The sequence below is a fragment of the Trichomycterus rosablanca genome, chromosome 25, assembly GCF_030014385.1.
Source record: "Trichomycterus rosablanca isolate fTriRos1 chromosome 25, fTriRos1.hap1, whole genome shotgun sequence".
Taxonomy (NCBI): Eukaryota; Metazoa; Chordata; class Actinopteri; order Siluriformes; family Trichomycteridae; genus Trichomycterus; species Trichomycterus rosablanca.
This window is the reverse complement of record NC_086012.1, coordinates 6778052-6850140: the sequence shown is the minus strand read 5'-3', so window position 1 is coordinate 6850140 and position 72089 is coordinate 6778052. Positions and strand designations below refer to the sequence as shown.

Here is a 72089-nt window from a genome sequence, read left to right as displayed (position 1 = left end):
TAAATAATTAAATATAAAACAGCCTGTATTGAGATCAGGATCTGTGAAAAGCTCCCCACCTTTTTCATCGCATTAAATAAAACAGCCACAAGGCTGCATCTTTATTCCCTTCACTGAATAGACGAGGAGCCCAGATCTGTAGCCCGGCAACCAGGACACACAACACTTTTACTGCAGTCTGAGAGTAAAAAAAAAATTATAAAGGTGGAAAAAAAACAGGCGAGGTAGCTTTCGACATAATTACATCCTCATCCAGCCCACAGGGACTACAGAGGCTAGGAGCAGAGCCCCGACGGGCCGCACCCAGCCGGGAAAAGTCAACAAACGCCTTCTACCACGATGTCACCGTCTTCTTATAGCTGAGGCGAGAGAGTGTACTCCAAAATACTGAGTCATAACCCAGAAAAGAATGGAGTAGGGCGGAGGGACGGCCGCAAAGTCTGCAAATGTCTGAATTTAGGCCAGTGGCCATTATCACAACTCCGTCTAGCCAATGGCATCATTTAATTTAGGGTTGGAGGAAAACGAGTCATCATGGACAGAAGTAAAAATACAGATTCTCACCCCACACTGAGCTCTATGAAAACATAAGAGGCTATTCATGCTCTACAAACACCTACCTGGTTTATTACTGCAGCTAGTAACTAAAGTACACTAAATGAGTATATGTATTTTTACTGTATTACTTTATTCATGCATGTAGCGTAGCCAATTAGTCTTCCACTGCTGGGGACCCTGATCGCATTCGAGGAGGGTATATTTGCCTGACACACACTCCCTCCGGTGGATTAATGGGTGAGGGCAGTCTTGCGAATGAAGAGTCACACACTGATTTTGTCTGCTCATATACACCAATCAGCCATAACATTAAAACCACCTCCTTGTTTCTACACTCACTGTCCATTTTATCAGCTCCACTAGCCATATAGAAGCACTTTGTAGCTCTACAATTACTGACTGTAGTCCGTCTATTTCTCTACATACCTTTTTAACCTGCTTTGACCCTGTTCTTCAATGGTCAGGACTCTCCCAGGACGACCACAGAGCAGGTATTATTTAGGTAGTGGATCATTCTCAGCACTGCAGTGACACTGACATGGTGGTGGTGTGTTAATGTGTGTTGTGCTGGTATGAGTGGATCAGACACAGCAGTGCTGCTGGAGTTTTTAAATACTGTGTCCACTAACTGTCGACTCTATTTGACACTCCTACCTAGTTGTTCCACCTTGTAGATATAAAGTCAGAGACGATCGCTCATCTATTGCTGCTGTTTGAGTTGGTCATCTTCTAGACCTTCATCAGTAGACAAAGGACGCTGTCCACTGTTGGCCGAATATTTTTGGTTGGTGGACAAGCAGTATATACCTAGTGCAGTATACAGTATATACCTAGTGCAGTATACAGTATATACTGAGTGCAGTATACCGTATATACCTAGTGCAGTATAAAGTATATACTGAGTGCAGTATACAGTATATACCAAGTTTAGTATGCAGTATACAGTATATACCAAGTGCAGTATACAGTATACAGTATATACTAAGTGCAGTATACAGTATATACTAAGTGCAGTATGTGATATACAGTTTATACCAAGTGTAGTATCCAGTATATACTAAGTGCAGTATGTGATACAGTATATACCAAGTGTAGTATCCAGTATATACTAAGTGCAGTATGTGATACAGTATATACCAAGTGTAGTATCCAGTATATACTAAGTGCAGTATGTGATATACAGTATATACCAAGTGTAGTATACAGTATATACTAAGTGCAATACTCTTTATACTGAGTGCAGTATGCAGTATACAGTATATACTAAGTGCAGTATGAAGTATACAGTATTTAGTGAACGATTTTGTACTCAGCCTGTGTGTCCCAGTTTCTACCCCACCTACTGTCTCGTTTTCTAGTTTGATGTACTGTGTAGTACAGTAGTATGCAGTTTAAAGCACGTGTAGGGTCATCCCGCTAGACAGAGCCAGTAAAACCAGTTAATTACCGCCATCTGCTGGCTGAACTGTGCAGTACAATAGTCATGTTTAATGTAGGGTTTTTCAGGTTTCACCCAACTCTGTGGTCCCATACATATGACCCTGACCACATTCACACTTAGTATCCCCCTGTTGTTTTTAAACATCTTAGCTTTATTTTTTCATGTTACACTGACAATTATTTTCAACATTTTTTGTTGGTTTTGTTGAATGTTAACATTCTATCTGTCTATCTACCTTTATTTTTCCTTAAATCAGACCATTTGCAATAAAGACTTATGTCATATACAGTATATACTAAGTGGAGTGGGCAGTATACAGTATATACTAAGTGCAGTATGTCATATACAGTATATACTAAGTGGAGTGTGCAGTATACAGTATTTATTAGTCCAGTATGTCATATATAGTATATACTGAGTGCAGTATGCAGTATTTATAAGTGCAGTATGTCATATAGAGTATATACCAAGTGCAGTATGTCATATACAGTATATACCAAGTGCAGTATACAGTATATTCTAAGTGCAGTATGTCATATACAGTATATACTAAATGCAGTATGTCATATACAGTATATACTAAGTGGAGTCTGCAGTTTACAGTATATACTAAGTGCAGTATGCCAGTATACAGTATATACTAAGTGCGGTATGCCAGTATATATAAGTGCAGTATGTGATATACAATATATACTAAGTGCAGTATGCAGAATATACAGTATATATATATATAAGTGCAGTATGTGATATACAATATATACTAAGTGCAGTATGCAGAATATACAGTATATATATATATATATAAGTGCAGTATGTGATATACAATATATACTAAGTGCAGTATGCAGTATACAGTATATACTATGTGCAGTATGCAGCATACAGTATATACTATGTGCAGTATGCAGTATACAGTATATACTACGTGCAGTATGCAGAGTATACAGTGTGTGTGTGTGTGTATATATATATATATATATATATATACAGTGGGGTCAAAAAGTATTTAGTCAGCCACTGATTGTGCAGGTTCTCCTACTTAGAAAGATGAGAGAGGTCTGTAATTTTCATCATAGGTACACTTCAACTATGAGAGACAAAATGAGAAAAAAAAATCCAGGAAATCACATTGTAGGATTTTTAAAGAATTTATTCATAAATTATGGTGGAAACAAAGTATTTGGTCAATAACAAACAAGCAAGATTTCTGGCTCTCACAGACCTGTAACTTATTTTTAAGAAGCTCTTCTGTCCTCCACTCGTTACCTGTATTAATGGCACCTGTTTGACCTCGTTATCTGTATAAAAGACACCTGTCCACAGCCTCAAACAGTCAGACTCCAAACTCAACCATGGCCAAGACCAAAGAGCTGTCGAAGGACACCAGGAAGAAAATTGTAGACCTGCACCAGGCTGGGAAGAGTGAATCTACAATAGGCAAGCAGGTTGGTGTGAATAAATCAACTGTGGGAACAATTGTAAGAAAATGGAAGACATACAAGACCATTGATAATCTCCCTTGGGGTCAAGATCTCATCCCGTGGGGTCAAAATGATCATGAGAACGGTGAGCAAAAATCCCAGAACTACACGGAGGGACCTGATGAATGACCTACAGAGAGCTGGGACCAAAGTAACAAAGGCTACCATCAGTAACACACTACGCCGAGAGGGACTCAAATCCTGCAGTGCCAGGCGTGTCCCCCTGCTTAAGCCAGTACATGTCCAGGCCCGTCTGATGTTCACCAGAGAGCATATGGATGATCCAGAAGAGGATTGGGAGAATATCATGTGGTCAGATGAAACCAAAATGGAACTTTTTGGTAAAAACTCAACTCGTCATGTTTGGAGGAAGAAGAATGCTGAGTTGCATCCCAAGAACACCATACCTACTGTGAAGCATGGGGTGGAAACATCATGCTTTGGGGCTGTTTTTCTGCAAAGGGGACAGGACGACTGATCCGTGTTAAGGTAAGAATGAACGGGGCCATGTATCGTGAGATTTTAAGCCAAAACCTCCTTCCATCAGTTAGAGCATTGAAGATGGAACGTGGCTGGGTCTTCCAGCATGACAATGATCCCAAACACACCGCTCGGGCAACGAAGGAGTGGCTCCGTAAAAAGCATTTCAAGGTCCTGGAGTGGCCTAGCCAGTCTCCAGACCTCAACCCCATAGTGGAGTCCGTGTTGCCCAGCGACAGCCCCAAAACATCACTGCTCTAGTGGAGATCTGCATGGAGGAATGGGCTAAAAAACCAGCTACAGTGTGTGCAAACCTGGTGAAGACTTACAGGAAACGTTTGACCTCTGTCATTGCCAACAAAGGTCATGTTACAAAGTATTGAGTTGAACTTTTGTTATTGACCAAATACTTATTTTCCACCATAGTGCAGTATGTCATATACAGTATATACTAAGTGCAGTATGCAGAGTATACAGTATATATATAAGTGCAGTATGCAGAGTATACAGTATATATAAGTGCAGTATGCAGAGTATACAGTATATATATATATAAGTGCAGTATGTCATATACAGTATATACTAAGTGCAGTATGCAGAGTATACAGTATATATATAAGTGCAGTATACAGTATATACTAAGTGCAGTATGTCATATACAGTATATACCAAGTGCAGTATACAGTATACTAAGTGAAGTCTGCAGTATACAGTATATACTAAGTGCAGTATGTCATATACAGTATATACTAAGTGCAGTATGCAGTATACAGTATATACTAAGTGCAGTATACAGTATATACTAAGTGCAGTATGTCATATACAGTATATACCAAGTGCAGTATACAGTATACTAAGTGAAGTCTGCAGTATACAGTATATACTAAGTGCAGTATGTCATATACAGTATATACTAAGTGCAGTATGTCATATACAGTATATACTAAGTGCAGTATGCAGAGTATACAGTATATATATAAGTGCAGTATGTCATATACAGTATATATATAAGTGCAGTATGCAGTATACAGTATATACTAAGTGCAGTATACAGTATATACTAAGTGCAGTATGTCATATACAGTATATACCAAGTGCAGTATACAGTATACTAAGTGAAGTCTGCAGTATACAGTATATACTAAGTGCAGTATGTCATATACAGTATATACTAAGTGCAGTATGCACTATATACAAGGTGCAGTATACAGTATATACCAAGTGCAGTATACAGTACATACCAAGTGTCGTATGCAGTATACAGTATATATAAGTGCAGTATATTATATACAGTAAATACCAAGTGTAGTATGCAGTATATACTAAGTGCAGTGTGCAGTATACAGTATATACTAAGTGCAGTATGTCATATACAGAATTTACCAAGTGCAGTATACAGTATATACTAGAGTGGGGTGTGCAGTATACAGTATATACTAAGTGCAGTACGCACTATATACTAGGTGCAGTATACAGTATATACTAAGTGCAGTATACAGTATATACTAGGTGCAGTATACAGTATATACTAAGTGCAGTATGCACTATATACTAGGTGCCGTATACAGTATATACCAAGTGCAGTATGCACTATATACTAGGTGCAGTATACAGTATATACTAAGTGCAGTATGCACTATATACTAGGTGCAGTATACAGTATATACTAAGTGCAGTATGCACTATATACTAGGTGCAGTATACAGTATATACTAAGTGGAGTATGCATTATACAGTATATACTAAGTGCAGTATGCACTATATACTAGGTGCAGTATACAGTATATACTAAGTGCAGTATGCACTATATACTAGGTGCAGTATACAGTGTATACTAAGTGGAGTATGCATTATACAGTATATACTAAGTGCAGTATGCACTATATACTAGTTGCAGTATACAGTATATACTAAGTGGAGTATGCATTATACAGTATATACTAAGTGCAGTATGCACTATATACTAGGTGCAGTATACAGTATATACTAAGTGCAGTATGCACTATATACTAGGTGCAGAATATGGTATATACTAAGTGCAGTATACACTATATACTAGGTGCAGTATACAGTATATACTAAGTGGAGTATGCATTATACAGTATTTACTAAGTGCAGTATACACTATATACTAGGTGCAGTATACACTATATACTAAGTGCAGTATGCACTATGTACTAGGTGCAGTACACGGTCTGAACTAAGTGCAGTATACACTATATACTGGGTGCAGTATACAGTATATACTAAGTGCAGTATGCACTATATACTAGGTACAGTATACAGTATATACTAAGTGCAGTATGCACTATATACTAGGTGCAGTATACGGTATATACTATGTGCAGTATGCAGTATATACCAAGTGCAGTATGCAGTATACAGTATATACTAAGTGCAGTATACAGTATATATATAAGTGCAGTATGTCATATACAGTATATACTAAGTGCAGTATGCACTATATACTAGGTGCAGTATACGGTATATACTATGTGCAGTATACAGTATATATATATATAAGTGCAGTATGTCATATACAGTATATACTAAGTGCAATATGCAGTATATCATAGGTGCAGTATACAGTAAATACTAAGTGCAGTATGCAGTATACGGTATATACTATGTGCAGTATGCAGTATATACCAAGTGCAGTATGCAGTATACAGTATATACTAAGTGCAGTATACAGTATATATACAGTATATAAATGCAGTATGCTATGCAGTATACAGTATATACTAAGTGCAATATGCAGTATATCATAGGTGCAGTATGCAGTATAAATGAGATCAGGCTCATAGGCCCCCTGGTTAAGAACCACAACTCGGATTTTTATGCGTTTTGCTCCTCTGTAGTGTTTTAAAGGTTGAACACTGGGTGTCATTGTCTCCTACAATGCAACCTAAAATCATAACAGCATGCAGTTTAAAAATAAACATTTAGATAGATTTGGTGTCTGGTCCTACATTACTGTTACAAAGCTTTTTGGGGTAAACATGGTTATGTGGAAAAATAAGACCCTAATAGAGCCTGGTGAGTTTATATTACAGTAATAGGAATCTATATAAAATGCTTTCTATTACCCCTCAAATGTGAGTGGTATACCCCACCAACATTTTTATTTTGGGGTATGCCAGTACTGACTTCGTTACTGTGTTGTTATAATGGTTTTAATGCAAGACTCAGAGAGGCAAGACTGGTTGTGGTTCCTAGCCTTCCTCAGATGTACCCTGGGATCTTGTTCTAAACTGAGCGTGTGTGGGCGAGGTGGTACCAGAGTTTTAAATAGATGCTTTACCAGTAAGTAGAACCAAATACAGAATTGGATTTACACTGACATATGCCTTTAAAACGTAAATAGAATTTCAGTTAGGTGAGCTTGGACTCGACAGGTCAAAATCAATCATACACAGATAAGGCCTAACAAACATTATGACCACTGACAGGTGAAGTGAATAACACTGATTATCTCTTCATCACGGCATCTGTTAATGGGTGGGATATATTAGGCAGCAAGTGAACAATTTATCCTTGATATTGCCAATTTGTGATGGCTAGATAACTGGGTCAGAGCATCTCCAAATGGTTTGAGGAGCACAACAACGACTTTGAGGTGTTGACTTGGCCTCCAAATTCCCCAGATCTCAATCCAATCGAGCATCTGTGGGATGTGCAGGACAAACAAGTCCGATCCATGGAGCATAACCTAAGCTAAAAGTGATGCCATGTCTGCTAAACAGGGTGCAAAATGATGATAACACAAAATTCATTCATTTGTTTAATAGTTTGATTCATTTATGCCAATGAATGACAGTCTCCATAAACACTCACCTTGCTTAAATATACTGTGTATTGTGTATTGTGTATTATGTATTGTGAATGTTTATGACTTAAAATATTAAACTATTAATTGTAACAGTGTTTTCTTGTGTGTTAATATTTACAGGGCGGTGTGTAAGTGCAGCAGAATGACGTCGAGAACGTGTTTAACCTGGGCCTGATCATCCTCAGAGATATGGTTGCATCAGAGACCACCTCCGCCAGACGCTGCTGGACATGATCGCCAGAGACAGGAAGGACGGGTTGGTAGACTGGTAGACGTTTGTCTATTTTAGCACATGTGATGGTGGTTGGTTGCCACTAATTCAGTTGATTAGAGGACCACCACAGAGCAGGTATTATTTAGGTGGTGGATCATTCTCAGCACTGACACTGACATGGTGGTGTGTTAGTGTGTGTTGTGCTGGTATGAGTGGATCAGACACAGCAGCGCTGCTGGAGTTTTTAAATACCGTGTCCACTCACTGTCCACTCTATTAGACACTCCTACCCAGTTGGTCCACCTTGTAGATGTAAAGTCAGAGACGATCGCTCATCTATTGCTGCTGTTTGAGTCGGTCATCTTTGAGATCTTCATCAGTGGTCACAGGACGCTACCCACGGGGTGCTGTTGGCTGGATATTCTTGGTTGGTGGACTGTTCTCAGTCCAGCAGTGACAGTGAGGTGTTTAAAAACTCCAGCAGCGCTGCTGTGTCTGATCCACTCATACCAGCACACCACACACTAAACCACCACCAACACGTCTGTCACTGCAGCGCTGAGAATGATCCACCACCTAAATAATACCTGCTCTGTAGTGGTCCTGGGAGAGTCCTGACCATTGAAGAACAGCATGAAAGGGGGCTAACAAAGCATGCAGAGAAACAGATGGACTACAGTCAGTAATTGTAGAATTGTAGAACTACAAAATGCAAATATTGGCCCATCATCACACACGCATGTGTTTGCTGATGCTTCAGGTTTGTATCATGATGGGTGTTAATTTGGAGGCACATAATCACACAATATAATGTAAACACCCACCCATCATCAAGCAGTCTATGTGTCAGTGTTCATTTCTTATGCCCTTCCCTCATACAGTATATTATTTGCTATCTCCGGGGAGTCGCCTCACACACGCAGACATGGAAATTTAATAGCAAGCCAATTTCCTGTATACATCACTTGAATAAAATGGTTACCGGGCAGAAAACCCCTGTCTCGAAAGTAATGAAAGCATGCTGTATACATGACCATTTGTGTAATCAGATCACTGCCAGAACGCCCCATTAATCAGATTAGCGGCGTACATATAAACACGCCCAGTTTATGATCTCTGATGAAGGCCTGCTTTCATAACAGATACACAACAGGACGTGTACAGCATTGGATTTGTGGCAGCTATTTTATTACAACCCTCAGAATACAGAAAATCTAATATGTTGCTTATTGTTTCTCCCACAGTATGTAGGACACACCAAACCTCGCCCACAGCCTTCACTTGCCCCTGCTGTGGGTCAGAAACCTTTTTATGGGTGATAGTGTATTGATGGGTAAAATGATTCCTAAATAGAATAAGACTGTAGTTTTGCATTGTCTTGCTGAAAAATGCATGGACGTCCACGGAAAAGATGACGTCTTGAAGGCAGCATATGTTGCTCTAAGATCTCAATGTACTTTTCTGCATTAATGCTGCCATCACAGAAGTGTAAATGACCTTTGCCAAGGGCACTGACACAGCCCCGTAACATGACACACCCTGGCTTTTAGACCTGTTGCTGATAACAGTCTGGATTTTCAAAAAAGACCTGGAATGCTGATTCATCTGACCACAATACACGTTTCCACTGTGTGATGGTCCATCCTAGATGCCTCAGAGCCCAGAGAAGTCGACACCGCTTCTGGACATGGTTAACATAAGGCTTATTGTTTGCACAGTAAAGTTTTAAGTGGCATTTGTGCATGTAACTCTGTATTGTAGTACTTGATAAAGGTTTGCCAAAGTAATCCTTCACCCATGTGGTTATATCAGCTATTGTTGAGTGGCGGTTTTTGATGCAGTGCCGTCTGAGGCATCGATAGATCACGGGCGTTCAGCTTAAGCTTGCACCCTTGGCCTTTACGCACTGAAATTCCTCCTGATTCCTTGAATGGTTTAATTATATTATGCACTGTAGAGGGAGAAATATGCAAATCCCATTCATTGATTTTAAACATTTCAATCATTTTCTCACACATTTAAGGACAAACTGGAGATCCTCCGATCATCTTTGCTCATCAGAGACTCAGCCTTTCCTGGATGCTGCTTTTGTACCAAACCATGATTACAATCACCTCTTGACATCACATCATTATTTAGTTTTTTCACCTCATTACTAGCCATAAATTGCCCCTGTCCCAAGTTTTTTTGGAATGTGTTGCAGATCTGAAATGCAGGAATGGATGTTTATTAATAAATGAAATGAAGTTGAGCAGATAAAACATTAAATATCTCAGGTACAAACTGTCAAATCATTTTTATTGTATTTGCATCTGATTTGGGGTTGTATCTGGAGCTTGGAGTCTTTTGTACACGACAGTGTCATGGACTGTCACTTGTGTTTATTGTTGCCTGTTTTTCACTCTCAGAGGAGCAATTAGAAACGCATCTGACATGTTGATGATTTTGGGTCTGGAGGGAAGGTCTGTGTATGATGAAGACTCCTTTCTGAGATCTGTCTGCAGAATTCTGTCAGATTGGTGATTTGGCAATGACTGCTTCATTAAGCTTCACATGATTTGCTATTTTATATGGACAATTGGGGCATGACTAGTACTGTTATAATTTTTCCTACATCTTTTAAATACAACCCTAAAGGTTCCTTACATTTCCTTTGACTTTAATTTCATTGCAGACAGGATGAACCTGAGATATTATATGTTTTATCTGCTCAACTTCATTTCATTTATTAATAAACATCCATTCCTGCATTTCAGACCTGCAACACATTCCAAAAAAAGTTGGGACGGGGGCAATTTAGGGCTAGTAATGAGGTGAAAAAACTAAATAATGAGGTGATTCCAAACAGGTGATTGTAATCATGGTTTGGTACAAAAGCAGCATCCAGGAAAGGCGCAGTCTCTGATGAGCAAAGATGATCAGAGGATCTGCAGTTTGTCAACAAATGTGTGAGAAAATGATTGAAATGTTTAAAAACAATGTACCTCAAAGAAAGATTGGAAGAGATTTGGATATTTCTCTGTCTACAGTGCATAATATGATTAAACGATTTAAGGAATTGGGAGGAATTTCAGTGCATAAAGGCCAAGGGCACAACTTAAGCTGAATGCCTGTGATCTTCCATCCCTCAGACGGCACTGCATCAAGAACCACCACTCAACAATAGCTGATATAACCATGCACAAATGAGTTACATGCACAAATGCCACTTAAAACTTTACTGTGCAAAAAAGAAGCCTTATGTTAACCATGTCCAGAAGCGGTGTCGACTTCTCTGGGCTCTGAGTCATCTAGGATGGACCATCACACAGTGGAAACGTGTATTGTGGTCAGATGAATCAACATTCCGTTTTTGGAAAAAAATGAACACCATGTGCTCCGGAACAAAGACAAAAAGGACCATCCAGACTGTTATCAGCAACAAGTCCAAAAGCCAGGGTCTGTCATGGTATGGGGCTGGTTCAGTGCCCTTGGCAAAGGTCATTTACACTTCTGTGATGGCAGCATTAATACAGAAAAGAAATACATTGAGATCTTAGAGCAACATGTGCTGCCATCAAGACGTCATTTTTTCCAGGGACGTCCATGCAAAAACCACATGCTGCACACATTACAAAGGCATGGCTGCGGAAGAAGAGGGTATGGGTACTGGACTGGCCTGCCTGCTGTCCTGACCTGTCCCCAATAGAGAATGTGTGGAGAATTTTGAAAAGAAAAATTCGACAACGACGACCCCGTACTGTTGCACATTTTAAGACGTGTTTGCAGGAAGAATGAGACAAAATAAAAGCTGAAACATTAAATCAATTCGTCTCCTCGGTGCCAAAACGACTTTTAAGTGTGGTGAAAAGGAATGGCAACATTACAAAGTGGTTTTTTGGAATGAATTGCAGGCCTGAAATACAGGAATGGATGTTTATTAATAAATGAAATGAAGTTGAAGTTGAAGCAGATAAAACATGAAATATCTCAGGTTCATCCTGTCTGCAAACAAATTAAAGTCAATGTAAATGTAAGAAACTCTGTGTTTTTTTTATTATTTGCATTTTCCATGCTGTCCCAACTTTTTCTAATTTAGGGTTGTATATATTTAGGTTTGTAGGCTCTTTGTGCAAGAACAAACATATCTTTATCAAATTAACAGTAGCTTTTCAGTTTGTCAAGACTGTGCGTGATTATGTTCTGTATTCAGACGAAAAGTCAGTAGTACTTGGCAGAGAACAACGTCAGCGTGTACATAAAGAAGTCGACAGAGGAGCTTATTGTGAAGGTAGTAGAAACGGAGCTCATCTCCAGTATATGAAGACAATCGTGGAGATGGAAAACTCCAGTTAGGTCTACAAGCTTAAGAACGGCAAGATGGCAGGGCAGCCGAGCAGTTCCAGTTCTCAGATACATCTATTTCTAAACAAACTTTAAAATGCACAGATGTGTTGATAAGGTCTTATTTTTTATGAAAATAGTGGTTAGATACTGGACTAGTTATCAGAAGGTCGCTGGTTCAAGCCCCACCACTGCCAGATTGCTGTTGTTGGGCCCTTGACCCTTAACCCTCAATTGCTTAGACTGTATACAGTCACAGAACTGTAAGTTGCTTTGGATAAAAGCATCTGGGGGGGGGGGGTTGGTCAGGTGCACTGGGTCCCATGGTTCCTCCACGACATGAACTCAGCCCCCCACTGTACTGCCCCCCCCATTGGCTGTACTCGCCGGGTTGTTAATATATATATACTGTTGTTCAGATGGGCGGGACTAAGCCGGATAGGGTCTCTCTCTCATGACTGGTGCAATTACGACCTCTGCTGGCTGATTGATGTCGCCTGCACAGAGATGGGAAAAGAGTCCTCTCAGGGTGTGTCTCTCCATACACAATGCTGAGCTGCACTGCACTCACAATACGTGATTTTAGTTGCCGACCCACCAATCCTACCAGGTATTATAAAATAAAGCAAACAATTACTTAAGAGACTTTACATAATGATACACGTGCACATCACATTTAGATGGCCTACCTTAAATTTATAACAGCAGGTAAAACCCTGGAAGTGCACGGTAATGACACGGTTGACCTCATTGCTACAGCAAACAGTAATGAGCTAATTATGAGCTAACACCTAATGAGCTAACAGCTGATGTTCTAGCAACACCTCTAAGCCTGAGGGATTTTTCTAGAGGAGAGTATTTACTTCACTCCCTCACCAATTATTTTAACCTTTTCCTATCTTGCTGGCAGCACGGCTGGCTCATGGGGGGTGGGGGCTCCCATATTTATCCACAGGAGATTGCTGCAGGCCCATACGGATCAATAATGCACAGTGTGTCCTCCCCGTAGCTATTTATAGAATGTCTTTTGGTAATATATTGGAATTTCTGTGGGTGGGCTTAAAAATTGTATTGGATGAGTAAAGGCTGCAGTGTTTGTTTTTGCCGTTGTGGTCCAAGCTCAAGGTACACAGCATTGCTTCCTCTATGGTCTTCTATTCTCATGTTAACTTCTGGTGGCACAATCCTGGAAACGTCCTGGGTTTGATTCCCAGGTGGAGCGAACTGGGTCCTTTCTATGTGGAGTTTGCATGTTTCCTCCAGGAGCTCTGGTTTCCTCCCACAGTATTGCTGCAACTTAACAGTTGGCAAGGTGCAGTGCCCAGGTGGCACAGCGAGATATTCCGCTAACACATCAGCGTTGGGATTCTAAACTCCACATGTTTGAATCTTTCGACCGGGCGCCCACAATTAACAGTACCTGCAGCAGACAAAATTGGCCACTAGTCTGCTGGGTGGGAAAATACCGGACTAATAGAAGGGTGGGGTCTGCAATGCGGCGAAAGGACCCTGGTTAGTAGCCTGAGACTCCTGTGTGACTCTCCGTGTGCAAGACTGGCCAGGAACGTGTGCCAGGTGAATATACCCTCCTCGGATGCGATTGGGGTCCCAAGCAGCGTAACACTTATTGGCTATGCTAAATTTGGAGATCAAGGGATTAAATGCATAAATAAGCCATAAATAGAGCCTAGTTCAGCTTTTCAATGGGCGCAAGGCACACAGTAACACCCTTGGCGGGCGCCAGTCCTTCGCGGGGCAGACACACATACACACACACATCTATTCACCTATAGGACAATTCAGTGTCCCCAATTAACCTGACTGCATGTATTTGGACTGTGGGAGGAAACCAGAGCTCCCGGGGGAAACCCACACAAACACAGAACAGAAAGGACCCGGACCACCCCGCCTGGAGTTCGAACCCAGGACCTTCTTGCTGTGAGGCGACAGTGCTACCCACCAAAATTTTATTTTTCTAAATAAACCTTGAGCGATTGTGGCCAGTTTTACTACATGAATACACAGCATTTGTTTCCCAAATGCCTCTGACTTATCTACGTATTATTTTGCATATTTCACACAGAGACTTTTGTACCACGTTTACAGGTAAATAGGTAGTTGGTATATGTATATATGTGGGGTCTTTGACGCTGTGTAAAGAACCTTCAGTAAATATACAGGAAGATGGAACGCCTGCTGGGCATTACTGCCGGTCGCACCTCCTCCGGTGCCCATGTAGATTTCTGCTGCAGGGTCATCAGCCAGGAACCACCATTCATTGACGTTTCACTCCTTTAATCCTGGAACGTCTCCTGGTGGCGGAGCAGTGACAGGGACGTCTCCCTGACACCCCCTGCAGCTGATAGGTGTTACCTGCTGCGCTTGTTGTCAGGGCTAGTTGTTCTTTCCCCAGCACTTGTCTCTCCTCCTCAGCCAAAGCCAAAAGTTCCCCTTCTCAGCCTCCTCTGCCAACTCTTTAGTTGCCTTCTTTAGGTTCCCTCCGGTCACTCCTGCATCCCTCATGAGGCGTATAGTTGACAGCCCCACATAGCCTCGGCATCCCACCTCTACTGGGTAGATGGTAGTGATCCAGCCAGCCTCCCGGCACTCAGCAGTCAGCTCTGAGTACTTGGCCTTCTTGCGTTCGTGGGCAGCCTCCATCCCCTCCTCCGCTGGTATTGTGAGCTCAATAAGGAGCACGGCTTTTGCCTTGGTGGACCATACCACTATGTCAGGGCGGAGAGATGTAGCGATGATTTCAACCGAGAGATTTCCTGATCGGGAGAAAAGGGCCTAGGTGTTTCTTTCGGCTTGATGCTTTTTCTCCCCCCGACCTTCCATAACAAAGCTGATGTGGTTGTGGTTTCTTGCTGGTAGTAGCCCTTTGCTGCCCTGCCGACGCCCCTCTAGTACCTCAGCTAGCTTTCTAGTTAGTAGCCTGTACAGAAGTGGAGGAATGCGGAGATCAGTGTGTGACTCTCCGTGCGCAAGACTGGCCTCATGTGCAAATCCACCGAAGAGTGGACGTATAAGAAGGAGTCATGGACTGCGCTCGCATCAGAGGGAGCGTGTGCCAGGTGAATATACCCTCCTCGGTTGCGATTGGGACTTCTGTACCACGTTTACGGGTAGCACTTCCTTCTGATTTCTACTTTTTGATGCAGATAATGACTGTGTTGAATAGTGCACCACACCACTGCCCTGCAGTTTCTTTGCTCTCTGACCAGCATATAAGCACTTCTGAGTGTTTTTCACTTCTGAGTGTTTACCTTGCCTTGACCTTCAGTTCTCCTTTATTGACATTATTGATAGTAGTATTTATGAGCTGAAATTGATTAGATGTTTTTATAGTCATTATTTAGCCATTTTTGCAGAATCTCAGTCAGCTGTTTAGAGAAGCTCTTGGATGTTGGATGGTTCACAACGTTTGAAACGGCAGGTAATAAATCACTCTGACAACTGCCAATTCCTAAAGTCAATTCTTCACTTGAAAAGTGTCAATACAGGAAAATTAACTTTGAAACTTTATGGTTCTTAGAGGGTCTAAATATTTGCACATCACAGCTACTGTTTTTTTTTCAGTTAAGTTGCTGTGCAATAATATTTTCCATTTTAAACAGTTTGCTGCAAGTGTTTAACGTGATTAAATTACTTATTTATTTTTTACTTAGCAAAATTTGCTAAGTGTGTATAGGCCTGCAACACAAAAAAAATTTAGGGCTAGTAATGAGGTGAAAAAGGTAAATAATAATGTGAGTCCAAACAGGTGATTGTAATCATGGTTTGGTACAAAAGCAGCATACAGGAAAGGCTGAGTCATTGATGAGCAAAGATGATCAGAGGATCTCCAGTTTGTCCACAAATGTGTGAGAAAATTATTGAAATGTTTAAAAACAATGAACCTCAAAGAAAGATTGGAAGGTATTTGCATATTTCTCCCTCTACAGTGCAGAATATCATTAAACCATTCAAGGATTCAGGAGGAATTTCAGTGCGTAAAGGCCAAGGGTGCAAGCTTAAGCTGAATGCCTGTGATCTTCCATCCCTCAGATGGCACTGCATCAAGAACCACCACTCAACAATAGCTGATATAACCACATGGGTGAGGGATTACTTTGGCAAACCTTTGTCAAGCACTACAATACAGAGTTACATGCACAAATACAACTTTACTGTGCAAACAATAAGCCTTATGTTAACCATGTCCAGAAGCGGTGTCGACTTCTCTGGGCTCGGGGGCATCTAGGATGGACCATCACACAGTGGAAACGTGTATTGTGGTCAGATGAATCAGCATTCCAGGTCTTTTTTGGGAAAAATGGACACAGTGTGCTTCAGACCAAAGACGAAAAGGACCATCCAGACTGTTATCAGGAACAAGTCCAAAAGCCAGGGTGTGTCATGGTATGGGGCTGTGTCAGTGCCCTTGGCAAAGGTCATTTACACTTCTGTGGTGGCAGCATTAATGTGAAAAAGTACATTGAAATGAAGACGTTGTCTTTTCCAGGCACGTCCATGCATTTTTCAACAAGACAATGCAAAACCACATGCTGCACACATTACAAAGGCATGGCTGCGGAAGAAGAGGGTACGGGTACTGGACTGGCCTGCCTGCAGTCCTGACCTGTCCTCAATAGAGAATGTGTGGAGAATTTTGAAACGAAAAGTGCGACAACGACGACCCCGTACTGTTGCACATCTTAAGACGTGTTTGCAGGAAGAATGAGACAAAATAAAAGCTGAAACACTAAATCACTTGGTCCCCTCGGTGCCAAAACGTCTCTTAAGTGTGGTGAAAAGGAATGTCAACATTACAAAGTGGTACTGCAGGCCTGAAATGCAGGAATGGATGTTTATTAATAAATGAAATGAAGTTGAGCAGATAAAACATGAAATATCTCAGGTTCATCCTGTCTGCAATCAATAAAAGTCAAAGTAAATGTAAGAAACTGTGTGTTTTTATTATTTGCATTTTCCATGCTGACCCAACTTTTTCTGATTTAGGGTTGTACATTTAAAGGGTATTATGTTGTATTTGCAGGTCTCAGATCACCTATTTTCACAGTTATAAAATTGTACAAAAGGTAATGGAACATCTTATTCAACATCTGGCTTCGGAAGTGGATTAATGTCATATAGGTGGCACTTAAATTTATGGTGAAAGTGTGTGTGTGTGTGTGTGTGGGGCACAATAAAAAAATACCTTCCCTTTGCACTCAGTTATAAGTATGTCTTAACCTGGTATAAACCCCGCCGGGGTGCATCACTGAGAAATAAATCATCAGTCATCACCACTTGCTGCCTGTACAAATGCGAGACCCACATCGCACAGACGCAGTGATCTTTACAGTTTTCTACAGAACAGTCAAGAGCGGATGTTTAGATAAAGGTCAGCATCATTACTCTGTGGTATCACGCACTCGCCCCGTGGCAGCTGGTACCACCTGTTGCTTAGCAACTACCTGGAGCAGAGCAGAAGCGTTTTTTCTCTCATATTCGGTAAATTCGAGCATGGAGCATGGCATTTTCCCCTCATTACCGTAATTGATAAAAAGCAAAAGTTTAATGTAATTAGCTTCATCTTATTTCCTGTCTTATTCCGAGCATCAAATGAGAGGCTTAAAAATAGTCCTTTATCCTGCGTCTGAGGAATTTGCATGCATAGCATGGCTCATTTGCGTCACTCGACTAACCCTATATGTAATGCTTAGTCATAAAGATGCAACAGTTTGACCCAAACTATTGCCACAAAGTAAAAAACATATAATTTATTTCATATAATATATATATGTATATATATATATACACTCACTGTCCATTTTATCAGCTCCACTTACCATATAGAAGCACTTTGTAGATCTACAATTACTGACTGTAGTCCGTCTGTTTCTCTGCATGCTTTGTTAGCCACCTTTCATGCTGTGCTTCAATGGTCAGGACCACCAAAAAGTAGCCCTGCTGTGACACTGACATGTTGGTGGTGTGTTAGTGTGTGTTGTGCTGGTATGAGTGGATCAGACACAGCAATGCTGATAAAGTTTTTAAACACTGTGTCCACTCACTGTCCACTCTATGTCCTACCTAGTTGGTCCACCTTGTAGATGTAAAGTCAGAGACCATCGCTCATCTATTGCTGCTGTTTGAGTTGGTCATCTTCTAGACCTTCATCAGTGGTCACAGGACGCTGCCCACGGGGCGCTGTTGGGTGGATGTTTTTGGTTGGTGGACTATTCTCAGTCCAGCAGTGACAGTAAGGTGTTTAAAAACTTCAGCAGTGCTGCTGTGTCTGATCCACTCTAGTGCACTATGTAGGGGACATAAATCCATTATCTGATATACAATCTAGCGCACTGTGTAGGGAACATAAATCAATTGTCTAATATACTGTCTAGTGCACTATGTAGGGGACATAAATCCATTATCTGAAATACAATCTAGTGCACTATGTAGGGAACATAATTAATTATGTAATACACTATCTTGTGCACCTTGCACAACACACACTAACACACCACCACCATGTCATTGTCACTGCAGTGCTGAGAATGATCCACCACCTAAACAATACCTGCTCTGTAGTGGTCCTGGGAGAGTCCAGACCATTGAAGAACAGCATGAAAGGGGGCTAAAAAAGCATGCAGAGAAACAGTTGGACTACAGTCAGTAATTGTGGAACTACAAAGTGTAGCTGATAAAATGAGTGAGTGTAGAAACAAGGAGGTGGTTTTAATGTTATGGCTGATCGTTGTATGTGGTATAGTCAGTCATTTTCTTTTTTCTCAGTAGGTGTGTTGTAGCCTAGTGGTTAAGGTACTGGATTAGTAAGCAGAAAGACGCTGGTTCAAACCCCACCACTGGCCTTATGCAAGGCCCTTAACCTTTAGTTGCTTAAACTGTTTACTGAGCACTGTAAGTTGCTTTGGATAAAAGCATCTGCTAAATGTTGAAAATGTAAATGTGTGTGTTTAATTAGTCAAAGCTAGCATTACGCTTCATGGAAACCATTTCCTTAGCCCGTTATGTGGAGTTACAATAAGGGGAAAACATATGCTACTGTTTTTGTCTTGGTTAAGATCTTGATGCTGCAAAACACTTTGCCACTGGATAGAAAGATTTCACATAATTAGCAATCACAGTGAAGGTAAACGAGTTTTCCAAATTTCTTAAAGACAAAACTACTGAACATCATTTAAATGGGAGACTTGGGGGTGCAGCAGTTGCCCATTACTGCTGGGATCCAGGGTTCGAATCCATAGCGGTGCTATCGACTGGGCGGGCATCTACACACAAACATTTTTGGCTGTATCTGCAGGGATGGCTTGGCGTCCTGTCATGGGTGTGTCACTGCATTACGCCCATTGATTCCAGCAATCCGGGACCACAGATATCCCAAGTTGCAAAAACTCATTTCAGGGAGGTACCCCCGGACCCGGACCTCGACCCTGACCCCCCAAGCCAAAAAAAACTAAAAAAAAAACTAAAAATCCTCTCGCACACACCAAAGGATATGGGTGATAACAGAACTTTTAGGAACTGCTAATTGAGCTACTAAGCTAACTGTTCGCGTCACAAACACATTATTGTGTACTACATAGTGCACTAGATAGTGTGAAAGATAATACATTTATGTTCCCTACATAGTGCACTAGATTGTATATTAGAAAATAATTTATGTTCCTTACTTAGTGCACTAGATAGTGTACTAGATAATAGACTTATGTTTCCTACATAATGCTTCAGGTAGCGTATTAGTTAATGGATTTAGGTTCCCTACATAGTGCACTAAATTGTATATCAGATAACGGATTTATGTTCCCTACATAGTGCACTAGATAGTGTACTAGATAATAGACTTATGTTTCCTACATAATGCTTCAGGTAGCGTATTAGTTAATGGATTTAGGTTCCCTACATAGTGCACTAAATTGTATATCAGATAACGGATTTATGTTCCCTACATAGTGCATGCACTAGATAGTATTTTAGATATGAATTTATGTTCCCTACGTAGTGCACTAGCTGGTGAATTAGACAATTGGTTTATGTTCCCTACACAGTGCACTAGATTGTATATCAGATCACGGATTTATGTTCCCTACATAGTGCACTAGATAGTGTATTAGATAACGCATTCATGTTCACTACATAGTGCACTAGAAAGTGTATTAGACAATTGATTTATGTTCCCTACACAGTGCGCTAGATTGTATATCAGATAATGGATTTATGTTCCCTACACAGTGCGCTAGATTGTATATCAGATAATGAATTTATGTTCCCTACATAGTGCACTAAATTGTATATCAGATAATGGATTTATGTTCCCTACACAGTGCACTAGATTGTATATCAGATCACGGATTTATGTTCCCTACATAGTGCTCTAGATAGTGTATTAGATAACGCATTCATGTTCACTACATAGTGCACTAGAAAGTATAACTAGATGATGATTTGTGTTCCTTACATAGTGCACTAGATAGTGTGTTACATAATTAATTATGTTCCCTACATAGTGCACTAAATTGTATATCAGATAACGGATTTATGTTCGCTACATAGTGCACTAGATAGTGTATTAGACAATTGATTTACAGTATGTTCCCTACACAGTGCGCTAGATTGTACTGTATATCAGATAACGGATTTAATACGCGCGTGTGTGTGTGCACGCGCTCTTGACCGCTCGTTCTAGATTCCGGGAGATTTTATCTGACTTGCGGGCATCAGGGAGGCGCTACGTATATGCGGGAGACTCCCGGAACTTCGGGAGACTTGGGATGTCTGGGGACCACCGCGCCCATGACCAGGATGAAGCAGTGTTAAAACATGACGGTAAAATAAAATGCGTAGGCGTTTCGACCCGGATCTGAGCTGTGGTGGGCTGCGCCACCCTGACCCGTGTTTATTTGTTTCTATGAGAAACTACTGGCTTTAACCACCCTACCTCTAACAGGTGTAGCAGCGAAGGTCAAATAGCTAAATAGCTCCTCACTCCCTATAGACGCGCACTACGTAGGGTGTTTAACCCGGACCTGCACACCCTATGTAGTGCACTTCTAAGTGTATTGGATGCAGATCGAACTTCGGCCCAGGAATGTCGTTCCTGGGAGGAGTTTGGCACTTTCTGTTTGAAGCACTCTGGGAGAGACCGAGATGTGTCCAGAGGAGTCTGTGCCAAAAGTGTGGACGGTGCATTCGACTAACTTTTAACTGCACGGTTTTATAAAACAAGCTTTTACAAAATGGTGAGTTAAAATAGTATTTTATCATTTAAAAGCACAATTAAGTTTGAGGTGTTTTACTGTGGGTGTGTTTTATTTGTGAGTGGAAAAGACGGGCGGTTCCAGTGCACCTGTTAGCAACAGGTAGCTTAACGTTAGCTGTTTATACAAACTAACGACATTGTTTATTATCTAACTTACTTCATTAAAGGTAAATATATTCAACTACGAAGTGAAATTGCCTTATTTCCGACCAAAAAATTCAATTTCGGTTCATTTGAATGTTTTACTGTGTTTGTTTATTCTACTTCTCGCTTGAACTAGTAGGCTAGTTCAGGTAAACGCTTCCGTAAAGTTAGCCGTTTCTAATGAAACTGGTTCCATCCTGTTGTTGCCACCAACACCCTTCTGTCCTGTAGGGTCATGTGGGTCAATAGCCAAACAAATTGTCATTTGGTGTCCAATAAAGCAGAGATAATATATACATTTTATCAGCCTCACTTACCATATAGAAGCACTTTGTAGTTCTACAATTACTGACTGTAGTCCATCTAGTGCCTGCTTTGACCCTGTTCTTCAATGGTCAGGACCCCCACAGGACCACTACAGAGCAGGTATCATTTAGGTGGTGGATCATTCTCAGCACTGCAGTGACACTGACATGGTGGTGGTGTGTTAGTGTGTGTTGAGACACAGCAATGCTGATGGAGTTTTTAAACACCTCACTGTCACTGCTGGACTGAGAATAGTCCACCAACCGAAAACATCCAGCCAACAGTGTCCCGTGGGCAGCGTCCTGTGACCACTGATGAAGATCTCAAAGATGACCAACTCAAACAGCAGCAATAGATGAGCCATCGTCTCTGACCTGACTTTACATCTACAAAGTGGACCAACAAGGTAGGAGTGTCTAATAGAGTGGACAGTGAGTGGACACGGTGTCTGATCCATTCATACCAGCACAACACACACTAACACACCACCACCATGTCATTGTCACTGCAGTGCTGGGTGTCCTGACCATTGAAGAACAGGGTGAAAGCAGGTTAAAAAGGTATGTAGAGAAACAGATGGACTACAGTCAGTAATTGTAGATCTACAAAATGCTTCTATATGGTAAGTGGAGCTGATAAAATGGACAGTGAGTGTAGAAACAAGGAGGTGGTTTTAATGTTACGGCTGATCCGTGTATGTAATGATATCTTGTATGTAAAGTTTGCTTAGTCAAAAGCTCACACTGCCAGTTTACATAATGGAAATTTGTATAACCAGTGTGTCCTAATGGTCAAGCAAGCATTTCCATGGTTCTAGAGGCTAACATGGAAAAATGACCAATGCCCGTGCTGTTTCTTTGTCCATGTAATAAGCAACAAACCAAGGAACTGGCAAAATGTCGTCTATAGGGACTTTAACCATGTGATAAAATTTACCACCCCACTGTATCAAATTTAAAGAGCTCGATTAATTTAACTACATATTAAATAATATCAGTTGAAATAATTATTATGAGGGTGGCACGGTGGCTAAGTGGGTAGCACTGTCTCCTCACAGCAAGCAGGTCCTGGGTTCGATCCCCAGGCGGGGCGGTCCGGTCCGGGTCCTTTCTGTGTGGGTTTCCTCCCACAGTCCAAAATCATGCAGTCGGGTTAATTGGAGACAGTGAATTGCCCTATAGGTGAATGGGTGTGTGTATGTGTGTCTGCCCTGCGATGGACTGGCGCCCCGTCCAGGGTGTTACTGGGTGTGTTCGAAAACCTAGTGAGCTGCGTTGCTGTCTTACTGTCTACATAGGTAGCTGCCTAAGTAGAGAGGATTCTAATAAGTAATTGATTTATAAGCCAGGTCATTCTAACACGCTGCTCAGACAGCGATAACGTTGGGTTTCGCTTACTAAACTAACACGGTTAGCCTCATGCCATTCAAACCAATGGGATGAGGTGGCACAACGCGCTAGCATGTCAGCTAACATCTCCCTGTGTACCGAAAACAATTCACTGACGAGCCTGAATTTGCAAATAAACAACACTTGTGCCAGTTTATACTAATTAAAAATCTGTAATTATTTAAGTTTGAAAATAATGTTTATAAAATAAACGTTTCTCTTCACCGTCCTCCATGTTTTTTATTTTTCTGTGAGAAAAGTTGTGCCGCACTGAATGCTGGAATTGCCTCCACCGCTAATGCAGCATCAGATGCTCACTCGTTCTTGAGTCAAAATAGCATTGAAATTTTAAGATACCTTACTAGTGAGCATATTAATGCATCTACGATTTTAAACAGCCTCCTTCTCGGGAGCGCGCGTAGAATGACGTAAAATGCCGTCTAATGCCAAGCTAACGTCTCGCTGCACAGTTCACACTACACAACTGGATCTCTTGTAATCGGCAGTCTCTTTATTCGGTGTGTATTTCACACTACACGACTGATCGGCGATAGGGGGTTTCAGACTACACCATCTATCACCAACTGGAATCGCAGGCGGGCTTCTCTGGTCTCCCAAACTACGTTTTGTCACGAAAACAAACGCGAGAAGTGATGAGGGGTTTAATGTGGCAGTTGTAGCTCAGCAGTTAAGGTACTGGACTAGTAAGCAGAAGGTTGCTAGTTCAAACCCCACCACTGCCAGGTTGCCACTGTTGGGCCCTTGAGCAAGGCCCTTAACACTGATTTGCTCAGACTGTATAATGTAAGTCGCTTTGGACAGAAGTCTGCTAAATGCCAAAAATGTAAATGTAAATGATACCACGTCCAAAAATGCACATCAACAATAAGCGAGCGATCAAAGTTGTTAATGCGCTGATGTGCAGCGTAAAGTCAAGGAGAAAAAATAAATGAATCTGAGTGGTTTTGGCTTGGATTGTTCTGTAGTGAGTTGGAGGTTAATAAATATTTTTTGCAAAGCAACATTGGTGTTATGTTTCGTAGAGAACGATAAGGTCAGAAATACTGTAAAACTTGTGTGTGCGCCGATGTATTCTGATATAAACTATATTATGTCCCATCCCACCTTTTTACAATACCTCCCCTGCGTTTCCCCTCACCCCGTATCTTGCGTTCTCATTGGCTGTTCGAAATAGCACTCATTGGCAGTCGGGCAACTCAGATCTCGATATCTGACATGCTAGAAATCTTGCTTCGGATCGAAGGGGTTGGGCGGTATTGTCGATTTTTATACCATCATACCGTCTTCAGAAAATACCGCGGTTCCCGGGCTCTAAAAACCAAAGACCAAGTCCGAAATCTTGGCGTTCTAATAGACTCAGATCTCACATTCACCAGCCATATAAAAACCATCACCAAAACAGCCTTCTACCATCTTAGAAATATAGCCAAAATCAAAGGTCTAGTGTGCCAACAAGACCTAGAGAAGCTGATCCATGCTTTTATCTCCACTAGGGTGGACTATTGTAATGGTCTCTTAACTGGACTTCCCAAAAAGACCATTAAACAGTTACAGCTCATTCAGAACGCTGCTGCTAGAGTTTTAACTAAGACGAAGAGAACTGAGCACATCACTCCAGTTCTAAAATCTCTACACTGGCTGCTACTGGTCTATAAATCACTGAATGGGTTCGGCCCAGAATACATCTCAGAAATGTTTAGAGAATATAAACCCAGTAGATCTCTTAGATCCATGGACTCAGGTCAGTTAGTTGAGCCCAGAGTCCAAACTAAACATGGTGAAGCAGCATTTAGCTGTTGGGCTGCATATAACTGGAACAGACTGCCAGGAGATATTAGATGTTCCGCAAATGTAGAAATCTTTAAATGCAGGTTAAAAACTTTTCTTTTTTCTTGTGCCTATGATTGAGCTCAAAATTTTTGCTATTACCCTCATTTTACCATATTTCTTTTAGTTTTTCATGCTCTTCTAAATTGTAGTGTATATTTTACTATATTTTCTTTTAGTTTTCATGTTCTTAATTTTTTATCTCTCTTGTTTTAATTTCATATTCCCTAAATTGTAGGTTATACTTTACAATAATTTCTTTTAATTTTTCATGTCCTTAATTTTTTTTTATCTCTCTTGTTTGAATTTCATGTTCTTAATTGTAACTAAATGTTTGCAAGAAGTCTTTCTGAGGTTTTAGATCTCAGGAATGTTTTAATGCTTTTAATAAAAAAAATTTTCCCTATGTAAAGCACTTTGAATTGCCACTGTGTATGAAAGGTGCTATACAAATAAACTTGCCTTGCCTTGCCTTGCCTTACCCACTTAGCCACCGTGCCGCCCGAACATCTATTTTACCTAATAGTCAAATGTCCCAATTTCCTTCTTGCAGTCTAAAACTTAGTTTGTGCTTGAGTCAATACTTAATACTTGAGTAATAATACTTAAGGCAAGAGTAACAGAAGTGTGTTTGTGATGCATTACTTTCTGAATCAGCTACTGCATGAGCATGTGGCCATGCTGCATGTTTAAGCAGTTTTTTCCTGCCGTCTTACCAAAACAGCAGGCAGCTGTTTGTGCTCAAACAATAGAAGGAAGATGAGCTCAGGGCATCACAGTTGTGGAACTGCAGCGTCTTAATTTAAACCCAGGATACGACCAAATAAAGATAGAAAATACACAGAGCAGGTAGAACATTATGACCACTGAGAGGTGAAGTGAATAACACTGATTATCTCTTCATCACGGCACCTGTTAGTGGGTGGGATATTAAAGGCTGCAAGTGAACGTTTTATCCTCAAAGTTGATGTGTTAAAAGCAGGAGTGTGATGGCTAGACGACTGAGTCAGAGCGTCTCCAAAACCACAGCTCTTGTGGGGTGTTCCTGGTCTGCAGTGGTCAGTGTCTATCAAAAGTGGCCAAGGAAGGAACAGTGGTAAACCGGCGACAGGGTCATGGCCGGCCAAGGCTCATTGATGCACGTGGGGAGCGAAGGCTGACCCGTGTGGTCCGATCCAACAGACGAGCCACTGTTGCGCAGATTGCTGAAGAAGTTAATGCTGGTTCTGATAGAAAGGTGTCAGAATACACAGTGCATCACAGTTCGTTGTGTATGGGGCTGCATAGCCGCAGACCAGTCAGGTTGCCCATGCTGACCCCTGTCCACCTCCGAAAGAGCCAACAATGGGCACATGAGCATCGGTACTGGACCACGGAGCAATGGAAGAAGGTGGCCTGGTCTGATAAATCACGTTTTCTTTTACAACACATGGCACCAGGATGAACTATAAGAAGAAGGCAAGCCGGTGTGATGCTTAGTGTGCTGCTAACATCTTGGTGCCAGATACCACAGCACACCTTCAGGGGTCTAGTGGAGTACGTGCCTCAACGGGTCAGGGCTGTTTTGGCAGCAAAAGGGGGACCAACACAATATTAGGAAGGTGGTCATAATGTTATGCCTGATCGGTGTAAATGCTATTAGTTCCTGATTTCCAAACTGTGGTATGAATAGCCCAAAAGTACTTAAACTGGCAGATTACATACACCTGTAGGGGAATGCAAGGGTAACATACACTGATCAGCCATAACATTAAAACCACCTCCTTGTTTCTACACTCACTGTCCATTTTATCAGCTCCACTTACCATATAGAAGCACTTTGTAGTTCTACAGTTACTGACTGTAGTCCATGTATTTCTCTACATTTTTAGCCTGCTTCCACCCTGTTCTTTAATGATCAGGACCCCCACAGGACCACTACAGAGCAGGTATTATTTAGGTGGTGGATCATTCTCAGCACTGCAGTGACACTGACATGGTGGTGGTGTGTTAGTGTGTGTTGTGCTGGTATGAGTAGATCAGACACAGCAGCGCTGCTGTGGGGGTCCTGACCATTAAAGAACAGGGTAAAAGGTTCAAATCAGAAAAGGTTGGGACAGCATGGAAAATGCAGATAATAAAAAAAAAACTTTGACTTTTATTTGATTGCAGACAGGATGAACCTGATATATTTCATGTTTTGTCTGCTCAACTTCATTTCATTTATTAATAAACATCCATTCCTACATTTCAGGCCTGCAACACATTGGGACAGTAAAGCATTTACCACTTTGTAATGTCACCATTCCTTTTCACCACACTTAAAAGACGTTTTGGCACCGAGGATACCAAGCGATTTAATGTTTCAGAAATTCTCCACACATTCTCTATTGGGGACAGGTCAGGACAGGTCAGTCCAGTACCCGTACCCTCTTCTTGCGCACCAATGCCTTTGTAATGTGTGCAGCGTGTGGTTTTGCATCGTCTTGTTGAAAAATGCATGGACGTCCCTGGAAAAGATGACGTCTTGAAGGCAGCACATGTTGCTCTAAGATCTCAATGTTCTTTGCTGCATTAATGCTGCATAACAGAAGTGTAAATGACCTTTGCCAAGGGCACTGACACAACCCCATACCATGACAGACCCTGTATTTTGGACTTGTTGCTGATAACAGTCTGGATGGTCCGTTTCGTCTTTGGTCCGGAGCACACGGCGTCCATTTTTTCCAAAAAAGACAAGTTTCTACTGTGTGATGGTCCATTCTAGATGCCTTTGAGCCCAGAGAAGTCGACGCCACTTCTGGACATGGTTAACACAAGGCTTCTTTTTTGCACAGTAAAGTTTTAAGTAGCATTTGTGCATGTAACTCTGTATTGTAGCGCTCGACAAAGGTTTGCTAAAGTAATCCCTCACCCATGTGGTTATATCAGCTATTGTTGAGTGGCGGTTTTTGATGCAGTGCCGTCTGAGGGATGGAAGATCACGGGCGTTCAGCTTAAGTTTGCGCTCTTGGCCTTTACACACTGAAAATCCTCCTGATTCCTTAAATGGTTTAATGATATTATGCACTGTAGAGGGAGAAATATTCAAATCCCTTCCAATCTTTCTTTGAGGTTCGTTGTTTTTAAACATTTCAATCATTTTCTCACACATTTGTTGACAAACTGGAGATCCTCTGATCATCTTTGCTCATTAAAGACTCAGCCTTTCTTGCATGCTGCTTTTGTACCAAACCATGTTTACAATCACCTGTTGACACAGGCCTTTGTTGAAAAGAAATGTATAGCAGTTGATCAAGTGTGAAACTCGTGAACTCTGCACTATATACAGTCTACAAAGGGTTTGAAACCCCTGGTTGATTTCTTAATAAAAATAAACCTTTCTTTACCGGGAACGAACCTAATGTATCTTTGTGTCTGTGTGTTGTTTAGATGCGTTTTCTGCTGCTGTTCAGTCGCCAAGGGAAACTGCGACTGCAAAAATGGTTTCTGCCCCTCCCCGAAAGAGAGAAGAAGAAGATCATACGGGACATGACCACCATGGTGCTAGCTCGAAAACCACGCACATGTAATTTTCTGCACTGGAGGGATCTGAAGGTTGTCTATAAGAGGTAAGAAGAGTCTGTTTGAGAGCATAGAAGGTGTTCTGGGTTTGACATTTGCTTAGATTGCTTAGATTTATCTTTGTGTGGTACCAGAACCCCTCTGTTGCACCCCAAAGTCACTTTACACTGTAAAGGGTTTGGCTAAAACATCTGAACTTAAAACATAGTGAGGGTGTCTTACATACCTTTGACCGTATCAGCCATAACATTAAAGCCACCTTTTTGTTTCTACACTCACCGTCCATTTTATCAGCTCCACTTACCACATACAGTGGGGCCAAAAAAGTATTTAGTCAGCCACTGATTGTGCAGGTTCTCCTACTTAGAAAGATAAGAGAGGTCTGTAATTTTCATCATAGGTACACTTCAACTATGAGAGACAAAATGAGAGAAAAAAAATCCAGGAAATCACATTGCAGGAATCACATTTAAAGAATTTATTTGTAAATTATGGTGGAAAATAAGTATTTGGTCAATAACAAAAGTTCAACTCAATACTTTGTAACATAACCTTTGTTGGCAATGACAGAGGTCAAACGTTTCCTGTAAGTCTTCACCAGGTTTGCACACACTGTAGCTGGTATTTTGGCCCATTCCTCCATGCAGATCTCCACTAGAGCAGTGATGTTTTGGGGCTGTCGCTGGGCAACACGGACTCCACAAATTTTCTATGGGGTTGAGGTCTGGAGACTGGCTAGGCCACTCCAGGACCATGAAATGCTTTTTACGGAGCCACTCCTTCGTTGCCCGAGCGGTGTGTTTGGGATCATTGTCATGCTGGAAGACCCAGCCACGTTCCATCTTCAATGCTCTCACTGATGGAAGGAGGTTTTGGCTTAAAATCTCACGATACATGGCTCCGTTCATTCTTCCCTTAACACGGATCAGTCGTCCTGTCCCCTTTGCAGAAAAACAGCCCCAAAGCATGATGTTTCCACCCCCATGCTTCACAGTAGGTATGGTGTTCTTGGGTTTTTCTTCTTCCTCCAAACACGACGAGTTGAGTTTTTACCAAAAAGTTCCATTTTGGTTTCATCTGACCACATGATATTCTCCCAATCCTCTTCTGGATCATCCATAAGCTCTCTGGCAAACATCAGACGGGCCTGGACATGTACTGGCTTAAGCAAGGGGACACGCCTGGCACTGCAGGATTTGAGTCCCTCTCGGCGTAGTGTGTGTACTGATGGTAGCCTTTGTTACTTTGGTCCCAGCTCTCTGCAGGTCATTCATCAGGTCCCTCCGTGTAGTTCTGGGATTTTTGCTCACCGTTCTCATGATCATTTTGACCCCAAGGGAGATTATCAATGGTCTTGTATGTCTTCCATTTTCTTACAATTGTTCCCACAGTTGATTTATTCACACCAACCTGCTTGCCTATTGTAGATTCACTCTTCCCAGCCTGGTGCAGGTCTACAATTTTCTTCCTGGTGTCCTTCGACAGCTCTTTGGTCTTGGCCATGGTTGAGTTTGGAGTCTGACTGTTTGAGGCTGTGGACAGGTGTCTTTTATACAGATAACGAGGTCAAACAGGTGCCATTAATACAAGTAACGAGTGGAGGACAGAAAAGCTTCTTAATGAAGAAGTTACAGGTCTGTGAGAGCCAGAAATCTTGCTTGTTTGTTATTGACCAAATACTTATTTTCCACCATAATTTACAAATAAATTCTTTAAAAATCCTACAATGTGATTTCCTGGATTTTTTTTTCTCATTTTGTCTCTCATAGTTGAAGTGTACCTATGATGAAAATTACAGACCTCTCTCATCTTTCTAAGTAGGAGAACCTGCACAATCAGTGGCTGACTAAATACTTTTTGACCCCACTGTAGAAGCACTTTGTAGTTCTACAATTACTGACTGTAGTCCATCTGTTTCTCTACATACTTTTTTAGCCTGCTTTCACCCTGTTCTTCAATTATCAGGACCCCCACAGGACCACCACAGAGCAGGTATTATTTGGGTGGTGGATCATTCTCAGCACTGCAGTGACACTCACATGGTGGTGGTGTGTTAGTGTGTGTTGTGCTGGTATGAGTGGATCTGACACAGCAGCTCTGCTGGAGTTTTTAAATACCGTGTCCACTCACTGTCCACCTTGTAGATGTAAAGTCAGAGACGATGGCTCATCTATTGCTGCTGTTTGAGTTGGTCATCTTCTAGACCTTCATCAGTGGTCACAGGATGCTGCCCACGGGCGCTGTTGGGTGGATATTTTTGGTTGGTGGACTATTCTCAGTCCAGCAGTGACAGTGAGGTGTCTCCAGCAGCACTGCTGTCTTATCCGCTCATGCCAGCACAACACACACTAACACACCACCACCATGTCAGTGTCACTGCAGTGCTGAGAATCATCCACCACCTAAATAATACCTGCTCTGTGGTGGTCCTGACCATTGAAGAACAGCATGAAAGAGGGATAACAAAGCATGCAGAGAAACAGATGGACTACAGTCAGTAATTGTAGAACTACAAAGTGCTTCTATATGGTAAGTGGAGCTGATAACATGGACAGTGAGTGTAGAAACAAGGAGGTTGTTTTAATGTTATGGCTGATCGGTGTATATACAAAGCTGTACAGGTTGGTATTAACATCCTAGAGGTACAGAATTGTAAAACAAAAAAAAGTTTAAGAGCCTTTCAAACAAAGCAGTAACTGTTTATCCAGGTTGTTGTTTGCACACCGATGCCCAAGGCTGACATCACAGAAAACAAGCACTTGAGGCGTGTTTTCTCTTGGCATGGCTTACAATAGCTCCTTATTATCCTACACTGACTGCTCTCTACACACTATTGTCCTCAACACAGATCCAAATATTGCTAGCACTGTCACGCTGTGCTGTTGTCACTCATATGTTTTGCTGTTTTAGTGCGATCTTTCCAAGTTTGACCTAAATCAGAAGCTTACAGTAGAAAAAGTGTGTGTATGGAAGTGACGATAACAAAACAACTGCTATCAAGTCTAATCTTCAAAAAGTTTCCGCTGTTTTATATTTCCATTGTAAACGGCGAGGGCGAGTTGCTTACCTGGGGAACACATGGCACCGGGCAGTGTGATGCTTTGGGCAATGTTGTGCTGGGAAACCTTGGGTCCTGCCATCCATGTGGATGTTACTTTGACACGTACCACCTACCTAAGCATTGTTACAGACCATGTACACCCTTTCATGGAGACGGTATTCCCTGATGGCTGTGGCCTCTTTCAGCAGGATAATGCTCCCTGCCACAAAGCAAAAATGGTTCAGGAACGGTTTGAGGAGCACAACAACGAGTTTGAGGTGTTGACTCGGCCTCAAATTCCCCAGATCTCAATCCAATCGAGCGTCTGTGGGATGTGCTGGACAAACAAGTCCGATCCATGGAGGCCACACATCACAACTTACAGGAGTTGAAGGATCTGCTGCTGACATCTTGGTGCCGGATACAACAGCACACCTTTAGGGGTCTAGTGGAGTCCATGCCTCGATGGGTCAGCAAAAGAGGGACCAACACTATTAGAAAGGTGGTCATAATGTTATGTCTGATTGGTGTATGTTTCATAAATAACTGCAGCCTACGGCTCTAATGCTTGAACCATCCACATGCACAGGCTTGCTTTCAAAACCTTCGTGTAGGCACTTAATCCATTATGATTACTCGCATAATGGAGCAGCAGGTCGATAGGAAGTAGGTGTGGTGTGAGTGAAATGTCATTATACAACCAACACCACCACCGTCCCACAGAGCGATTTCCACATTCAAGTGGACTTTTTCAACAAATGGTTGAATTGGGAATTGTATCAGTCATTTTACCAGTTCATACCAGAGATGGGGACTCGCAAGTTGCACACACAGCGACTTCAGACTCGACTCGGACTCGTTTCAAATGACTCGGACTCCAAAAGTCAGCAACATTAGTTACGTGTGACAATTATATATATATATATATGTATGATCTGACATCATTTTGATCGTGTCATTTTCTGCTCTCTAATAACGCTCCGGTCATCTTAACCCGCAACGCACACAATAGGTAAATGTTCCAGCCAGCTTCTGGCGTAGTGATGACGCGTCGCCCCCTATTCCCTACTTTGAATATGAATCTCACTTAAAATGGTGGAATACCCTACGTAGTGCACTTCACTGTAACAGCTTATGTGAATGGAACTCTCCTACAGAATTGGCGCTAATGATTGAAAAAAACGCTTTCTGAACCAATCAGACCTTCTGATTTTAATTGTTAGTAAGAAATGCTGTAATTTGCATGTATTTAGTTTGCAGCGTCACATGTGATTGTCAATGAAACGCTCGATCGGCTTTCTAACGAGTTCGTGTTTTACTTCACAACCGGGAAAAGTTTGGAGGTTTTTAATTATAAGCACATTTACAGAATAACGGATTATATTACTAATGGGACACACGGTTATAAATTTAATAGCATCTGGAACAACACAAGCTAAGGTAAGCAGTGTGTTTGGGATTTTGGCTGCTGTGCCGTGATTTGCAATGAAAACAAAACGTCAATTTAAGCTTTTAACTGGTATTTGGAAAGTAAAGGCACTAAGTAAAACGGCAAAATACATTCGCCAATCTGTTGTTTTTTATCTGAACGTACATATTATTTGTTTATTTCTACGCTACATTTTCAATATATGTTTTGTGTTTATTATATTGACTCGTGACTTGACACGGACTCTAGCCTAAAGACTCGTGACTCGTATTTTGTGACTTGTGAACATCTCTGGTTCATACATCAGAAATGCTTATAAGTAGTCCAAACTTAAAGGGCCTTGGTCTGGGTCTAGTTTGCTAGCACCACTCCTGTCTGGTGCCCCACACGGACACGGGGCGAGCATGCAAACTCTGCACAGAAAGGACCCGGACCGCCCCACCTGGGGATCAAACCCAGGACCTTCTTGCTGTGAGGCGACAGCGCTTCCCACTTAGCCACCGTGCCGCCCTCATGGTCAAATACTACTATTACAGTTAATTTAGTTATTACAGGGAGCCAAATAATTGGATTCTGCCCTACAGATGGTGCTGATTCATCTTATGTTGGCATGAGGTAGTTTTTTTTACACAGCAGCATCTGTTAAACATACACCATAGTAGGAAAGAATGTAAACATCTGACCATAAGCTTGTTGGGCATTGTATTCCAAAAAACATGGGCTTTAGAAGAGAGTTGCAAGGCTTTTTTCCTTTTTGTTTAACGGCCTAGCTTATGTCAACGTTTCACGTCATCCCAAATGTGTTCATTGGGGTAAAAATCAGGGTTTTGTGTAGTTCACTGGAGTTCCTTTATGTTTCTCTAACTCACTTTGTGTACGCAGACTGCAGCATGAATACTGGCAGACTGTAATAGTGATTGGCATATTAAATTGGAACAATATAGCAGCATTAACAATATACATTGATCATCCATAACATTAAAACCACTCACTGTTCATTTTATCAGCTCCACTTACCATATAGAAGCACTTTGTAGTTCTACAATTACTGACTGTAGTCCATCTGTTTCTCTGCATGCTTTATTTAGCCTGCTTTCACCCTGTTCTTCAATGGTCAGGACCCCCACAGGACCACCACAGAGCAGGGATTATTTAAGTGGTGGATCATTCTCAGCACTGCAGTGACACTGACATGGTGGTGGTGTGTTAGTGTGTGTTGTGCTGGTATGAGTGGATCAGACACAGCAGCACTGCTGGAGTTTTGAAATACCGTGTCCACTCACTGTCCACTCTATTAGACACTCCTACCTAGTTGGTCCACCTTGTAGATGTAAAGTCAGAGACGATCGCTCATCTATTGCTGCTGTTTGAGTCGGTCATCTTCTAGACCTTCATCAGTGGTCGCAGGATGCTGTTAATGGGGCACTGTTGGCTGGATGTTTTTGGTTGGTGGACTATTCTCAGTCCAGCAGTGACAGCAAGGTGTTTAAAAACTCCATCAGCATTGCTGTGTCTGATCCACTCATACCAGCACAACACACACTAACACACCACCACCATGTCAGTGTCACTGCAGTGCTGAGAATGATCCACCACCCAAATAATACCTGCTCTGTGGTGGTCCTGACCATTTAAGAACAGCATGAAAGGGGGCTACCAAAGCATGCAGAGAAACAGATGGAATACAGTCAGTAATTGTAGAACTACAAAGTGCTTCTATATGGTATGTGGAGCTGATAAAATGGAGTGGTATGAATTAATTGATAGAGGATTATGAAAGAAAACGTTTGCGATTCTCGTAGGCAGTGACGAGGATGGACAAGGGATGATTTAGGGACAGAGATTAAGATGATTTGGGCACGTGCAGAGGAAGGATGAGAGGAGGATTGAGCTGCCAGCCTGGAGCAGGAAAGGAAAGCCAATGAGGAGGTTTATGGATCAGTGAGGGAGGACATGCAGGTGTTTGGACAGACAGAGGTGGATGTTTAAGATAGGAAAGATGGAGTGGTCTGATAATGACCAGTAATTGATGTTTTATTGTTGTTTATGCAGGTATGCCAGTCTGTTTTTCTGCTGTGCTCTGGAGGACCAAGACAACGAGCTGCTGGCTTTAGAAGTGCTGCATCGATATGTCGAACTTCTCGATAAATACTTTGGCAATGTAAGTACAAATGCTTTTATGAAAGGCCTAAATATCAGGGAATGACCCCTCATCCTGGTCACGGTCATTTTTTTTCTATTTATTTATGCATTTTCTGCAATCGAGGAGGGTATATTTGCTTGCTCCACGCCCCCTCCGACACGTGCGCAGTCCCTCAACCCCTTCTTTTTTTTTTGCCCGTGTCTCGGTGGACTCACATGAGGCTCATCCTCATCCTCTGCACAGGTCTCGTTTGAAGACCCCATCCATCTAGTCCGGCCTTTTTCCACCCAGCAGGTTCAGTGGTACTGCTAGTTGTGCTCGCTAAACGGCACCCAGCCGACCTGTAGCAGAGCCGAGATTCAAGCCGAGAATCTTAATGCTGGTGTGCTAGCAGAATATCCAGCTTCGCCACCTAGGTGCCCTTTAATCACATGACATCTCTTAAATTAGGACCTATCAGGTACAAAAACCACTCGATTGAATTTTTGGTAATTTTTTAGTTGGTCATCTTCTAGACCTTCATCAGTGGTCACAGGACGCTGACCACGGGCGCTGTTGGCTGGATATTTTTGAGTGGTGGAATATTCTCAGCCCAGCAGTAACGGTGAGGTGTTTAAAAACTCCAGCAGTGCTGCTGTGTCTGATCCACTCATACCAGCACAACACACACTAACACACCACCACCATGTCAGTGTCACTGCAGTGCTGGGAATGATCCACCACCTAAATAATACCTGCTCTGTGGTGGTCCTGTGGGGGTCCTGACCATTGAAGAACAGCAGGAAAGGGGGGTAACAAAGCAAGTGCTTCTATATGGTAAGTGGAGCTGATAAAATGGACAGTGAGTGTAGAAAAAAGGAGGTGGTTTTAATGTTATGGCTGATCGGTCTATGTATCAATACACCTGCAGTAGTCAAGTCAACTTTATTTATATAGCGCTTTTTAAAATAGACATTGTCTCAAAGCAACTTTACAAAATCCAGGACCAACAGATACAGAAACCCCTGTTGAGCAAGCCGAGGGCGACAGTAAAGAGTTTACTTGTCCTGTTTTTTCAGGTGTGTGAGCTGGACATCATCTTTAACTTTGAGAAGGCCTATTTTATCTTGGATGAGTTCCTAATGGGTGGAGAGGTACAGGAGACATCTAAACAGTCCATTGCTAAATCGGTTGAAGCCTGTGACATGCTGCAAGAGGTGAGGAATTCTGTTTACTTTGCATACATTTGCAAAATCAGGACTTTTGTTTATATAGGCTTTTGGAAAGGGTTGTTGGTTTACAGGTCCGTTTTTGCTAAATGTTAAATAACATTCGATTTTTTAAAATGTAATGTAGCTTTAAAATGTAATGTTTTTCATACTAAGTACCTTACCAACCCTCTGGAGGTATCTATCATGCACCTGTATAAACAGTAGCATATTAAGGCTTTCTTACCTCATGGGTGGGTAGCACTGTCGCCTCACAGCAAGAAGGTCCTGGGTTCGATTCCTGGGTGGAGCGGTCCGGGTCTTTTCCTTGTGGAGTTCGCATGTTCTCCCCGTGTCTGCGTGGGTTTCCTCCGGGAGCTCCGATATCCTCTTACAGTCCAAAGACGTGCAAGTCAGGTGAATTGGAGATACAAAATTGTTCATGACTGTGTTTGACATTAAAAACTTGAAATGATGAATTTTGTGTAACCAGTAACCAGAGGTGGAAAGTAACGAATTACATTTACTCACGTTACTGTAATTAAGTAGTTTTTTTGTGTACTTGTTCTTTTTAAAGTAGATTTTACAACCTGTAATTTTACTTTTACTTAAGTATGTTTTGTATTAAGAATTGTAATTCGCTACATATTAAATAACATCCAATACTGAGTAAAAAACGCTAAAAAAAAAATCGCGTCTGGGAAACTGCTGCAGTGAATACTGCGATGGAAAATAAACTGGAGCTGTAATCTAGGTATAGAGTAGGGAAGGGTGATTTTAAAAGTTTAACATGTTTGGAGTTTGATGTTTCGTTATTTGACAACATAGTCTGATGTCCAAGAACGGCAAAGTTTTATCTCACATCTTGAAGGTTTTCTTTGGGTCATTTAGTGAAAGTCACAACACCTGTAACCTTGACTTGTGTTGAGTTATGAGATTTGCAGTATGACTGTTTGGTATTTGTTAGTGATGAAAAGAAGGCTGGTCTATAGAATCCACAATTAATGCCTAATTCAGTGGTTATACAGTTTGAAAAAGTTTTATGGGATGGTCTGTACTAAAATGACACATTACACATCCCTAAATGTTTTAAATGTTGTATCAACATGTTTTATTCTATTATATTTTAATTAAAAACAACTATTGAGATTTATATCCACTTGTCCTGTTTGCATTACACAGGAGAGACCCCCCCTGCTGTTAAAGTAACTAAGTAATGTTTACTCTGAGTACATTTTAAATGAGTTACTTTTTACTTTTTAGACTATTAATTTTATTCGTACTTAAGTAGAAATTCATTAAAGTAATAGTACTTTTACTTGAGTACAATATTTTAGTGCTCTTTCTACCTCTGCCAGTAACTACCGTTTCTGTCATGAATGTAACCAAAGTGTAAAACATGATGTTAAAATCCTAATAAAAAATTAATGGGTTCTTTATTTAATTACATTTTATGCTTGATAAAATGGGTGAATGTAAATCTTACAGTGTTATTTCTGTTTTCCAGACGATGGAGGAGTACATGAGCAAGCCAGCCTTTTAGCAGCCCTTTAGACAGACTCACAGATCTACCAAACAAAAAGGAAAGGACAAAGAAACTGACCAGCATTTAGTGATTTTTTGATCCTGGTTTTAGTTTTACAATACGAAGCTATGAAGCTGCTGTTTGAAAAGGTTTGTATGCAAAAGGAATCCATACAAGGGTAATAATACGCATATGAAGAACTTGGATTAGGGTTTGTCAGATTCAGAAGGATTTTTAAAGCTTGTTACGTTATATTATTATGCATTATTTTGTGCTGTGACTTTTTATGGACCGGGAAGTTTCCTGCTAGTACTCTTATAGCAGATCATTAGCTCCTTGATTACTTGAACTGGAAAGACATGCAAGAAACGTCCATTAGCAATAACGTCTGTTTGCACAGCTTGGAAGGGAATTTCACTCTGCCTTTAAGTCTCACACATGCACACACACACACATGCAAAATCAATAATATGGTGATTTTCAATAATGCTAATAAATATTAACGTGTGACAGTGCCTTGTGAATGTATGTCTAGTTTTAAATGTTTTATTAATATTAATTCGTCTCATATGAGAGCATTTTAGTGACTTCAAAACATTAAGAAAGATTATTTTGTATGAGTTGAATGATAAGCAGTTTGTAAAACACACAGAACCACTGTTCCTAATATTAAATTTGTATTTTGGTATATTTCAAGTCTTCACGTTTCACTGTTTCCTCCTTTCCATTTGATACTTTGATTTTTTTAGGAAGTTTTACATTACTGAAGTTGAATCTGTGACCTTTAGGGATGTAACGATGTACCACAAGACAGCTAATAACCGATTCAAAAATTCCATGACTTAAATAAATTTGACATGTAAAATGAATCGATATTCACTTTAAACAGCAGAGGGCTGTTTAAAACTATACACCTCGCCTGGTTGACGTCACTGGCGCTATACGCCTGGTTGCCAGATTTGGGGTTTTTCAGCCAAATTGGGCTTAATTAAAAATAGTTTTGCATAGTTTGTACCTGCCTCAGAAATAAAAGAGCATTCATTATTTAGATAAATAAAAGATAATCACAAATACAGTATTTTATTTTCTTATTTTTAAAGAAATAATGAAAGGAAACTTTGTCATAGTCTTCAATTCAGTTTAAAAAAATCGGGAAAATTATTGTATCGTGAACCCAGTATCGTGAATCACATTGCCTCGTGGGTAGAGTGTATCGTTACATCCCTAGTGATCTTTATATAAAAAAAGAACAAGGGGGAATACAGTTGTCAGAAGTTCATGTACGCTTGTAAAGACACTTTTACATTTATTGCAGTTGGTGGTGGTGGGGCTTAAACCAGCAACATTCTGATTACTAGTCCAATACCTTAACCGCTGAGCAACCTTTGCCTACACAGTAGTCAAGTGACATTTATTTGTATACTATATATATATATAAACGTTAACGCAAATAGAATTTGCGTTAACGGCACTTTTTTTTTTATCGCGTTAAATTGAGATCGCGTTAATGCGTTATTATTGCGTTAACTTCGACAGCCCTAATATATATATGTATATCTGGTATATAATTATTATATATATATATATATATATATATATATATATATATATATATATATATATATATATATATATATATACTGTGTATATATATATATATATATATATATACAGGGGTTGGACAAAATAACTGAAACACCTGGTTTTAGACCACAATAATTTATTAGTATGGTGTAGGGCCTCCTTTTGCGGCCAATACAGCGTCAATTCGTCTTGGAAATGACATATACAAGTCCTGCACAGTGGTCAGAGGGATTTTAAGCCATTCTTCTTGCAGGATAGTGGCCAGGTCACTACGTGATGCTGGTGGAGGAAAACGTTTCCTGACTCGCTTCTCCAAAACACCCCAAAGTGGCTCAATAATATTTAGATCTGGTGACTGTGCAGGCCATGGGAGATGTTCAACTTCACTTTCATGTTCATCAAACCAATCTTTCACCAGTCTTGCTGTGTGTATTGGTGCATTGTCATCCTGATACACGGCACCGCCATTGGATGCACATGGTCCTCCAGATTGGTTCGGTAGTCCTTGGCAGTGACGCGCCCATCTAGCACAAGTATTGGGCCAAGGGAATGCCATGATATGGCAGCCCAAACCATCACTGATCCCCCCCCATGCTTCACTCTGGGCATGCAACAGTCTGGGTGGTACGCTTCTTTGGGGCTTCTCCACACCGTAACTCTCCCGGATGTGGGGAAAACAGTAAAGGTGGACTCATCAGAGAACAATACATGTTTCACATTGTCCACAGCCCAAGATTTGCGCTCCTTGCACCATTGAAACCGACGTTTGGCATTGGCACGAGTGACCAAAGGTTTGGCTATAGCAGCCCGGCCGTGTATATTGACCCTGTGGAGCTCCCGACGGACAGTTCTGGTGGAAACGGGAGAGTTGAGGTGCACATTTAATTCTGCCGTGATTTGGGCAGCCGTGGTTTTATGTTTTTTGGATACAATCCGGGTTAGCACCCGAACATCCCTTTCAGACAGCTTCCTCTTGCGTCCACAGTTAATCCTGTTGGATGTGGTTTGTCCTTCTTGGTGGTATGCTGACATTACCCTGGATACCGTGGCTCTTGATACATCACAAAGACTTGCTGTCTTGGTCACAGATGCGCCAGCAAGACGTGCACCAACAATTTGTCCTCTTTTGAACTCTGGTATGTCACCCATAATGTTGTGTGCATTGCAATATTTTGAGCAAAACTGTGCTCTTACCCTGCTAATTGAACCTTCACACTCTGCTCTTACTGGTGCAATGTGCAATTAATGAAGATTGGCCACCAGACTGGTCCAATTTAGCCTTGAAACCTCCCACACTAAAATGACAGGTGTTTCAGTTATTTTCTCCAACCCCTGTATATGGAAATGTACAAATCTCTTTAATTACTTGTTACTCTGACCAGGATAAAGCAGTAAAATATTCATAAAGTGGTGGGAGGTATCTAAATGGTGTTCATCTGGAAGTTCAGTTTAAGTGGGTGTTGCACAAGTCTGTAGAGTTTGGTATGTTCTCCCACTGCCAGCATGGCTTTTCTCTGGTAGATTCTGAAAGATTTTCAACTTTAATCTTTTATTTATCAAGATCCAATTTTTAAGCATATCTGGGGATATATATAAATTGCTGTGTTTATGTATATACAGTATGTATACAGTATATATGAGAGAGGGGTTATACAAATGTCTTTAATTCCTTGTTAGTGATCGACCAACTAACTACAACTGGTGGCTTCTCTTTGCTCATATAAAAAGGGTTAAAATACCCCCCCAGCAACTCTGACCTGGATAAAGCAGTAAAAGATTCATAAAGTGTGTGGGGGTGTTTATCTGGTAGTTCAATTTAAATGAGTGTTACACAAGTCTGTATGAAGTTTGGCATGTTCTCCCACTGTCTGCATGGCCTTCCTCAGGTAGTTTTTGATTTTCAACCTTGGAATCTTTCATGCATCAAGATCTGATGTGTAAGTTCCCTTCATTTTTTAATCATATATGGGGAAATGCTGTATATAAATTGCTGTGTCTTCATGTATATATTATACAAATGTCTTTAATTCCTTGTTAGCGATTGACCAACTACCTACAGCTGGTGGCTTCTCTTTGCTCATATAAAAAAGGGTTCAAATGCCCCCCACGACTCTGACCAGGATAAAGCAGTAAAATATTCGTAAAGTGGTGGGAAGTATCTAAATGGTGTTTATTTGGTAGTTCAGCTTAAGTGAATGTTGTACAATCTGTATAGAGTTTGGTATGTTCTCCCATTGCCTGCATGGCTTTTCTCGTGTAGTTTTTGAAAGATTTTCAACTTAATTTATATTAGCATATACAGTGTATCACAAAAGTGAGTACACCCCTCACATTTCTGCAAATATTTCATTATATCTTTTCATGGGACAACACTATAGACATGAAACTTGGATATAACTTAGAGTAGTCAGTGTACAGCTTGTATAGCAGTGTAGATTTACTGTCTTCTGAAAATAACTCAACACACAGCCATTAATGTCTAAATAGCTGGCAACATAAGTAAGTACACCCCACAGTGAACATGTCCAAATTGTGCCCAAATGTGTCGTTGTCCCTCCCTGGTGTCATGTGTCAAGGTCCCAGGTGTAAATGGGGAGCAGGGCTGTTAAATTTGGTGTTTTGGGTACAATTCTCTCATACTGGCCACTGGATATTCAACATGGCACCTCATGGCAAAGAACTCTCTGAGGATGTGAGAAATAGAATTGTTGCTCTCCACAAAGATGGCCTGGGCTATAAGAAGATTGCTAACACCCTGAAACTGAGCTACAGCATGGTGGCCAAGGTCATACAGCGGTTTTCCAGGACAGGTTCCACTCGGAACAGGCTTCGCCAGGATCGACCAAAGAAGTCGAGTCCACGTGTTCGGCGTCATATCCAGAGGTTGGCTTTAAAAAATAGACACACGAGTGCTGCCAGCATTGCTGCAGAGGTTGAAGACGTGGGAGGTCAGCCTGTCAGTGCTCAGACCATACGCCGCACACTGCATCAACTCGGTCTGCATGGTCGTCATCCCAGAAGGAAGCTGACGCACAAGAAAGCCCGCAAACAGTTTGCTGAAGACAAGCAGTCCAAGAACATGGATTACTGGAATGCCCTGTGGTCTGACGAGACCAAGATAAACTTGTTTGGCTCAGATGGTGTCCAGCATGTGTGGCGGCGCCCTGGTGAGAAGTACCAAGACAACTGTATCTTGCCTACAGTCAAGCATGGTGGTGGTAGCATCATGGTCTTGGGCTGCATGAGTGTTGCTGGCACTGGGGAGCTGCAGTTCATTGAGGGAAACATGAATTCCAACATGTACTGTGACATTCTGAAACAGAGCATGATCCCCTCCCTTCGAAAACTGGGCCTCATGGCAGTTTTCCAACAGGATAACGACCCCAAACACAACCTCCAAGATGACAACTGCCTTGCTGAGGAAGCTGAAGGTAAAGGTGATGGACTAAACCCAATTGAGCACCTGTGGCGCATCCTCAAGTGGAAGGTGGAGGAGTTCAAGGTGTCTAACATCCACCAGCTCCGTGATGTCATCATGGAGGAGTGGAAGAGGATTCCAGTAGCAACCTGTGCAGCTCTGGTGAATTCCATGCCCAGGAGGGTTAAGGCAGTGCTGGATAATAATGGTGGTCACACAAAATAATGACACTTTGGGCACAATTTGGACATGTTCACTGTGGGGTGTACTCACTTATGTTGCCAGCCATTTAGACATTAATGGCTGTGTGTTGAGTTATTTTCAGAAGACAGTAAATCTACACTGCTATACAAGTTGTACACTGACTACTCTAAGTTATATCCAAGTTTTATTTCTATAGTGTTGTCCCATGAAAAGATATAATAAAATATTTGCAGAAATGTGAGGGGTGTACTCACTTTTGTGATACACTGTATGGGTAGATATATAAATTGCTGTGTGTTTATGTATCTATACTATATAATTATAAATCTCTTAATATGTAGTATATATCGAAAATGTGTATGTTTCTTTAATATATATTTGCTCATATAAATAGGGTTAAAATGTCCCCCATGACTGACCAGGATATTAAAATATTCATAAAGTGATGGAAAGTATCTAAATGGTGTTTATTATGGTAGTTCAGCTTAAGTGAATGTTGTACAAGTCTAGAGTTTGGTATGTTCTCCCACTGACTGCATGGCTCTCTTCTGGATATCCTGAATTCCTCCCAGCTTTCAAAACATGCAGGTGAACTGGACTGGTTATTTAAAATTTTTCTTAGGTGTATTAAGGAGTGAGCAAATATGTCAGAAAGTGATCTGATAGAATGGCACCCTTTCCATTTGTGTTTCTGTTTTGCACCTGGTATCTACGGGTGGGGCAGGATACCCTACGACCCTGACCTGGGTAAAACTATAACTGCACTATGAATAAATTATATTTTTAATATCTATTTTACATCTGTTTTGTAAATACGGACTCGGAACCCGCGTGGGTTTGTTGCTACCCAACCCTGACGGTGATGCGAGTTTGTTTTTAGGAACTGTCCCGAGGCTGAAATGACGCATTGCTGCAATGACGTCATTGTCGACGTCAGACGCGCTCCATTCATCAATTCACAAACCGTGCAGCGTTCAAGTGCAGCAGCGTCACCTTCTGTAAGAGGAAACGTATTAAACCACTTTTGCTTCTGTAATCCTAAATACTTGTAGTGCATTTATCCATTTTACATTTGCACACAGCTTGTCATTTAGCCTTGTGCCTAAACTTAAAAATTATGTATTTATAAGCATGATTAATGACTACAAAATAAACATATATAAACGTATATATATACTGATCAGCCATAACATTGTCTGTCCATCACTGACAATTTTATCAGCTCCACTTACCATATCGAAGCACTTTGTAGTTCTACAATTACTAACTGTAGTCTATCTGTTTCTCTGCATGCTTTGTTTCCCCCCTATAATGCTGTTCTTAAATGGCCAGGATTTTCCCAGGACCACTACAGAATAGGTATTATTTAGGCATTGCTGTGCCTGATCCACTCATACCAGCACAACACACACTAACACACCACCACCATGTCAGTGTCACTGCAGTGCTGAGAATGACCCAACAGTCAGTGAGTTAATGTCGTGGTACACCAACCCCACCCCGACACCGCCATGGGCCCCGGTGCACCTAACCCTTCCCCAATGTTTTCTCTGCTTGATGCATGCCAATAATTTGATCTTTCTGACATGGTTGTTTAACAAATGAGATGCTACTTACTGCATCAGTTAGGGTTAAATAACTTGTTGCCAGCTGAAACATAATCACCCATGCAGTAATTATCCAATGGGAGGCTCTTACCTATTTGCTTAGTTAATCCAGGTGGTGACCTTTTTTTTTGGCCAGGCAGTGTATTTAGATGAACATATGCATGGTAAAGAATTTGTAGAGTTAATAAATCATCACAATACAGCGAGAGGAAAAATAATACGTTAATGCTTTATTTATCATAGAATCATTTTACACTTCAAACATGTACAAAATAACTGAGAAATGAGTGATAATGATAAAGCTTATATGAAACCAGAAACTTCGTAGTGCTCAATGCAGAGGCACATCATACTAACTCACTTTGCAAGAATACACTTAAAACACTAGGCTACTAACCCAGAACTGACAAAATGCAGCACGTTTATATAGAATAGCCTATATATTATGTACATTTACAATTTCATACTAAAGCACTTAAGACATTGGTTATTCTGAGGGAATAGAGGCAATTTCCAGAAAGAGAGAAAGTGAAAAGAATCGTCACCACTACATTCCAGCCACCAGTTTAGTATGATGCTCTTTCTCGCCTTCAGTTACCGACTCAGGGATTTGTTGATCAGATTGCTGATCTGGTATAGTGATCTCAGTTGGCGTCTTTTGCTGCGCTTCGGCCTCCAGCTTACCCTGTGTGTCTCTTTTGGCGGGCGCGCTTTTGCCCGTGTCTACCTGATCAAAGTAATCTTTCATGGCCTCTTCGTAAACCTCGTACGGAAATGTAAAGTCTGCGGCTCTTTTGCGATCGGGTGAGCCAGTATCGGGGTACTCGGTCAAAAGTTTGGCAGCAAGGAAGGTAGCCACTTCGTCTTCACCTACAGCATCATCGTAATCGTCCTTCCGCTTGCTTGGTGCTCTGCTTAGCTCCGACATGGAGTAAGTGCCATGTCTTGGACTTGGCAAGAAATATCTACCCAAGGACGATTTATAAGGACTTGGCTTAAGGAAATAATTGTTGTTCTTGGTGGCTAGATTATTCAGACCGAGCACTTTTAGGATGTCTTCAGTCTTGACGTCAGCAGGGATGTTGCTCACTGTGACTTCAGGTTGGCGCCCGTTGTAGTATTTGACAAGGCGGCTTCTGTAGCGTGGGGGGTTTGGTTTTCTGACAGGCTGCACATCAGGTAGACGTTGCTGTTTGCGCGTCTCCTCCATGAACAGCATTCCGACCAGATCTTCAGGTGGGATTTGGAGCTTCATGGAAACAGCCGAGAGAAGCTGTTTGATCGCGCGTGGGTCGATCAGACTAGGTCGGTTTAGCAGTTTTCTTCTTCCGCTCTGTGCGTCCATGAGGTCTCGCTTTTGCGCCTGGTCTGTCATTTCCATCACCTTTAACAAGACGTAATCCTCAAATTTGGTGTCGTCATCTGGATCTGTCGAAGAAAGCCCAAGCACACACATTTCTTAATTAAGTAAAAGTGTAATAATCTATGTAACAATGACATTTAGTATCAACACAGCACCAATAGCTTCCTCTTTTGGAAAAACGTTTACCTGATAAGTGAGTAACAAGCTAGGTTTGAATGTGTGAATATAAAAATTACCGTAGTAAACGTACAAAGCCAATTCCTAAAGTTAGAAGGAATACAATAATTTGCATCAAAATGTAACACATTTATACTTTTATATACTGTCACAACTCTGTCCAGGATAAAGTAGTTTATAAAAAATGAAATAAATATTACAGTTAAAAGCTTATTTGCATATTATATTAATTTATTAGTTAATATTTATTTATATTGTGGATTTCCATTATAGTGAACAGGTGGCTAAACCTATGCTAACTTAGTTAGCATGCTATAGAAATCGTTTTACTAGATTTTTACTAGTTTATTATTTGTTTGTTTGTTTTTACAAAGTCTACATCGTTTTTTACAACATTTTCTGTGGTAATAATGTGAAATATTAGTTCACTTGGTGCAAAAATGACTTTACGAGTCGACTTTTAAGCCGTTTCTCGATGCCTGAATCAAAGAATCGAAGAGCCAAATCTTTGGAGTCGGCTCACTTCTTAAAGTATTGATTTAGAGAATCGATTCCCGCCCAACTTGCACTAAGAAAGTGAACTAAATTCGGGGCTTCTCTTTAACCTTTGTGTTTTTTGGGGGTAATAATTAATACATGACCTGCCATTATACAGTACATTAGGGAAAAACTCCATAAATGATCTTGTATCAACTTTTATATATTTTATAATTAGTTTAAAAAATAAATCTTTAAGCAAAATACTGTAGATAATGGGTTAAAATTTTATGAAGCTGCTTATTTAACATTAGGGCTACACCAACCAAAAATTTAGTGAATCCACTCTTATTTACTTGATGTAAGAAAGTAGCACATCAGCATTAATGTTAAATGCATTATGCATTGTGTTTTAAATGCATTATACTTGCAAAATACAATCCATTTTAAAGCATTTGTATTTCATTATGTAAATTCTTGTTAAACATGTTCTTAAAACAGCTGTTGTGTGGATTCCTGTTAACACTGCAGCTGTTTTCGTTGATGAGTCTGCGGCCTGAATTTTAACGAATAAGATGTTAAATGCAGAAGGACATTCACCCAAGACTATTGGCCCAGCTCCTGTGTCCTCGATGTGATTGGTACACAAAAAGGTGTTGCATTTATTAGATTAAATTCAGTACAGGGGCGGCACGGTGGCTAAGTGGGTGGCACTGTCGCCTCACAGCAAGAAGGTCCTGGGTTCGATCCCCAGGTGGGGCTAGGTCTGGGTCCTTTCTGTGTGGAGTTTGCATGTTCTCCCCGTGTCCGTGTGGATTTCCTCCGGGTGCTTCGGTTTCCTCCCACAGTCCAAAGACATGCAAGTGAAGTGAATTGGAGATACAAAATTGTCCATGACCGTGTTCAATTTCAATAAACTTGTGAACTGATGAATCTTGTGTAATGAGTAACTACCGTTCCTGTCATGAATGTAACCAGTAAGTGTAAAACGTGACGTTAAAATCCTAATAAACAAACAAACAATTCAGTACAACATTAACACAACATAGAGCATCACTCCACTAATTTTTGGTAATATTTGTGTTGATAAACTAAACAAATCTTTAACATCAGAAAGGTACTTAAACATAGTGACCACACATGATATGATTTGTTTGAATGTCCCCAGTAAACAGTACAGTGGTCTCTTGCTAAGGTCGAGACGAAACCCCAATAAAAAGTACATGGAACAGTGGTCTCTTGCCAAGGTCAAGAAGAAAACCCAATCTTTTTTTCTCCCCCCTTGATCTCCCACTTTAGCGCTTCCAATTTCTGCCCGTAAATCATCCTCTCACTAATGCGGGTCCCTGCTCCTGATTGGGGAGGACGAGGCTGCTCCACGCCCACTCCGACACGTGCACAGCAATCAAACATCTTATCACCTACACTTGACGAGTGCAGTGCAGTACAGCGCTGTGTACGGAGAGCCACACCCTCTATAGCACTCCTTTCCCATCTCCGTGCAGACGCCACCAACCAGCCAGCAGAGGTCGTAATCGCACTAGTCTGAGAGAGAGTCCCCATCCGGCTTAATCCCGCCCCTATCTGAACGACAGGCCGATTGTTGGTCATGTGGCCGCTCAGCCTCAGCCGGCAGGCAGAGCCGAGATTCGATATGATGTATTCGAGATCTCAGCTCTGGTGAACAGTGTGTGTTTTTACCGCTGCGCCACCTGAGCGGCAAACCCAATCTTTCTATTACTGCTGAGCAGAAATTCGTCTAACTATGTGAAGCTTAATTGACACTTGATGGTGTCACCCATGGTCCGGCTGCTTTGAACTGCATGGCAGACCATAAATTAGATGTCTTAAAGAAGGGGGGGAGGGGGGAGATAAATAACATGTATCTTAGTCTATGTGAACCTTTGATTTCCATTGTAATTTAATCATTAGGAACAAATTAAATACTCTGGTACTGACCACTCCTGGGATCTGTTGCTCGTCTTTCCATGTCTTGCTCCTCGTTGCTGTCTTCCAGTCCTCTCTCAAATTCCCGGCTGTTCTGGACCATCTCCTCCGTCTCCACTTGCTCTTCCAAAGGCATCCAGTCTTCTCCTCCGGCTACGTCTTCATACGCCGGGCTTCGAGTCTTGTACTCATCATCCTCATCCTCGTCTCTCTTCTGATTCAGCTTTCCGAGCTCTTCGAATATGGAGCGCATGTTGGCCAGGCTCTGCGGTGTGTACTGCTCGTCCAGGTCCTCAGTGGCTCTCTTGTTGCCGCGGACGTTTTCCTCGTCTTCAAACATGAGAGGGTATTTCTTGTGAGGCCTCACCACGTTCACCGGGGGGCTCTGGGGTCCGGTCTCGGGCCGCCTGTTCTTGTGCGAGTGGCGCTCGTTTTCAGGATTCGGTGCACCATCGGGACTGTCGTCCAGCATCCTGAGCAGAGCTTGTACCCACTCGGTGGCTTTATTGTCTGGCCAGCTTGCAGCGTCCCCGCGCCCCGGGGAGTCCTCGTCCCGGAGAGACGCGAGCTGCACTAGTAAGCGGAATTTGTCCACCTTGTCGTAGTCTCCAGTGGGACTCTCCGAGTCGTCGGTGCGCTGTTTTAGGCTCTCGATGTACTCCAGGGCTTTGATCATGTCCGAGCTGGGCTTAAACTCTTCCTGATTGATGCCCCACTGCCGCTGGTGCGGGGTGACGGACGCGCCATGCACGGCTATGAAGTGCAGACAAGCCAGCAGAAAAACCGTGGAGGGTTTGCCAAATTTCATGTTGCCCAAACTGAAAAACATGACACAATAAAGAATATAGTATTTTAATTAAATATGCAATCTCAAGAGACTTGCACCAAGCCTCTGGCCTTTTAACCTTGCCATTATAAAGATACCACCAAGAGCCTCTTACTCTACCTGAGTATTTACTGCTAACAAAAAACATTGGATGGATGCAGGATACATTTTGAACAAACCATCTGCATCAATCAGGTTTTATATTGTTTTAATAATTCAGTTTTATTGTGTTTTTACTGGGTGGCATGGTGGCTCGGTGGGTAGCACTGTCGCCTCACAGCAAGAGGGTCCTGGGTTCAATCCCCAGGCGGGGCGGTCCGGGTCCTTTCTGTGTGGAGTTTGCATGTTCTCCCCGTGTCTGCGTGGGTTTCCTCCGGGAGCTCCGGTTTCCTCCCACAGTCCAAAAACATGCAGACAGGTTAATTGGAGACACTGAATTGCCCTATAGGTGAATGGGTGTGTGTGTATGTGTGTCTGCCCTGCGATGGACTGGCACCCCGTCCAGGGTGTTACTGTGTGCCTTGCGCCCATTGACGAGCTGGGACCAGGGTTCCTCGTAACTGGTGCAATTATGACCTCTGCTGGCTGATTGATGGCGCCTGCGCAGAGTTGGGGAATAACGCTGATAAGGGTGTGACTCTCCGTGCACAAGGATGATCAGCATATGAACCTCGCCTCGTGCAGGTGAAAAGATGCAGTCGGTACTGATAACGTGTCGGAGGGGGCGTGTGTCAGTTGCGAAGCTCCTCAGTCAGCAGTAGAGGGCCGTATTGGTGGAGGTGAAGCGTAACACAATCAGGGTAATTGGATACGACTAGGGGAGAAAATTGGGGGGGAAATTCGGAGAAAAAAAGGGGTAAAAAAACCCCATTATATGTTGTTATAAGAGTCAAATCTGAAACATCCCTTTGTTAAAAGAAATGCCAGACTGAGCCTGTTAATCTAAACCTCCCTCATTAAAATTCCTCCCCTGCAGTCTCTACCTTGGCATTAACTCAAATTACTTAAGCAAATGGGCGCAGACTCTGTTGTAAATGGTACAGAACATGTTAGATACACAAATTGCAGTGCTAAGAGCTAAAATTCAATAATAATTGTATGGAAAAGTCCAGAAAACCATGACCTTACATAACTGTGTGTTTGTTTTTTACTCATAAAGTTGCCAATCTCTGTCAAAGTGAATCAAAGTCTCGTAGTCAGTTTAAGAATATTCCTATATTCCTATTTTCCTATATTTCATACATTAATTAATAATTAAGAATTGACATCAAATTTGTAGTTGATTCCTCCCACGATAGCTGATTCGGTTCATTAATGACGGTTAACATTAACATTAATAATTTTTAGTAGGCCTACATGATGGTTAATATACTTATGGGGTAGGCTTATGGGTATTTGGTAGTATCAATTTGACTAAATTCCCCTCTACCTCCCATCCACCTCTTTTACTTGTATCTTCTGTAATTCAATTAGCCTATACTGAATATGGTCTTTAATTTTTTGCTTTAAACGACCACAAACAATTGGAATAAATATGAGCATTATAATACATAGATCCAATCGCAGTGAAATGAAATGTTTAGCAAAGCTCATGTGACGATTAAAAAGGTATTTAATTTATTTACCACTTTATTTACTAGTGTTTTAAATAACTTCATAACAAATATACTTAGTCTTATAAATAACATAAAGTTAAAATATCTAAGGCAGCCTAGATGCCATTTCCATACGTATTTTATTAACTTTAATTGTCAACATCGTGTTATTCCCACTTACTATGTTTAAGGAATTAAATGTTTAGGAGTCGGTTCCAAGAAGTGTGCATTTAAAAACTGTAAGTATTAGTAACTAGGGTCATGTCTGAGTCGATTCCTAATACAATGATTCCTATTGATATATACAGTAGGTGCAGTACATCAATTTCTGAGTGTTCTACTATAATGATGTTTTACAAATCTTTTGTAGCAAATATAGTTTTCAATTGTATGTAGTAGAAAACAGAGGGAAACGATTATTATTACTATTAGTATCAATAATAATAACAATAATAATAATATGCATCATTATATCTTTCAACAATCGTCAACATCGTGTTATTCGCATGTTTAGGGAATCAAATGTTTAGGAGTCGGTTCCAAGAACTGCATTTAAAAACTAAGTATTAGACTAGAATCATATCTGAGTCGATTCTTAATACGTTGTATGTAGTAGAAAACAGAGGGAAACGATTATTTTTACTGCTAGTATCAATAATAATAATAATAATAACAATAATAATAATAGTCATCATTATATCTTTCAACAATCGTCAACATCGTGTTATTCGCATGTTTAGGGAATCAAATGTTTAGGAGTCGGTTCATTTGAAAATGGTAAGTATTAGTAACTAGAGTCATATCTGAGTCGATTCCTAATACAATGATTCCTATTGATATATAGGTATACTAGAAGGTGAAGGTGACACCCAGCGTCAAGAAAAGGTGCAGTACATCAATTTCTGAATTTCTGTGTTCAAATATAATGATGTTTTACATATTTTTTATTATTTTTTAAATCTTTTGTAGTAAATATAGTTTTTAGTTGTATGAAAGTAGAAAAACAGAGGAAAACGATTATTATCACTACAAGTATCAATACTAATAACAATAATAGTAATATTCATCATTATATCTTTCAACAATCGTCAACATCGTGTTATTCCCACTTAATATGTTTAACGAATCAAATGTTTAGGAGTCGGTTCCAAGAACTGTGCATTTGAAAATTGTAAGTATTAGTAACTAAGAGTCATATCTGAGTCGATTCCTGATACAATGACTTGGGACAGGACTCAGATGTTGATTTAGATCTTGTTATGGAAATACACCAGTTGCTTAAAAAATAACATAAATACATCATTACATTTACATTAATAAAATAAGGGGACATTATTTATTTACATTTATATTTAGAATCCCAGTTATTCCATCTCTTATGAGAGTTTATTTTCTGTATATTATGATTTAATCAGACAAAACATATAACACGATTATAAACCTTGATCTTGAGAAAAAGCCTTCTGTTTGAGAACATAACATGTTTGAATCCCTATAAGAACTGAGTCACATCCATGTTGTCAAGGGAACCTCTACTTGTGGCTTCCTTTTTCATTAGATTAGACTGATAATCTCTTTTGACCTTTGACTATCAAATACCATAAAAATACCATCGTGTTATTCGCATGTTTAAGGAATCAAATCTTTAGGAATCGGTTCCAAGAATTATGCAATTAGTTATTGTAATGTCAGAGTCATGTTAGAGTCGATTCCTAATACAATGATTCCTATTGATATATAGGTATAAAAGAAGGTGAGGGTGACACCCAGCGTCAAGAAAAGGTGCAGTACATCAATTTCTGAATTTCTAAATGTTCTACTATAATGATGTTTACATTTTTATACATTACTACTACTAATAATAATAACAATAATAATATTTATCATATTAATATTATACAACTGTTTTTTTATTTTAAGTAATTTGTAAGAGAAATAACACCAACTTTCAATGTACCTTATGTTTAGCTACTTCTGCTGGAAGGCTTGTATTGTAACAACAACATTTATTACAAGGAAATGTTTAGTGTAGCTAATCTGCATTTTATGTAGAGCAACTTGTACCCTAAATAACTTCATTGACTTTATAAGTTCATCACTTTGTCCATCACTAAAAGTATGGCAATATAAATGCAATAATTAGGGGGGAAACAAGAAGTAATTCTTATAAGATGTGGAAAATACATATTACATCTTAATATTCAAACATGTTTATTTAATACAATTGAAGCTGTATTCACTATATCTATATGAATCAGTCCAGGGTTATTAAGGTAAAGCATCAATTCAGTGGCGTAACTACAGCAAGTGCAGGGGAGGGAAATCGCATGGGGGAAGGGGACAAGGGACTCAGATCTTGATTTGTTATGGAAATACACCAGTTGCTTAAATATAACAAATACATACAAATTATAAAAAAAATAATAAAAATGATGGGGCAGTATCCCAGTTACACCATCTCATATTTTAATTTTATGAGAGTTCAGTTTATGTGTATTATGATTTAATTAGCCATTTAAAACACATAACACATCACAAACCTTGATCTTGAGCAAAAGCCTTCTGTTTGAATCCCTATAAGAACTGAGTCACATCCATGTTGTCAAGGGAACCTCTACTTGTGGCTTCCTTTTTTTTTCATTAGATTAGACTGATAATCTCTTGTGACCTTTGACTATCAAAGACTATAAAATGAAATAAACCTTTAATCCTGAGCCGGATTTAGTAGATTTATGTTTGCCAGAATATAACATAATTAAACTGATTGTATCCTGGAGGATGAGTCACCCCGGGTTGTCAAGGTAACCCTTACTTGTGGCTCGGTTCGTTTGATTCGATTAAGTCGATTATTTTTATTCGACTTAAGATTTAATCAAATCAACCTGGATCCTGAGCATCCTGGATTCGGTCTGTAAATAAAACATAACATCTTTATAACGACCGCATGCTGTTGCCTAGGGGATGAGTCACTCCGGTGTTGTCAAGGTAACCCGTATTTCTGTTCGATGAACCGATTATTTTCCGTCATTTCTGCTTTAATCGGACAATCGCAGACTATATGATTGAACAAAAAAGACAAGACGGTTATAAAGCATGTATGATGTCGCACGTGTAATATCACAGCTTAGACAGTTCAATCATAACAGTGTGTTTTCAATTATTTGCTTATATTCCTGGTATATTTAGTCACAGATCGTATTGAGAGAGAAAGATCTGATCCCTAAATCTTACCTTATGCCTGGAAGAAGAATGAACAGCAGCTCAGAAGACAGCTGGGAGCCAGAATAACATTTCCCCGGTGTTTGTCTTCAGTGTGCGACCGTTCGGTTTCAGCACGGACAGCTCCCTCCTCCGCTATATCAGCCAACACCTGACTACCTGCGTCATTGCGCACACGCAAACCCCCAACCAGAGCTCACCATGGATCTCATTCAGCTCAGCCCAACCCAGACCAGCCCAGCCCAGCCCGATCCAACCTACAGATAGGAAAGAAAACTTCTCTTTCTATTGCTTTATTCATGAACATGGATGGCTATTTTTGTTCACTGGCTAGGGACGAGAAAATGCAGCTGAAGGAAAATAGCTTACATGACGCACGAGTGTGCAAATCTGCAAAACAAGCTCACTGTCCATTTTATCAGCTCCACTTACCATATAGGAGCACTTACTTACATCTGTTTCTAAATGCATGCTTTGTTAGCCTCCTTTCATGCTGTCTTTCAATGGTCAGGACTCTCCTAGGACCACTACAGAGCAGGTATTATTTAGGTGGTGGATCATTCTTAGCACTGCAGTGACACTGACATGGTGGTGGTGTGTTAGTGTGTGTTGTGCTGGTATGAGTGGATCAGAGTTTTTAAACACATTGTCAATGCTGGACTGAGAATAGTCCACTAACCAAAAACGTCCAGCCAACAGCGCCCGTGGGCAGCGTTCATATGACCAATGATGAAGGCAGTGGCGCACGAGTGTGCAAATCTGCAAAACAAGCTCACTGTCTATTTTATCAGCTCCACTTACCATATAGGAGCACTTTGTAGTTTTACAATTACTGACTGTAGTCCATCTGTTTCTCTGCATGCTTTGTTAGCCTCCTTTCATGCTGTTCTTCAATGGTCAGGACCCCCACAGGACCACTACAGAGCAGGTATTATTTGGGTGGTGGATCATTCTCAGCACTGCAGTGACACTGTTATGGTGGTGGTGTGTTAGTGTGTGTTGTGCTGGTATGAGTGGATCAGAGTTTTTAAACACCACATTGTCAATGCTGGACTGAGAATAGTGCACCAACCAAAAACGTCCAGCCAACAGCGCCCGTGGGCAGTGTCCTATGACCAATGATGAAGGCAGTGGCGTAACTACGGGGACGGGGGAGGGGGGGGGGGTGATGGCAGGGGGGGGACCCTCCACGATCTGGCACCAAGATGTTAGCAGCAGATCCTTTAACTCCTGTACGTTGTGACGTGGGGCCTCCATGGATCAAACTTGTTTGTCCAGAACATCCCACAGATGCTCGATTGCATTGAGATCTGGGGAATTTGAAGGCCAAGTCAACACCTCAAACTCGTTGTTGTGCTCCTCAAACTGTTCCTGAAGCATTTGTGCTTTGTGGCAGGGCGCATTATCCTGCCATCAGGGAATACCGTCTCCATGAAAGGGTGTACATGGTGTGCAGCAATGCTGAGAGGTAGGTGGTACGTGTCGAAGTAACATCCACATGGATGGCAAGACCCAAGGTTTCCCAGCAGAACAGGTGGACAGGGGTTAGCATGGGTACCCTGACTGATCTGCGACTGTGCAGCCCTACACACAACAAACTGTGATGCACTGTGTATTCTGACACCTTTCTATCAGAACCAGCATTAACTTCTTCAGCAATTTGAGCTACAGTAGCTCGTCTGTTGGATCGGACAACACGAGTCAGCCTTCACTCCCTACGTGCATCGATGAGCCTTGGCCGCCCACAACCCTGTCGCCGGTTTACCACTCTTCCTTTCTTGGACCACTTTTAATAGATACTGACCACTGCAGATCGGGAACACCCCACACGAGCTGCAGTTTTGGAGATGCTCCGATCCAGTCGTCTAGCCATCACAATTTGGCCATTTTTCCTGCTTCTAACATCAACTTTGAGGATAAAATGTTCACTTGCTGCTTAATATATCCCCCCCCCCACTAAAAGATGCCGTGATGAAGAGATAATCGGTGTTATTCACTTCACTTGTCAGTGGTCATAATGTTATGCCTAGATACACAAGAGAAAAGTGTCGTCTACATATTATCTGTTACGTAGCGTGTTTTTTTGTTTTCTTTCTGATGCATGGGAGCCATGGAGTTAAATACTTTGTCAATGACTCACTCACTCTCTCACACACACACACACACACCCACACACACACACACACACACAGGATGAGAGTCACGTTGGTAGATCCCTCACCCACAGTGAGAACAGAGCTACTGATGAATGCTGTACTGATGGCCCGGTCTCTCACTCTATCTTCAGAAATCAATTGAATCTCAGCATGAATCAAACAGACAGTCGGGGTGCAAACTGCTGTCCAGGCCAAAGAACAAAATGAACTGTCCTTCACCAAATCAATCTGGATCCTCTTGGTTGGAAAAACAATTTTAAGGATTTAAATATTACAGTAGGGTTTGTAGCTGTAAGTGGGGGGTTTTCTTTACTGTTTGTCATTAATAGTTAATGTCTCTTATTTCTGGACTGGCTCACTCTGCATTGTTAATGGGCATGCTTCCGAGTGTAATGGACGTCATAAAGTGTACGTAGGTGGTACTATTTTGGGAAGCATCATTTTACAGGCAGTTATTCTTTATGAAGCCTTAAATTAAGCTTTACATTAGCATGAAAATCCATTAATTTCCAAAGAACAAGGCAGTAAAGTCAGTGTGAACAGAACACAAGGGTTAAGGTACGATCTTTTTATTAGGATAACAAACCTAATAGGCAGGGCTTACCTCCAAGTATCCAGTGATAAATCATTGTGATAGTGCCAAAATGTGGTTTAGGTAAACAAATTGTGTCTAACAAGAGATGTTCAGACTGTCTCTATCCTCAAAGATTGGAAGGGATTTGCATATTTCTCCCTCTAATCATTAAATCATTCAAGTAATCCAAAGGAAATTCAGTGTGTAAAGGCCAAGGGTGCAAGCTTAAGCTGAATGGCCGTGATCTTTGATCCCTCAGACGGCACTGCATCAAGAACCGCCACTCAACAATAGCTGATATAACCACATGGGTGAGGGATTACTTTGGCAAACCTTTGTCAAGCACTACAATACAGAGTTACATGCACAAATGCTACTTAAAACTTTACTGTGCAAAAAAGAAGCCTCATGTTAACCATGTCCAGAAGCGGTGTCGACTTCTCTGGGCTCGGAGGCGTCTAGGATGGACCATCACACAGTGGAAACGTGTATTGTGGTCAGATGAATCAGCATTCCAGATCTTTTTTGGAAACAATGGACACCATGTGCTCAAGCCAGGGTCTGTCATGGTATGGGGCTGTGTCAGTGCCCTTGGAAAAGGTCATTTACACTTCTGTGATGGCAGCATTAATGCAGAAAAATACATTGAGATCTTAGAGCAACATGTGCTGCCTTCAAGACGTCATCTTTTCCAGGGACGTTCATGCATTTCTCAACAAGACGATGCAAAACCACATGCTGCACACATTACAAAGGCATGGCTGTGGAAGAAGAGGGTACGGGTACTGGACTGGCCTGCCTGCAGTCCTGACCTGTCCCCAATAGAGAATGTGTGGGGAATTTTGAAACGAAAAATGTGACAACGACGACCCCGTACTGTTGCACATCTTAAGACGTGTTTGCAGGAAGAATGAGACACAATAAAACCTGAAACACTAAATCACTTGGTCTCCTTGGTGCAAAAACGTCTTTTAAGTGTGGTGAAAAGCAACATTATAAAGTGGTAAATGATTTAATCTCCCAACTTTTTTTGGAATGTGTTGCAGGTTTGAAATGCAGGAATGGGTTCATCCTGTCTGCAGTGAATAGTTTTAAACCAATTTTCAGCCTCACAGATGCTTAAAAGGTTTATGTGTGCTAAACGACAATATAAACACAAAAAAATGTCGCCATTGAAGGTTCTGCGATGCTTTCTCCTCCTGCGCATCAAATGATCCTTTCGCTCTTGCTTGTTCGTGACGTGATGGAGAGGCTCATTTTAATCCCAGCGTGCGTCGCTGAGCTCTGGGGAGAGACGAAAGGGTAAAGAAGATTGACGTGACTCACCAGTGAAAAGCAATGAAATGATCTCCCTTTAGACGGAGAATTACAGAGATGGAAAAATTGCTGTTTGAATAAATAAGATATAGGAAAATCAGTTGGTTTTGGGGATAGAAAACATGTTTGTACCACTTGGGAACTCAAGATCTACATGATCTCATTCAAATCAGATTTGTAACTGATATGCAAATTAAACTCAGCGTCTCACAGGGCTCAGCGTGACATCAACCTGAGATATTTTGTGTTTTGTCTGTTCAGCTTCATTTCATTTATTAATAAACATCCATTCCTGCATTTCAGGCCTGCAACACATTCCAAAAACTGACACAGCCCCATACCATGACAGACCCTGGCTGGAATGCTGATTCATCTGACCACAATACGCGTTTGCACTGTGTGATGGTCCATCCTTGATGCCTCCGAGCCCAGAGAAGTCGACGCCGCTTCTGGACATGGTTTCCATAAGGCTTCTTTTTTGCACAGTAAGGTTTGAAGTGGTATTTGTGCATGTAACTCTGTATTGTAGTGCTTGACAAAGGTTTGCCAAAGTAATCCCTCACCCATGTGGTTATATCAGCTATTGTTGAGTGGTGGTTCTTGATGCAGTGCCGTCCGAGGTATCAAAGATCACGTTTGTTCAGCTTAAGCTTGCGCCCTTGGCATTGAAACTGAAATTCCTCCTGATTTCTTGAATTGTTTAATGATATTATGCACTGTAGAGGAAGAAATATGCAAATCCCTTCCAATCTTTCTTTGAGGTTCATTGTTTTTAAACATTTCAATCATTTTTTCACACATTTGTTGACAAACTGGAGATCCTCTGATCATCTTTGCTCATCAGAGACTCAGCCTTTCCTGGATGCTGCTTTTGTACCAAACCATGATTACAATCACCTGTTTGGACTCACATCATTATTTAGTTTTTTCACCTCATTACTAGCCCTAAATTGCCCCGTCCCATCTTTTTTTGGAATGTTATGCAGGTTTGAAATGCAGGAATGGAGGTATATTAACAAATGAAATGAAGTTGAGCAGATAAAACATGAAATAATAAAGTAAGAAACACTGCATTTTATTTTATTAGCATTTTTCATACTGTCCTAACTTTTTCTGATTTGGCATTGTACTATATCATGCACATTTTAGTTCTGGTAAGATGTCTGCAAGACAACCAAAACAACCACTCTGAGGAATTATCCTCTCCGGAATCAGTTATAAATATCTTCTCTGGAGGTTTCTCCTCGCTGTCATGATTTTATCAAGTCTGTAATGAATGCATCTGATTGGCAGGAAAATGTGTGGGTGGGACCACTAGGGATACTCCTAACACTGAGAGGCGTTGTGTTAGCAGTCTGGAACAATGAACAGATGGTGAAAGTAGCACAGTTTGTTTATAAAAAAGCTTTGGTACAATGACTGAGCCTTTAATTAGTTGTGTGCCAGTTGATTACAGGGTATTGAGACTCCTGTTATAAACGTTGAGTCTTGTTTTGTTGCTTCTTTATGACTAACAGTCAGTAATATAAATAAATACATTAGGAACTGTATGGACAAAACAACTGACATCATATAAATTAACCAAATAAATAAAAATATGTGGACATAGCCGCCTAGCTCTTAGGTGGCGCAGTGGTAAAAAGACACGCTGCAACCAGAGCTGGATTCCAGATACATTGTATCGAATCCAGCTCTGCCTTACTGGTCCGAGGCTGAGTGGCTGTATGAGCAATGATTGGCCGGTTGCTCAGTTGGGGGGGCGGGACAAAGAACCAGATGTGGGTCTCTCTCTGTCAGAATGCGATTACGACCTCTGCCGGCTGATTAGAGGCGCCTGCACAGGTGCAACGCTAGGTGGCGCCACACTCATCAATGTGTGGGTGGCAAAAATGCATCCGGCTGCTGCCCATGTTTCAGAGGGGATATGGGTTAGCTTCGATCTCCTCGGTCAGGGCAGGGTTCGGCATAGACAGAGAGGAAGCACGATGCAAAATTGAACAATTGGCTGCGCTTAAAAGGGGGAGAAAAAGGGAAAAGAAATATGTGGACATCAACTATTTTTTCCCAATTTTCCTCCCAATCTAGTTGTATCCAACAGATACAAGACCTCCATTCCTGACCGAGGAGGGCCACACCAACACGTGTGCTGTAGCGTGCGTGTATTGTCCCAATATTTTTTGGAATGTGTTGCAAGTCTGAAATGCAGGAATGGATTTGGGGTTGTATAATGTTTTTTTTTTTTTTAATGCAAGTGCTAGTGTTAGTGCAAGGTTTATCCAGATTTTAAGAATCTTTTAATAATGTTATAGACTGTGGATGGTAAAATCCATAAATTGCTTAGAACTCTTTACTCTTGCTTTGAACTTTGACCTGTCTTTGCCTATTTAGAATTAAATCTTTAGTTAATGCTCCTATTTACCGGCCGCTCAGGTGGCGCAGCAGTAAAGTTGGGGTTTCTAGATGCATCGTATCGAAACTCAGCTCTACCTTTCCGGCAGTATGAACAACGTTTGGCTGTTGTTCAGGGGCTTAGAGGTAGAGTCGGAGCATAGGTCCTCATAACTGGTACAACTGCGGCCCCTGCTGGTTGACTGACGGCGCCTGCACAGGGCTGAGGAGTAACATTGAGGGGGGTGTGCAGTGTCTCTCGGTGTATGAACTTGGCTCGTGCAGGCTGTACTGATTGCGTGCCGGAGGGGGCGCAAGTCAGTTGAGTGGCGTCCTCAGTCAGCGGCAAAAGGGTCGAATCAGTATAGAGGACACAATCAGGGTAATTGGACACGATTAGAATGGGGATAAAAGTTGGGGGGAAAAAGTGGGAAAAAATAGATAATAAAAAAAAAAAAATGCTCCTATTTACCTGTGGAGTGTTTTATTTACACAATATTTTATGATATTATATTGTATAATTATACAATATTATGCAGCTACCACAACAAACACACAGGCGCGTACCAATACTGTTTATCTCGGGAGCTGGCACAGCTTTATGTGAGCATAATTTACATAGAAATCTGTGCAGAATGGCAGCTGTCATATGCTACATTGGACAGTGTGGAGGAACAGACAAATGGAGAAACGGGATTAGCCAGAATTGCATATTCTCTTGAATGACCCACGCAGTTGTTCCTAATCCTGACCCAACACCAAAAGAATTAAATCTGCATCTTGGTTCTCAGCTTAAGTGCTAAGTAAAGTGGTGGGTCTTTGATCGTGTTTTGAAGACAATGAGAGACCCAGATGTTCGAGTGTACAGGGGAAATTTGTTCCACCACTTGGGTGCTAGTCCAGAGAATAGCCTTGATGTCTGTCTTCCTTGAGTTCTGGGTGGAGAATCAAGATGAGAGAGACTTGTGAGAGAGATGAGAGAGACGTCGTCGCATTTTTCCGTCAGGCCAGTTCAGTAACCCTAACCTCTTCTGCCATGCCTTTGTAATGTGTGCAGCATGTGGTTTTGCATTGTCTTGTTGAAAAATGCATGAACGTCGCTGGAAAAGACGACGTCTTGAAGGCAGCACATGTTGCTCTAAGATCTCGATGTACTGTACTTTTCAGCATTAATGCTGCCATCACAGAAGTGTGATTCCTTGAATGGTTTAATGATATTATGCACTGTAGATGGAGAAATATGCAAATCCCTTCCAATCTTTCTTTGAGGTACATTGTTTTTAAACATTTCAATCATTTTCTCACCCATTTGTTGACAAACTGGACTAAATCTAAATCTTTGCTTTACAAGGACTCAGCCTAACCTTTTGATTTATTTCTTTTTCACTATTCTTTAGTCTTTCGATTACAGTGCATCACTTATTCAGGTCTGTTGTTCAAACAGATCATCCAGGAACCTGCGGGAAATTAACAAGTCAACCTCCTACCTCTGAAAGGTGACTCATCTCACAGTTTCCTAACATGCCAGAAACCATCTTTAGCTCCTCTGCCTTCATAACTTAGAATATAATGCCTTTATTTGTCATATATACATATACAGATGTTCTTCACATATCCCAGCTTGTTTGGAAGCTGGGGTCAGAGCGCAGGGTCCGCCATTGTACGGCACCCCTGGAGCAAACAGGGTTAATGGCCTTGCTCAAGGACCCAACAGTGGCTGCATGGCACTGCATGGCATCTCGACCTTCTTGTTGATAGCCCAAAGCCCTACCCACTAGACTACCACTGTTCTCCTGCTCCAGAAAAACAAACTCCTAATAGTGTTCTGTATCCGACTGATTTCATTGTAAATGCAGCCTATAGCTTACATTTATATGACAAGTTGTTTTAGCCAAAAAAATACCACCTTAACCTAAACTATGGGTCTGTCTGAAACAAAGCATGCAGAGAAACAGATGGACTACAGTCAGTAATTGTAGAACTACAAAGTGCTTCTATGGTAAGTGGAGCTGATAAAATGGACAGTGTGTGTAGAAACAAGGTGGTTTTAATGTTATGACTGATCGGTGTATTTGTAATCTAATTTCTTTCAATTTAGCTTTCAACTGAATTTTGTTTGCTTCATTTGACCTTTCTAGGCATCATAACGGCAGCATGAGGTCCTTTCTGTGTGGAGTTTGCATGTTCTCCACGTGTCCGCGTGGGTTTCCTCCGGGTGCTCCGGTTTCCTCCCACAGTCCAAAGACGTGCAAGTGAGGTGAGTGTAAAACATGACGGTAAAATCCTAATAAACAAACAAACAAACACACGCTGGAATCAGAGCTGGGATCTCGAATACATCGCATCGAATCTCAGCCTTGCCTGCCGGCTAGGCTGAGCAGCCGCATGAACAACGATTGGCCTGTTGTTCAGATATGGGCGGGATTAAGCCGGATAAGGTCTCTCTCTCTCATAACTAATGCAATTACGACCTCTGGTTACGATTGATGGCGCCTGCACAGAGATGAGAAAAGAGTGCGCTCAGGGTGTGTGTCTCCGTACACAGGGCTGAGTCGCACCGCACTCATCGGCGATAAGTGTAGGTGATGAGATGCATACGGCATGCTGCCCACGTGTCGGAGGGGGCGTGGGGTAGCTTCGTTCTCCTCAATCGGAGCGGGGATCGGCATTGGTGGAGAGGAAGCGTGACTCAATCGGGAGGGAAAAAGGAGGGAAAATGTATAAATAAGATTTTTAAAAAACAAACGGCAGGATGATGTGCTTACTTGAATTAATTGTAAAGTTCGACATGCACCATTCAACAAATATCACTCTTTATTAAAGAACAGCAGCATCCCACATGTAACAGTGAGCTTTAATTCAAGGCTGTGTGTGGGGGGTGGAAAGTAGCCTAGGCATTAAAAATGTGCCATTCAGAGAGTATGACTCATAGCTATATCTGTGTGTGTGGGTGGGTGAACGTTTCTAGGTGTGAGGTGTGTGTGTGTGTGACATTGCTGTTTGTGTGTTAGTCATATTAATGAACATAGCCTTGATTAGCAGATGATTAGGTTCTTATTTATTAAGCAAAACACAAACAAGCAGCCCATTAACACAACACAAAGCCATCTTTCGATTGGTCCTTCTTCTGTTTCTCTCTCCCTCTTTATGGCGCGCTCTTGTCGTTGTCTCCATGGTGATCCTCATCTCGTCTTCTGTGTCCCTCATCTTCTTGTTCATGCTGAGTTGAGGTCAGATAAAAGGCAGACAATCGCAGGTGGATTCTGATGAGGGGAGCAGCGTTATTAGCTTTATTTTGCTTTCTAGCGTTCCTCCCTTCCCCTCGTTTCAGAATTATTTAGTCTGCGCAACTTTATTTCATTTGTTAATAAACCTCTATTCCTGCATTTCAGGCCTGCCACACATTCCAAAACAAGTTGGGACGGGGGCAATTTAGGGCTAGTAATGAGGTGGAAAAAACTAGATAATGATGTGATTCCAAACAGGTGATTGTAATCATGGTTTGGTACGAAAGCAGCGTTGATGAGCAAAAATGATCAGAGGATCTCCAGTTTGTCTGGAAATGTGTGAGAAAATTATGAAAAAAAAAAAAAAAAAACTCAAAGAAAGATTGGAAGGGATTTGCATATTTCTCCCTCTACAGTGCATAATATCATTAAACCATTCAAAGAATCAGGAGGAATTTCAGTGCGTAAAGGCCAAGTGAGCAAGGGAGTAATCTTCGATCCCTCAGACGGCACTGCATCAAGAACCGCCACTCAACAATAGCTGATATAACCACATGGGTGAGGGATTACTTTGGCAAACCTTTGTCAAGCACTACAATACAGAGTTACATGCACAAATGCCACTTCAAACTTTACTGTGCAAACAAGAAGCCTTATGTTAACCACGTCCAGAAGCGGCGTCGACTTCTCTGGGCTCTGAGGCATCTAGGATGGACCATCACACAGTGGAAACGTGTATTCTGGCCAGATGAATCAGCATTCCAGGTCTTTTTCGGAAAAAATAGATGCAGTGTGCTCCGGACCAAAGTCTGTCATGCTATGGGGTGTGTCAGTGCCCTTGGCAAAGGTCGTTTACACTTCTGTGATGGCACCATTAATGCAGGAAAGTACATTGAGATCTTAGAGCAACATATGCTGCCTTCAAGACGTCATCTTTTCCAGGGACAAGACAATGCAAAAACTGTGGAAGAAGAGGGTACGGGTACTGGACTGGCCTGCCTGCAGTTCTGACCTGTCCCCAATAGAGAATGTGTGGAGAATTTTGAAACGAAAAGTGCGACAACGACGACCCCGTACTGTTACACTTCTTAAGACGTGTTTGTAGGAAGAATGAGACAAAATAAAAGCTGAAACACTAAATCACTTGGTCTCCTCGGTGCCAAAACATCTTTTAAGTGTGGTGAAAAGGAATAGCAACATTTTGTGGGGTTTGGGGTTGTAAAATATTGATTTTAAAAGGTTCAATGCAGTTAAAAGGAGAAATATTCTATAATGATAGCAATACAAGGCTAAACATGGGTGTATATGGGTGGATCTATTGTGTTTCCGTTGTTTATGTCTGGATGAGTCACTCAGTCTGTCTCATTCAGTGGCAGATCATTTATTCTACTAAAGCTCTACATTTCAATAGGCTTTTTATCAGTAATAAGAGCATAAATGGTAGAATTGTGGACTTGGGTTTATTTTACATTAATATTTAAACATTTTTCAATCATTTTAGAACTAACAAACTGCCCTGCTGCTGTCTAACTGGTGCAGTCTCTCCTCTCATGGGAGCTATGATTTCTTATCAGCTGTCTGTGTGGCAGGGCTGTGTTTACTGAGTCTGTTTTCCGTCAGCGTGGTTCTGCGCTGTTTTAAAGCCAAATATTACCCTACTGAACATCCCCTCCTGATTAGAGTTTATGGGATTCAGACAGGATGAACCTGAGATATTTCATGTTCTGTCTGGTCAACTTAATTTCATTTATTAATAAACATCCATTCCTGCATTTCAGACCTGCAACACATTCCAAAAAAAAGTTGGGACAGTAAAGCATTTACCACTTTGTAATGTTGCCATTCCTTTTCACCTCACTTTTGGCACCGAGGAGACCAAGTGATTTAGTGTTTCAGCTTTTATTTTGTCTCATTCTTACTGCAAACACGTCTTAAGATGTGCGACAGTACGGGGTCGTCATTGTTGCATTTTCCGTTTCAAAATTCTCCACACATTCTCTATTGGGGACAGGTCAGGACTGCAGGCAGGCCAGTCCAGTACCCGTACCCTCTTCTTCCACAGCCATGCCTTTGTAATGTGTGCAGCATGTGGTTTTGCATCGTCTTGTTGAAAAATGCATGGACGTCCCTGGAAATGTACTTTTCTGCATTAATGCTGCCATCACAGAAGTGTAAATGACCTTTGCCAAGGGCACTGACACAATCCCATACCATGACACACCCTGGCTTTTGGACTTGTTGTTGATAACAGTCTGGATGGTCCTTTTCATCTATAGTCCGGAGCACTCAGCATCCATTCTTTCCAAAAAAAGACCTGGAATGCTGATTCATCTGACCACAATACACGTTTCCACTGTGTGATGGTCCATCCTAGATTTCTCAGAGCCCAGAGAAGTCGACGCCGCTTCTGGACATGGTTAACATAAGGCTTCTTTTTTGCACAGTAAAGTTTTAAGTGGTATTTGTGCATGTAACTCTGTATTGTAGTGCTTGACAAAGATTTGCCAAAGTAATCCCTCACCCATGTGGTTATATCAGCTATTGTTGAGTGGTGGTTCTTGATGCAGTGCCGTCTGAGGGATCGAAGATCACGGGCGTTCAGCTTAAGCTTGCACCCTTGGCCTTTACGCACTGAAATTCCTCCTGATTCCTTGAATCGCTTAATGATATTATGTACTGTAGAGGGAGAAATATGCAAATCCCTTCCAATCTTTTTTTTGAGGTACATTGTTTTTAAACATTTCAATAATTTTCTTACACATTTGTTGATAAACTGGAGATCCTCTGATCATCTTTGCTCATTAAAGACTCAGCTTTTCCTGGATGCTGCTTTTGTACCAAACCATGATTACAATCACCTGTTTGGAATCACATCATTATTTAGTTTTTTCACCTCATTACTAGCCTTAAATTGTACCCCTACCAACTTTGTTTGGAATGTGTTGCAATATGTATATGCAGATTTTATTATCATTATTATCTTTATTCTACTATAAATATAGTATGTTATAAAATATTTAACATGATTTCTGCACTTTTTAAACCTGCATTTTCATTCACATTCTCTTTGTCCCTTTATTTCTCTGTCTGACTCATAGTCTGTGTGACGCATTCTCCTACGTGCGAGTGTGCATGAAAGAGAGGGCAGATGAGAGGGTGAGTGGAGAAAACGCCATCATTCATTTTCAGAATGGCCTTACCTTTTTCTTTATTTAGGAGCGATGGATCTCTGGGACCAGCCTATACACCACGATGCCCTTTGTGGTTGAATTTCATTAATTCTGCAAACGTTGTGTGATGTTCCAGCACCTTCTGATACCCTTTGGAAAGTGGGCTTTATTTGGTTTAGATCAGGACTTTGACTAGGCTATGAATTTGCTTTTGTGGCATAACATTATGACCACTGACAGATGAAGTGCATAACACTGATTATCTCTTCATCACGGCACCTGTTAGTGGGTGGGATATATTAGGCAACAAGTCAACATTTTATGGGCAAGTGTAAGGATTTGAGCGAGTTTGACAAGGGCCAAATTGTGATGGCTAGACGACCGATCAGAGCTCGATCTCCAAAACTGCAGCTCTTGTGGGGTGTTCCCGGTCTGCAGTGGTCAGTATCTATCAAAAGTGGTCCAAGAAAGGAACAGTGGTAATCCGGCGACAGGGTCATGGGCAGCCAAGGCTCATTGATGCACATGGGGATCGAAGGCTGGCCCATGTGGTCTGTTAATGCTGGTTCTGATAGAAAGGTGTCAGAATACACAGTGCATCACAGTTTGTTGCGTATGGGGCTGCATAGCCGCAGACCAGTCAGGGTGCCCATGCTGACCCCTGTCCACCACCGAAAGCGCCAATAATGGTCACTTGAGCATTGGAACTGGACCACGGAGCAATGGAAGAAGGTGGCCTGGTCTGATGAATCACGTTTTCTTTTACATCACGTGGATGGCCAGGTGCGTGTGCGTAACACATGCCACCAGGATGCACTATGGGAAGAAGGCAAGCCGGCGGAGGCAGTGTGATGCTTTGGGCGATGTTCTGCTGGGAAACCTTGGGTCCTGCCATCCATGTGGATGTTACTTTGACACGTACCACCTACCTAAGCATTGTTGCAGACCATGTACACCCTTTCATGGAGACGGTATTCCCTGATGGCTGGATAATGCGCCCTGCCACAAAGCAATAATGGTTCAGGAATGGTTTGAGGAGAACAACAACGAGTTTGAGGTGTTGACTTGGCCTCCAAATTCCCCAGATCTCAGTCCAATCGAGCATCTGTGTGATGTGCTGGACTCTTTTTTTCCCTGTATAAAGATTTCTAATTATTTTCCTGACTGAACTGATGTGTGGTTACTTGTGTGCCATTAAACTGAACAGTGATTCATTCAATCAGTGGTGCTTTGATTTGCTTGGCAGAGTTTTCAAGGCTGAATCCCACATATGACCACATATAATAATTTTCCTTTTATGTACAGATACATGCTCATTATACTCCTGCTGCTGAGCGTATCAAGGCCGCCCAGCTAACACCTAACATTTGTGTGCTTTGTGTTTTTGTTAGGCAAGCTTTAACACTTTTTAATGAATCACAAGAATCTAGAGAGAGAGAGAGAGAGAGAGAGAGAGAGAGAGAGAGAGAGAGAGAGAGAGAGAGAGAGAGAGAGAGAGAGTTGGAACTTTGTAAGTGTTGAGATTTTCTGTTCATTAAAATCTTCCACCTCTCATTTAACTGTGCTTCCACCAACACACAACACAGGACTTTCTTTTCTCTTTTTTCCAGGGTTACAAAATGGGATGTGTACTTAAAACCATTAATTAGAAAATATATATATATAAATTTTCTACCCTATTTGGTACAAACAGTTTGTCTTATGAGAAAAATGTAGCAGGCACTTTTGCTAGTCACACTATTCATTCATCCATCCATCCATCCATCCATCCATCCATCCATTCATCCATCCTTCCTCCTTCCTTCCATCTTTCTTTTCTTTCTTTCTTTCTTTGTCTCTCTGTCTGTCTGTCTTTTTGTCTATCTATCTATTTGGCATTGCACTCTATCTATTCTATATATGTATCTATCTGTCTATTTATACAATAGAATCTATCTATATAAGAATTAGAATCAATGTGTTAGTTGTATAGGTATTGCACTCTTCTTTCTATCTATCTATCTATCTATCTATCTATCTATCTATCTATCTATCTATCTATCTATCTATCTATCTATCTATCTATCTATCTATCTATCTATCTATCTCTGTCTGTCTATTTATTCTATTTGTCTATCTGTCTGTCTGTGTGTCTATTCTATCTGTCTATTGTATAAAAATTACAATAAAGGTGTTAGTTGTATAGGCATTGCACTCTTATATGTGTTTGCCTGTCTATCTATTTATCTATACAATAGAATCTATCTGTACAATCTATCTATATAAGAATTAGAATAAAGGTGTTAGTTGTATAGGCATTGCGCTCTATTCTATATGTGTCTCTGTCTGTCTGTCTGTCTGTCTGTCTATACAATAGAATCTATCTATATAAGCATTAGAATAAAGATATTGGTTGTACAGGCATTGCACTCTATCTATTCTATGTGTGTTTCTATCTGTCTATCTATATATGTATCTATCTGTCTATCTATCTATATAATAGAATCTATCTATACAATCTATCTATATAAGAATTAGAATAAAGGTGTTAGTTATATAGGCATTGCACTCTTTTATATGTATCTATCTATCTATCTATCTATCTATCTATCTATCTATCTATCTATCTATCTATCTATCTATCTATCTATCTATCTATCTATCTATCTATCTATCTATCTATCTATCTATACAATCTATCTATATAAGAATTAGAATAAAGGTGTTAGTTGTATAGGCATTGCGCTCTGTAAAAGGGCACACAAATTTGAAGTCTGCTCCTCTTACAGAGGATCCCTTGGTCTGAAGAGATGTAAAAAGGTGAAAACAACACTTTTTATGCATCATTAATTTTTCTATAGCTTTAAGTAAGCCGTTTCTTTGCTTTCTGCATTTCATATTTAACTATTTTTAATATGCCACCCCCTTTTTAATCGTGTTTGGGAGTCTGCGCTGATATGTGATGACGCGGTTCAGCTCAACCGCAGAGCTATTGCCTTCATGCCCTCCCCCTTGACAGAGGAGCTGCTATAAATACATCACTGTGATGATTCATCTAGCAGACGTATCACTCTCCATAGTCACACACACACACACACACACACACACATACACTCTTCACAAATAAACACAAGTCTGTTATATCTGGATTTGTGTTCTGCCATTTACGATAATATCAAAATAATAAAACAAAATTTTTTTATGAGCATAAACTTCCAAAATGGGCATTTGGATTAGTTGGCATATTCTTGTGGTTCATCCCACCATGTCTTTATAGATATCCAAGTGTACTTGGGTGTTCAGTAGACTGTTGCCATAATGTTGTAATCATTTACATTATTTTTCATAATTAATTTCATTACATGTTAGTAATGGCTGTGGCTGGAACACATTAACTCAGTAATTAGGAAGGGTGTCTACATACATTTGGCCATTTAGTGTTTCTTAATATCTAATTGTATAAATAATTCAAATAATCATTAGTAGAACATTAGCATTTGTGTGTTATACAGATGGAAATATTTCAGAAGGGGAAACTGCAAGAATGTTTTGCATGCAATTACAATCCCAAGTCAGAAAACGTTGGGACAGAATGAAAAATGAAAAATAATAACTTTGACTTTTATTTGATTGTGGACAGTTTGTCAACAAATGTGTGAGAAAAGGATTGAAATGTTTAAAAACAATGTACTTCAAAGAAAGATTGGAAGGGATTTGCATATTTCTCCCTCTACAGTGCATAATATCATTAAACCATTCAAGGAATCAGGAGGAATTTCAGTGTGTAAAGGCCAAGGGTGCAAGCTTAAGCTGAACACCTGAGATCTTCGATCCCTCAGACGGCACTGCATCAAGAACCGCCACTCAACAATAGCTGATATAACCACATGGGTGAGGGATTACTTTGGCAAACCTTTGTCAAGCACTACAATACAGAGTTACATGCACAAATGCCACTTAAAACGTTACTGTGCAAAAAAGAAGCCTTATGTTAATCATGTCCAGAAGTGGCGTCGACTTCTCTGGGCTCTGAGGCATCTAGGATGGACCATCACACAGTGGAAACGTGTATTGTGGTCAGATGAATCAGCATTCCAGGTCTTTTTTTGGAAAAAATGGACACCGTGTGCTCTGGAACAAAGACAAAAAGGACCATCCAGACTGTTATCAGCAACAAGTCCAAAAGCCAGGGTCAGTCATGGTATGGGATTGTGTCAGTGTCCCTGGCAAAGGTCATTTACACTTCTGTGATGGCAGCATTAAAGCATAAAATTACATTGAGATCTTAGAGCAACATGTGCTGCCTTCAAGATGCCAACTCAAAATATTAACGTTACACCTACATTAATTAGAGTTTTTGGATAAACGAAGTTCAAAGTTTGTGTCCCATGTTTGCATAATTTTTACTCCATTGGCCACCCCAAAAAAAGTTTTGACACCCCTGGTGTACACAGTATGCAACATAACTTTTTCCTTTTCTTTCACTTTCTGTGCATCATGATACAGGTATTCTTACAAAAATGCATTATGACAGAATGTGGCCTTCGTTTCCATGGACACCGCGACTTGCTCAAGGGGAATTGTATGACGGTACAGACAAGGTCTGGCAAACAGGGTTGTGAATAATGTGTAGATCTCTTAAAAACCCAATCTTGTATAAGATAGCCTTTTATTATTATTTTTTTAATTAATAATAATAATAATAATAATA

General features: G+C 41.1%; 2 protein-coding genes and 1 long non-coding RNA gene across 3 annotated transcripts; 2 read left to right on the top strand and 1 right to left on the bottom strand.

Annotated features, from left to right (window-relative positions):
* The first annotated feature begins 21425 nt into the window (after positions 1-21425).
* ap1s3b (adaptor related protein complex 1 subunit sigma 3b) lies at positions 21426-38805 on the top strand. The gene is made up of 5 exons (XM_062987599.1): positions 21426-21577; positions 28695-28873; positions 35348-35456; positions 36497-36634; positions 38133-38805. Exons 1-5 carry the CDS (start codon positions 21575-21577, stop codon positions 38166-38168), a joined length of 465 nt encoding a protein of 154 aa, XP_062843669.1. The 5' UTR covers positions 21426-21574; the 3' UTR covers positions 38169-38805.
* A 6371-nt stretch (positions 38806-45176) lies between these two features.
* Positions 45177-54669, bottom strand: scg2b (secretogranin II b). Its single transcript, XM_062987561.1, has 3 exons — positions 54580-54669; positions 48940-49745; positions 45177-46391 (listed from the first exon to the last, which is right to left on the bottom strand). The coding sequence occupies exons 2-3, from the start codon at positions 49733-49735 to the stop codon at positions 45511-45513; spliced, it is 1677 nt and encodes a 558-aa protein (XP_062843631.1). The 5' UTR covers positions 49736-49745; positions 54580-54669; the 3' UTR covers positions 45177-45510.
* Positions 54670-63161: 8492 nt separating this feature from the next.
* LOC134302911 (uncharacterized) lies at positions 63162-68855 on the top strand. Its single transcript, XR_010007597.1, has 3 exons — positions 63162-63259; positions 67328-67385; positions 68791-68855. It is a non-coding gene; the product is annotated as an uncharacterized LOC134302911 (long non-coding RNA).
* Positions 68856-72089: the final 3234 nt, after the last annotated feature.

Coding starts and splice junctions, on each gene's coding strand:
- ap1s3b (XM_062987599.1), top strand. Junction 28,874..35,347: donor CTGAAGGTTGTCTATAAGAG/GTAAGAAGAGTC, acceptor TTGTTTATGCAG/GTATGCCAGTCTGTTTTTCT. Junction 36,635..38,132: donor CCTGTGACATGCTGCAAGAG/GTGAGGAATTCT, acceptor TCTGTTTTCCAG/ACGATGGAGGAGTACATGAG.
- scg2b (XM_062987561.1), bottom strand. CDS start 49,735: ATGAAATTTGGCAAACCCTCCACGGTTTTTCTGCTGGCTTGTCTGCAC. Junction 46,392..48,939: donor AGCAACAGATCCCAGGAGTG/GTCAGTACCAGA, acceptor TTTCTTCGACAG/ATCCAGATGACGACACCAAA.